The sequence below is a fragment of the Coptis chinensis genome, chromosome 2 (genome assembly GCF_015680905.1).
Source record: "Coptis chinensis isolate HL-2020 chromosome 2, ASM1568090v1, whole genome shotgun sequence".
NCBI classification, from domain to species: domain Eukaryota; kingdom Viridiplantae; phylum Streptophyta; class Magnoliopsida; order Ranunculales; family Ranunculaceae; genus Coptis; species Coptis chinensis.
Genome location: NC_141457.1, coordinates 112,071,075 through 112,132,749, shown reverse-complemented (window position 1 = coordinate 112,132,749; position 61,675 = coordinate 112,071,075). Strand labels below are relative to the sequence as shown.

General features: G+C 35.8%; 6 protein-coding genes across 20 annotated transcripts; 3 read left to right on the top strand and 3 right to left on the bottom strand.

Annotated features, from left to right (window-relative positions):
* The first annotated feature begins 4,118 nt into the window (after positions 1–4,118).
* Positions 4,119–6,188, top strand: LOC147520725 (uncharacterized). Its single transcript, XM_086592230.1, has 2 exons — positions 4,119–5,331; positions 5,876–6,188. The coding sequence occupies exons 1-2, from the start codon at positions 4,690–4,692 to the stop codon at positions 5,957–5,959; spliced, it is 726 nt and encodes a 241-aa protein (XP_086448356.1). The 5' UTR covers positions 4,119–4,689; the 3' UTR covers positions 5,960–6,188.
* A 1,399-nt stretch (positions 6,189–7,587) lies between these two features.
* On the top strand, positions 7,588–9,171 carry LOC147520724 (uncharacterized). The gene is made up of 2 exons (XM_086594979.1): positions 7,588–8,165; positions 8,269–9,171. The coding sequence occupies exons 1-2, from the start codon at positions 7,880–7,882 to the stop codon at positions 8,538–8,540; spliced, it is 558 nt and encodes a 185-aa protein (XP_086451105.1). The 5' UTR covers positions 7,588–7,879; the 3' UTR covers positions 8,541–9,171.
* Positions 9,172–9,773: 602 nt separating this feature from the next.
* Positions 9,774–20,446, bottom strand: LOC147520723 (putative mitochondrial import inner membrane translocase subunit TIM21). Of its 14 annotated transcripts, none has more exons than XR_015212791.1 (11): positions 20,317–20,442; positions 19,786–19,919; positions 19,270–19,436; positions 18,313–18,372; positions 18,194–18,212; positions 16,972–17,141; positions 16,439–16,620; positions 16,282–16,330; positions 15,507–15,626; positions 15,185–15,414; positions 9,774–10,220 (listed from the first exon to the last, which is right to left on the bottom strand). XR_015212791.1 is itself a non-coding variant. In XM_086592229.1 (11 exons), the coding sequence occupies exons 3-11, from the start codon at positions 19,353–19,355 to the stop codon at positions 15,247–15,249; spliced, it is 873 nt and encodes a 290-aa protein (XP_086448355.1). In that variant the 5' UTR covers positions 19,356–19,436; positions 19,786–19,919; positions 20,317–20,398; the 3' UTR covers positions 14,919–15,246. The 14 variants fall into 14 exon arrangements, 7 of the variants coding, with proteins under 7 accessions (XP_086448355.1, XP_086448354.1, XP_086448351.1 ...); XR_015212793.1 differs by having other exon boundaries at positions 9,774–10,185; XR_015212794.1 differs by lacking the exon at positions 9,774–10,220 and adding an exon at positions 14,510–14,729.
* A 2,236-nt stretch (positions 20,447–22,682) lies between these two features.
* On the top strand, positions 22,683–59,554 carry LOC147520720 (F-box protein At3g07870-like). 2 transcript variants are annotated; one of them, XM_086592222.1, is made up of 2 exons: positions 22,683–23,016; positions 58,171–59,554. In XM_086592222.1, exon 2 carries the CDS (start codon positions 58,198–58,200, stop codon positions 59,380–59,382), a length of 1,185 nt encoding a protein of 394 aa, XP_086448348.1. In that variant the 5' UTR covers positions 22,683–23,016; positions 58,171–58,197; the 3' UTR covers positions 59,383–59,554. The 2 variants fall into 2 exon arrangements, with proteins under 2 accessions (XP_086448348.1, XP_086448346.1); XM_086592220.1 differs by lacking the exon at positions 22,683–23,016 and adding an exon at positions 56,182–56,409.
* On the bottom strand, positions 48,228–48,830 carry LOC147520722 (uncharacterized). The gene is made up of 2 exons (XM_086594324.1): positions 48,416–48,830; positions 48,228–48,355 (listed from the first exon to the last, which is right to left on the bottom strand). Exons 1-2 carry the CDS (start codon positions 48,828–48,830, stop codon positions 48,228–48,230), a joined length of 543 nt encoding a protein of 180 aa, XP_086450450.1.
* Positions 50,441–51,553, bottom strand: LOC147520721 (uncharacterized). The gene has a single exon (XM_086594323.1). The coding sequence runs from the start codon at positions 51,551–51,553 to the stop codon at positions 50,441–50,443; it is 1,113 nt and encodes a 370-aa protein (XP_086450449.1).
* Positions 59,555–61,675: the final 2,121 nt, after the last annotated feature.

The window sequence follows — 61,675 nt, the reverse complement described above, 5'->3', positions numbered from 1 at the left end:
GATATACACGCATGCAATGCATATATATCATACATGCATAGTGGTGTTCGCATGTTTGTTTTACACATGCATACTAGTGTGTTCATGTGTGGTAGTAGTGTTTACATGTGTGTTATGTACATGTATACATTATACACATGTATATAATGATGTTTGCGTGTGTGTTATCTGGCATAATAATAGTGTGTGCATGTTGATATATCACATATATAGACGCGTGCATATCACACATGCATAGTGATGTTTGTATGTTTATTGGACACATACATCCCGGTGTGTGCATGTGTGGTAGTAGCATTTGCATGTGTTGTTGCACAAATGTATAATGGTGTGTGCATGTGTGGTATACACATACATAGTAGTGTTTACATATGTGTTATGCACATGTATAATGATGTTTGCATGTGTGTTAAAATTGTGTGTGTGTATGTTGGTATACACATGCAGTGTATATTATATATACATAGTAGTGGTTACATGTATATTATAGAAGGTCATAATTGGTATTAATAAAAAAATAATTTGCTGGCGTCAACTTTCGAAAATAGTCTTACAGCAAAATTATTAACGATAGATGCTTATGTCAGTCTATTTTTGTCCTAAAACCGTAATTATTGGTCAATTTATGCATTTGGTTCTAAATCTATGATTTCACAAACACATAGACTTATTTTTGAACAATCCACCTATGTACATGGTAATGTGGTATTCATTTAGGAATGCTCTTAGACTTTTCGTTAAAAAAATATTAGTCGTGTTTTGTTGTTATATATATATATATATGCCCGATCTTAGAAATACATACTTATTTTAAAGTTAAATTAAGTACGTAAGTAAAACATCACTTAGAAAATGAATTAAACTCTAATGTTTTGTGGGTATTAACTACATACCATAAAGATCATCTCCACAAAATTTGAACTCATTTGGAAACTTCTAACCTAACTAAAAATTGTTGTCATATTTAAAAATAAATTTAACGGTCCATAAAATAGTATTTTTGTAATCATCTTTTGTCTAAATTAGATATTTCCAAATGAGTCGAAATTTTGTAAAGACGATGCTGATAATGAGTAGATGATATCCACAAAAAATTAGATTTGAATTAATTTTCTAGGTGAGATTTTACTTACGTCATATAAAATAAATATGGATATATATTTATATTTTTGTACCGTGTCAATTGTTTATAGATGCCTGAATTCATAGGAGAAGTTTGCAACTCATCATATCTTACTATTATATGATGAGTTGCAACTTCTATATCGTATCGCAATAAACAAAATTGATAACGATCAAAATATAAACACATATAATTGCTTGTTATTTACAATCTTAAGTAGGGGTGTTCATGGGTCGGTTCTTATCGGTTTCGGTTACGGGTCTATTTTTAGCGGTTCCTATCGGGGTTCGGTTCTTTTTAGCGGGTTTTTCTTATATTTTGAAAACCCGGACCCATACCCATTAATTAAGTCGGTTCCGATTCCGGTTTCGATTCTTTATCGGGTTATGCATTTTTATTGTCAAAATTATTATTTTTAGTTATATAACCGATATAAAAGTTGGTTTACTCTAACACTTGTCATCGATATTTTTGGCCTCTCATAAAAAGTAATGGTCCTAAATTCAATAATAATATTTGAAAGTTATCTAAAAATTTTAAATACATTATCATACATTATATGTATGTGTATATTTTAAATCGAACATATGTATATTATACTATACGTAATGCGTCATATATAGAATAAATACCACATGTACCACAATTGTTAGTTAGCATTGCACGTATTCGTTATCTAATATATATACATGTAATATATCAAGCACGTACACGTTCATGTATTAGTTAATATAGACAGTGCATAAGTTAATTCATAGTATCGACTATCACGTATGAGGCGTGAACACGTAAATATTATTATTAATATTTATAATACACATATTTAATGTAATATTATAAAAGATGCATTTAATAACACACATTCACTATTATGCTAAATGTTATATATATTTAGTATAATTTTACACCTAACAAATATAGACTATATATAATAATAATGTTTGGGTTTGTTTTTATTTAGTGTAATATAATACTAAATTCTATATATCAAAATCAAACTAATCGGTTCCGGTTTCGGTTTGAGTACCTATCGGTTTTTTACTATTCGGTTCTAACGGGTTCGGTTTTTTATCAGGTCGGTTCTTGAAGACCCACTTTAAATGGGTATAATATTTTAGGACCTAGACCCACTATAAATGGTTCCGGTTTCGGTTCGGGTTCGGGTAATTGGGTACCCATGCACACCCCTAATCTTAAGTCATTTTTTGAACCGGTATAAAGAGCGTTATTTTATTTTTATTTATTATTATTTTTTCGATAATAACCCCGCTCATATTCAAAGTTTGCTAAAGGTGTTATAGAGTCATAGACCCAAACAGGAGGAGGTCGAATGCCTACATATTTTTGGGCCCATTTACATAACTCATGGCTTTACCATTGTCCTTTCTCTTAATCCAGCGAAACAGTAAGTTAGAGTCCAAAACAACATTATTAAAAGAAGCAGCATTTCTGATGATTGACTCCTGAAATTGCAATCCCGCTCCAGCTCATTTACTTCTAACAGTTCTAAGTATCTCCATAAGGTAACTTGTTATCTCCCCATACTTCGTTTATGTGTCAATGTAATCGGCCAACTGGCCAAGGCACTAACGATAAAAATCACAAGATTACCTCATAATTGACAATTCATTAGATTTCAAAACTTCGCTTAAAAGGGCCGTTAAATTGTTCACATGTAAGATGGGCTTTTCAGGGCCTACCACACTGATGGAGCCCACAACTTTTTAAAGACAAAATTAAGCCGCATAAGATATGTTGTTCTGGACCGGATGTCCATAGCCATCTGCCTCTTTCCAAAATGAGCTGTATTAAGGCTCTGAGTAGTTCCTTGTCTCTGATCCATTAATTGGTGAAAGAATAAAATAAGTATTCGATCAGCAGCTGATATCGGTTTGTGTGGCTCAAAACATCGAATCATTAGAAAAAACAAGCCAACGGGCAGATTGTTAAAACATAACTTCACAAAACCATGTGGAAATGTGACCGTTAAACGAACTACTCCACCTACCAGTATATGACCCAATATTCCTCGCTAACCAATGACCCAGAACAGACCCATCACCTTCCAATATACGCATTGCAGAAAATGTTAATATCTATATTCTATACTACTAGTAACTAGATTATCGAAAAAAAAAAATACTACTAGTAAGTAGTAACTAATACCTGTTTGGATAATGCCACATTTAACATGCAATTTGGTGGAGTAAACGTTTCATATTGCAAGTCTACTATACAATTAAAACAAAATAATTCACTGTTACAAGTAAGTGTACGTGCAAGCTTTGTATTTGGCTGAAAAAGAAATCTGTGTATTCGGCGTATACTCATGTAATTAAACCAAGGCCCAAAATATCGATATCGATGAATATATCGGTGTACTCAAAAACCGATATATATTGGATATATCGGATATTTCGGATATATACATTTTTTTGATAACCAGTCCAAACTATTTAAAATATCGGAAATATCAGAAATATAATATCAAAAATATCGGATATATATATCGAAAATATCGGATTTATATTTTAAAATGGTAAAAAAGTCAACCGATATATATCGATTATATCGGAAATATCGATTATATCGGCGATATAAAGTTTCATATCGGAAATTCCGATATATATCGGAAAAAAAGAGTTTTATATTCGGTGGATATATGTCGGAAATATCGATGTCGGTGTACCAAAATACTGATATATATCGGCGATATATCGGATATATCGGCGATATTTTGGTCCATGAATTAAACAAGAACATGTTTTCAGTGCGCGAGATGTATGGTGTGCAGATAATGTGGGTCTTTAGATCAGTACTTTTACTATGCAATACACACGTACTCTTTGGTATGAGTGGCCCAGATTTGATAGCATACCATACGACCTGCACACCATAGATTTAGCCATTAAACAATATAGTTAAAAAATTCAGCGTAATGTAAAAAAATTTGGCTAATTTAACAGCAAAATCGTTTCTCACAAAATTAGCCTCCCTAAAAATTACGACATAGTTCATGAGTAAAGAAAAAACATGAAAAAGACTTTTTTACAAGGCACGTATCTCACAGGGACCATGTAGCCACATGGCCCATATGTCGGTGCCTGCTTAAACCCTAACTTAAAACTGTTAGCCAAATAATACCCAAATTACTACAATTTTTCTTACGTGGACAATCCTCATTAGTGCATTAGGATTAACAAAAAAATTACATCCAGAAAAAATGATCATACAGTTCATACTGGCTAAAATAACATCTGGCGTCGGACTGTACAGTGGCCCATACCCATGGTCCAACCGATTGCTGACAGACTGTTGTGAGTCGCCACATAGCTCATACTGTTTTGGTTGTTAGTGAGGGTGGGGTCCCAACCGAACCACCGTCTCTAAAAGCCCATTTCATTTTAGAAAGAGAAACTAACAAAAAAAAAAGAGACTTCATCAAACTCCTCTATTTAACCTCTTCTTCCCATTTCTCTATTCTTCACTCACCACTTCTACTTGTGCGCATTTTAAGGTGAGTGTGCGCACGATAAGACTAAAGCATCAAAAAACCAAATTTTAGTATGGATCGAAGTATGATATGTGGACTTCTCTTCATCTGCATTACCATAGCTAGTGTCGGTGGTCAATCTCCAGCAGCATCACCAACAGCAACACCAACAACACCAACAGCAACAACACCTACCGCGTCGCCACCTGTTGCTACAGCAACCCCACCAACGAAACCTACAACTCCAGCTCCAGTTTCAACACCCACAGCATCACCACCAGTAGCTGTCTCAACTCCACCACCAGTAGCAGTCTCAACTCCACCACAAGTAGCAGTAGCACCAACTACCCCACCCCCAGTTTCAACTCCACCACCTGTTGCAAGACCACCACCAGCACCAGTTCCAGTTTCTTCACCACCCCCAGCACCAGTTCCAGTTTCTTCACCACCCCCGGCACCAGTTCCAGTTTCTTCTCCCCCACCAGCAGTGGTACCAGTCTCATCTCCCCCACCAGCAGCGGTACCAGTTTCTTCACCACCAGTTGCTGCTGATGTTCCTGCTCCAGCTCCAAGCAAGAAGAAGACCAAGACCAAGAAGAAAGGTGGGGCTCCTGCTCCATCACCCGCTACTGCTAGTCCTCCTGCTCCTGGAGCAGGAGCTCCTGGTCCTTCTGGAGATAGTCTATCTCCTAGTCCTACAACCGCTGCTGATCAGGTATTCCCAGATCTAACATTTTTCCCTACTCATTTACATTGGATCTACGCATATAAACACCAGATCTGAAGAAATATGACTTTTTTTTCATGCATTAATGTTTCGTTCACTTGCCTAAGTGTATATTATTACGCACATTATAGACTAGATTAAGATGAAAATGTCTACCTGTGTTTACGATTTACGACACAATGCATTTTTTCCGGGCACAATGTCGTAACATTGAAAGATTTTAGATCTGGTAAATTTAGATGTAACGTAGCAATGTAGCATAGACATCAATTGGTCGGAAAACCTGAAATTTTTATGTGCATTTCACGCATATATCATCACATTATAAAAGTGGAAAGTATTAGTAATGGTTTGAAATTTCAAAATTTCGGTAGAACAGTACAACATTAGATAAGGCTCGTGCATCTATGTTCCCCCACCACACACACTATCCGCTGACATTGTTGGTTTGGTTTCCATGAATTTATTTAGTATTGTCATTAGTGATAAATATAAAATATGAATGCTCACGTGTATTTATTGGTTGTGGCAGAGTGGAGTGGAGAAGCTATGGAGCATGAAGAAGATGATTGGAAGCATTGTGGTTGGATGGTCACTCTTGAGCTTGCTTATCTAAGAATTCAGACAGCACCATTATTTCTATTGATCTCTTTCTGTTTACTCTTCATTTTGTTTAATTAAATTCACTTTGTTATAGAGACTGTTTTGTTTGTTTAATTTTTACTTGGCTGTCTTAGCCCTCACTAGTCTACTTGATGTATGGAGTATCTACGTTCTACCACACATTCACTTTGGATTCTTTGGTCATTGAGATTTGTACTTAACTGCATTTTCTTCTTTGGAAATTTGGACCCTTCTATTTTATAACTTTTACCAAACCTTTATTTTTAGAAGAAATTCCCTAATATAATATTGACTTCAAACATGTAGTTGTGCAATCATCAACACATTTCTTTGTTTTTATTAGGCGACAAACTGTGTTAGATCTTAATGGTCACATTAAATACTAAATGTGATGGTACAATGTCAGATAAGGACTCTGTAACTGGGCGGGCAGTGGGGATTGGGCAAGACTTTGAACGGTCGGTAGGTGTTTTCTTTTCAGGTCTTCTGAGATTTGATTCTAATGTGTAGGCTCTAGTGCATAGTATTATTGCTTGCCAGTTGTATTATTGTTTGGTTCTCTCTTTACAACTAAGAGAGCCCCACATTGCTTTCCCTTTACCCCATCCAGTAATCATCTATAGTAGTTGTGTGTGTTTAAATGGAAATAAATCATGGAACATAATTGGAATACGGTTTTGCGTTTAGTTCTATATGGTTCCACTCGGAGGACATGTGTTTTGGATTTTCGGTTATGTATATTTGATGTCTAGGATCTATGGAATCTAGTGGATGCCAGTTTTGGGTTTAGTTTTCAATGGTCACGTATCCAATAATGCACCTAATGTTTGTATGATATATGCCAAAACTGAAGTGATGGCAAAATATCTAACTTGATCAAATATGCTGTGTGTTTTTTTAAAGTAGCACTTTCTCCACTCTTCTCAAATATACCAATTCGGTAACAATAGTTGACATCCCCAGTGACAGAGATGCGTGCTGGAATCAACTAACTCATAGTGTCATGTAAGCAGCGCAACTGCGCAAGTGAAGTAGCGTGTCATCAAATTTTTCTAAAACTAGGTGCCACATCATTGTGTTGGTACTTATACCACCTAAGGTATATTTAGTGCCGCTAGTCATTCAATACAAGATTTAATTTTGAAGTACTAAAGCAATAGAAGGCACAAATTCTGCTGTCTGTCCATCTCTTTAATTATAGAAGTTGTTACATAAGTCCTCAAATTTAGACAAGTTTATCACACCAGCCAAATTTAAACTCTGTCCATCTCTTAAATTATAGAAGTTGTTACGTAAGTCTTCAAATTTAGACAAGTTTATCACACCAGCCAAATTTATAATTCATACCGGACAATCCCATTTGTAAACATTTTTTTGTGGTTGCAGTCAGTGTTTAGAAAACCGAACCAGAATGGTGGTTGAACCGGGGTCCAATCGAAACCGGTAGATTTTTAGTTCGGGTCAATTAAAATTTAAGTTTTTCGTTTGACTCTCAGTCTAAACTTAAACCGTGGTTGAACTGGAAAACCAGTTCATCTATAAACCGGATCACCCTTATTATAATTTTTTGGGTTTATTAGTGAAAACCCCCCATTTTATGACATGCTTTTGTGTTTACCCCCCAAATTTTGAATCATCACAAAAGTCCCCCCACTCCGTCCTGGCCCCGTTCAGAAATCATCCATATTTGCTCTATTGGCTAAAATGCCCTTGGGGGTAAACACAAATGTATGTCACCAAATGATCATATCCCAAATGAAATTTCAAAATCTTTTAACATCAAAATTCCGATAATTGAGTCGACTCATCATCTTCTCCAATTAACTCTGATTCTGCTCTAAAACACAAAAAAGTAAGCCCTTGCCAAATAAAAAATGAACAAGGTGCCCCTGGTTTGGTTTTTTTTGAAGATATGGTGAGGAGTTCGCCTTTGGAAAATGAAGTCGACACATATTCTCCAAATGGAAATTCTGAGAGGAGCAATGATGATTCAGCTGAGCAAGATTTCGCCAATTCAATGATGACACTGCTGCTTCCACAAGCACTTCCTCTACTCAAGAAGACATCTGGTAGAAAAAGAAAAAAGGTCCGCACTTCTGAAAGTTCATTCAGTAATGGAGACGTTCGTTTGAATTTGGCGACAACAAAGTCTTCTGAAGAAAGCCACGGAATGCACACTTACAACAAGTTATCCTCAGGTACATATATGCAGTTTCTTCTGCTCTTGAATTCTATTCTATTGTTCGATTTCAATTTGAGGAATTGATTATATCTTTTGTCTTATGTTACAAAATTATACAGGAGAACCTAAAACTGGCACTTGTGCTGAGGGATCTCTTAAGGACAGGGAGGGACAGCCACGTTGTTTAAGTACAGCTCCGTGTTTTGAAAGTGAAAACTTGGAGAATATTAAGTCTGTTGTCCCAGACAGTTTGGAAGATACTAGTTATCAAACACCATCTGGTTCCGATTACAACCTGAAGAAGGATACCATTCTCAGATCTAAGTGGAGTACATGGTCAAATGTAAGTGGAGTACATGGTCAAATGAGTTCAAACTGTTTAAGGAATTGATCATGGTAGTTATTTTGGTTTGGTTAGTGTTGGGTTTGACTTTGAACAAGACTATGTGCTCTATATGACTCATTTTGATTGTTTGTGAAGATGAAGAAGAGAAGGAGAGGAGTGGAGGAGTTTGAAGAGGACCTTTTACTTTGCTGACAAGTGTGGGAACAAAACCCCTAAACAGTTAGACTAGGTACAATTAAGCTTATCCAGCCACCTCGATCTCTCACCTCTTGCTTAGGATGTCCATGATCAGTAGCAAGAACTACTTGTAGTCAACAATTCAACAATTTTTCTTATCTCTGTCCTATTCTACTATACTTTCACCATTCCAATCATTTTAATTGAGTACTTTTTTGATGACCTACGCTTTGGAATCACTATTGGAAAACTGAGTGATTGTGCTGGTGCTGCTGGTTTTTGGGTTTTAATTGGAGAAGATGATGAGTCGACTCAATTATCGGAATTTTGATGTTAAAAGATTTTGAAATTTCATTTGGGATATGATCATTTGGTGACATACATTTGTGTTTACCCCCAAGGGCATTTTAGCCAATAGAGCAAATATGGATGATTTCTGAACGGGGCCAGGACGGAGTGGGGGGACTTTTGTGATGATTCAAAATTTGGGGGGTAAACACAAAAGCATGTCATAAAATGGGGGGTTTTCACTAATAAACCCTAATTTTTTCACCCTTATTACATTTTTTTTTTTTTTTTTTGAAAAATTGATACTGTGGGGAGTTGAACCTAGCACCTAAAAAAAATAGTCCAAACTCGAAACCAATATGCTTCTATGCGTTTTTTGTATAAAAAAATTCATTTTAATATATAATACCAATTAATATTGAATTAAAATATATATTTATTCATTTTATTATTGTAATTATTAAAATTTCTGCTAAATAAACATCAATTGATCCGACCGAGTCGAATAATGGTTGAACCATTTTATCAAAAAATCAATTCAATCACCGGTTCGGTTTTCAAAACATTGGTTGCAGCCTTGCAGGTGCTATACTTCATTTAGATGCCCATATAGCACTCTCATTTTCACGGGCTAGTGCTGTTGTCCCGTAGCTTTCACTTGATTGTTTATGTACTAGAAAGTTAATTAGCAATGCACGTAGCAATATAGAAATGCCAGCAAAAGGAGCAAGAATAAGGAGAAATATCAAAAAGTGATTTATTTATTTTTTATTTATTTTTTATTTTTTATTTTTTTTTTCCACTACAACGCACACACATATATATTATAGAATTAAAGGGATACACTGAAAGTTTGTACAATATTTTGGTAGAGTACTCATGTCAGACGAGCTATAAGCCCATTTAACTAGATCATGAGCCCCACCATTAAAACATCTTTTAACCATCTAAAATATGAAAAATTAAATTTACTAGCAATACTGATAATTACTTTAGTAATGCTTTGTAAAGACCAAACAGTACTAGACTCCTGGGAACTCAAACTATTGATGACATTGATGTTGTCACCTTCAAAAAGAAAATTTTCTCCTCCTAAGTGTTTTGCCAATTGCACTGCTATCTCGGCTATAAAAAAATTCACTCTCCTCCACTGACCTTGATGTGAATCTCCTCACTGCAGTAGCAATTAAAACTCCTTCATTCCAAGTCATAGTAGCAGCGACTCCTGATAGAGATCTCTTATTAAAAGCACCATCAAACCTAAAATTTACAGAATCAGGCATGTGAAAGAGGTTGATTGTGGATATATTACTCGTATTACTTGTTGATGTAGAAGCATGTGTGCTTTGGTTAGTGTTTACATTCCTAATTGTAGTAGGGTTTAGATTCTTCCTGTCAAAAGCTTTGAGTCTTCTCATTGAATCATTATAGTTGTTAGTATAGATCCCCTATCAACTGCTCTTTTGTCAAACTCTTCCAGATTCCTATTATCCCATATAGTTTGCATTAGGGTGCATGCATACACACCCAAGTTTGCTATGTTAGGGACCTTGCTTTCACACCATTCTATAATCTCATCCATCCATATTCTAATGGACTATCATTTATTAACCTTTGTTCTTAAACCAAGAGGTGAAGCAAACCACAAAGCTTTTGCCCAATCACATTCAAAATAGATGTGTTCCACAATTTATTTATTCCTGAAGCAAAAACCACACATGGTATCATTGTTCTTTATCCTTTTATGTATCGTTTATCCAGTTGGCAGTATGTCCATATATAATTTCCACATGAACATTTGTTCTCTAGCTGCCACCTTAGCTATCCAAATTCTTCTGATAGTTTTTGTTTGAAAAGTAGAGTCACAGTCCTCCTAATCCTTCGCTTTAAGCATATGAAAAGCTGATTTGACCGAGAATTTTCCTTTAGTATCAGGCCACCAGGTTAACTCATCCTCCCCTCCATCCTGTGGTCTGATGTGTATTCTTTTGATAAGCACTGCTATTATAGGATCAAAAACTTCAATAATAAGCTGATCATTCCATGTTGATCCTTCCTAATTCATGAGATTTTTCACTTTCCAATATTTCTGGATCCCCATTGGTGGGTGCAAATCCTTTATCAGTATAGGATGATCATGGAACATAAGTCAAAGATTATTGAAAACAGAAGTATGAGCACTATCCCCAATGGCCCAGATAGACCATTTATGCACAAGATCAAAACTTTTATTAACCCCTATTCAGAAGTAAGAGGCATTAGATGGCAATTTTTGTTCTGTCCCTATACCCTTTTTTTCCATAAGCAGTATGAAAAGTTTTAAACCATATGAAATTATTATCTTTTAAAGCTCTCCAGCTCTGTTTGGCCAGCAGAGCTTTGTTCATATCAGAAAATTTCCTAAATCCTAGTCCTCCAAGGGACTTAGGCTTGTAGAGTTTAGCCCACTTAATAGTATGAATACTCTTGGATTCATCATGTCTATGTCACCAGAACTTTCTACACACTTTATCTATATTTTCACATACAGATAAAGGGAGGGAATATGATGTCATGGCATAAAGGGTTAGCTACAGCTTGAATCAAAACTGTTCTTCCAGCTTGAGATAACAGCCTGGCTCTCCAATTTTTTATTTTATTATGTACAATATCCACCAAGTAATCAAAATCAACCTTCTTATTGTCAATGAAAATAGGAACTCCTAGGTACTTATCTTTATTTGAAAATTATCTTATATTCCAGTATTTTCTCAAAAGTTCCCTATGTTTAACATGTACATTTCTACTAAAATAGATACTAGATTTATCAAAATTGATTTTTTGGTCATAGGCCAAACAGTAACTATGCAGAATATCTTTAAGAACGCCTGCTTCACTTAAAGACTGAAATGCAACCTTTAGCATTACTTAAAAAAAATTGGAAAACCTTTGGCACGTAGAAGAATTATAAGTGTTGAATTTTCTAGTATAACCAAGGAATTAAATTTTGTTTTCGGTCATAGACCCAATGACCACATAAAACAAAAATATATAAATTTTAGCGAAAAGTAAAAAGAAAAATTGCGAATACATTAGCAAAAATTAGAAATATGGTAGCAACTATACTTTTAAATTTAAATGTTCATATACCAAAAATGACCAAAATAAACAACTCTCTATTTCAAAATTAATAATCCTCTCAAATAGACATATATATCTCACTAATTAAATGTCTCCCATCTCACTAATCAAAATGGTGAGAGAAGAAAAAGCTTATCTAGGTGAAATTAGATGAGTCTCTTAAATCTTTGGATGACTCAATTAAATATTTGAAAAAAAATTAGATCATTAATGATTAGTAATTTAGTAAATAAAAATACAAAATAGACAAAATTAGCCTATATTTTAAATATTTATTGTATTTGGTACAATTTCAAAAAATTTGTGAAAAACTGCAAGTGAACAAAATGGACGACAATCGATAAAGTATCAAAATTTTTGTGAAAAGTGACATCATTACTTCGAAAACTTGCAAATAGAAAGTGTAGGGTTCCAAATGTTTCTATACCCAATTACCCACCGAAAATGAAAATTTTCGCAAATTTTTTGGAAATTTTGTTCCTTGGGTATATAACTTGTATATAAACTTCGAAAGATAGATTCGAGTAAGGTGTCTTGAAAGAACGAGGACGTAACTCTCTCCGATTTTCAAACAGCCCAAAGTTACTCTCAAAGGCAAACGAGAGATATTTGAAATAGCATATTTCACAAAATTCTGATTTCACACTCATCTACCGCGCAAGACAGAGACAAGATGCCAACACACTGAGATGGTTTAATAGAAGGGTTAGTTAGTGTTACCCTTCTACTAGATGAGTCAATTAGGATTCTCTCCTCCCCCACTAGATGGGCAATTAGAGTTTTCCTCAAAATACACACACAAAAAAGTCTTTTTTCAAGTGGATAGAAAATCGCTCATCTAGTCTAGTAGGGTAATACTAGTTAACCCTTAATTGAAAGAGCAGTTGTCTAAATATGAAATAAATGCGCCTAAAATCAGAAGTGCGCCGAAAATCTTGACATGAAGGTCTATTGCCCCACTTGGCCTCGTTAATAGATCGAACTTGCTGTCACAATAGTGACAATTAGTGTGCAGACCTCCGCATAATTATCTAGGTCGCAGATCATCCTCTAGAAATGATGTCTTAATCAAAAAAACAAAGAGAATTGCTAACGTTTCGGGAAGGACCATTCTTCGTGACAAACTAAATTGACCATGTACCTATTATTTGTCTTTCTTATCATGCCAAAATTACCTATGTAAAATTAGTTTTTTCTCAAAAAAAAAACAGTTCCCTTCTCTTTCCTCAAGAACCAAATCACCTTTTTTTCAACCCATTTTCCTAAATTTGAAAATAACAACCTCTCAACACATGTTTTCAAATAAATTATGGTATCATTTAGATTGGAGTAGTGTTACACGGACCTATTTTTTAGACCTACTATTGCAACTTACTATTTGGATAACGTTGGTTTGCATTGCAATACACACAAACACGTATCTCTATGTAAATCAATAATTAGGACTTTTGACACATCAATTGGTTCAAATAGTAGGTCAAATAAGTGGGTCAGTGTAACATTACTGTTTAGATTGGCTTCTTACATTAGACAACTCCCAACAACTCAATTCAATGAATAATTGCTATTACAAGAAATTAGTCCCAAATAGGTATGATTCTTCATACCCCAAATAGGTATGGACAATGAGTGCTCATATAAACAGTGATTGTTCATACTCATGTTAAAATATGAACAATGACCCCAAATTGTTCATACCCTAAATAGGTATGATTGAGATATGCCCCCCCCCCCTAAAAAAAAAATAGATATGAACAATTACTGTTCGTATCATACTAACAATGATTGTTCATATTTCTTACTGCTCACACATTATGTTGAGATATAAATAGTGATTGTTCATATCCTAAATAGGTGACTATTCATACTCAGCAAGTCGTTTCGGTTGGGTTGGACCGTTTATTATTTCACGCCAGGGGCATACTTGACTTTCATCTATTCGAACCGTTTTTCGCTTTAAAAATATATTTGACATTTCATTTACCCCGCAGTCCTGGTGAGTGATTAAAAAAAAAATAGTTATGAGAATTATTTTTTCCCCGATTGTCCCTAGAGAGTCACTCCTCTGTTGGTATTAACCTATAATTTGAATTGATGACTTTCTCTAATCAATTTTGGTTTTCTTACACTTTGAACGTCCAACATGAAAATTTCTAAACTTTAGATCTTTTGAGTTTGGCATTAGATTTTTATTCCCCAAATTGTTCAATTCTCGATTTTGATTTTGATTTATTTATTCATGCGGGTAAAAAGAACAGGACGCTAACAATTCTTCAAAAAAATAAAAACAAGTTAATTGCCATCAATACGCAGGAAGTTGGTGAGACTACAGGAATAGAAAATTATTATGCAAAGTTGGCCAAAAGAAGCACTGAACATAGGGACATATTGGCACATGGTGTTGGCTGAAATTGAATATGAACTTGGTCGACCGTAATGATTTAGGTTCCTTTTATTTCTTTTTTGATAAATAGCCAAACTAATACATCGGCTGTATTATTGTATTGTTGCCCAGTGGAATCGCTGTGAAAGATTCATACCCAGGTCACCACCAGGTGCTCATCGACTCCCCGTGAGCTGCTTAATCGATGAAGGTATTCACTGGAGAGAAAATTAATCTCTTGTAAGTTGATATTCTCCCGCTCTTGTCTCCACCCAAACAAAGGGAAGTTAGCCAAACGCCCATATACCCCAGATTGATGGTTTCAGAAATTTCAAAGACATAATTTGATTAGTAATTTAGTGTTACCAGTCCATACAAAATAAAAGTAAGGGACCAGCCACTCCGACATTCAGTTTTTCTAATAATATGAATTCAAACCAAAGTAATATGAGAGATTAGATAAAAGGAAATTTTCATTTAACTTGTGTCCCGCCAACCAAATAAATTAGCGACTCAACCAGATAAACTAATGAGCCCAAATTTATCAATAACTCTATAGTCAAAACTGTATCACCCTCAAGAGTAATCTATCGAACTCGTACCAGATGAACTCAAATGCGCAATTGTCAAGACTCAGGATTTGGTTCAGTAAATACAGGGAACCCCTATGCATACACAGAAATGCCCACTACAACATAAACCAATAATGGAACAAACTTACCAGATCAGGAGATCACGTATAGCGGTTTCACACTTTCATCTGCTCATCGTTAGGTTCCCATCTCAACCACTCAAAGCTGGGACGTAAGATTCCAGCATCAGTTGTGCTGGAGAAGGCGATTTGATCTCCACAATCAAGTAAGTGAACTTCCACTGCTTGTCCGCCTTGTCCTTGAACATCTCTGTAAAAACCTTACCAGCTCCATGAGGTCCACGTATATAGAAATTAACCTGCATACACAAAATGAGTTGGTGAGCTATATTTAGGGAGATGAACCTTCAAAATCAAAGTTATAAGAAACTGTGTCTCGTAAGAGGTTTACCTCAACTCGCTCAACACCGTCTTCGTCAGTCCATTTCCTGTTCGGAATCCTTTGGCGAGCAGCTCGGTTTCTGCTTTCCTGACCATAGCCCGTAATAGGAGATCCAATTCTCGCTCGAACCTGATAAGAGATAAGAAAAGGAAATCATCATAAATAAAGAGCGAAACTTTTCCGTTACGGAAGGAGTTAGCGGCACGTATAAAACTGGTGACACAGAGCATTATAACGGATTATTTTGTGATTCAGCACATTACAACATTTATAACTCTTTTCCATTACGGGAGTTAGAGGTAAGTATAAAATTGGTGACACAGCATTATAACAGATTATTTAGTGATTTAGCACATTACAATATTTTATAATACATATCTAAACAAAAAGAGGACACTGGCGGTACTATTTTAGCACTTCATTATTATCCAGCTGAGCCTGAATTCGGGAAATGTTAAACAGAATAAAAGTTGAGCTTTGACTGCATGCAAATGTGGTAGAGTCTACACTACACCTTTACACCCTTTATGGCACGTTGAATTAAATCAAACTCAAGAAACCCATCGGAGAGATAAGAAATTTCACTCTGCCACAAGTACTCAGCAGATGAAAAATCAGTTCAAAGCACCATTGTGAGAAAACAAATAAAATTTAATGCGATAAAATAAGGCTGAAAAAAAAGTCAATCCCCCCACCCCCAACCGTTTAGAACTATCCATGTTAGGTTCAAGGAATTCTCACTATAAAGCAACTCCTACTATAAACGAAAGGCCTTTCAACCAACCTGACCGTCGTCTTGTACCCTTTCCAGAGCCTTCCCATAAACCTTGTACCTAAAAGGAGTGATGAGGTTGCAGTTAAATTTTAATCCATAATCAACTCCTTGACGCCCAAAATTTAGACAAAAGATATTTCAAGGGAAAGGAGTACAATACACTCACTCTTTCGGTTGGAAGATAAGCTCTTTAAAAACAGCATATGCTGCGACAGCAGCAACACCAAGCCCAGCAAGTATGATAAGACTGTACGAGGCTCCTTCTGTAAATGTCACTGGCTTCTCGGGAATATTGTCCGTCAGAGCATCAAAGGGATTATCAACTGTAGAGATGTCTTTTCTTTGCTTCTACAGGATAAACAAGAGAAGAAAATACGTTTATTAGTTCTAACTATGCAAACACCGTGTCAAATGGAACAGAAAAGAATAAAATACAATTTTCATAGAATCATCAGATCAGACTCGTTGCAATAGACTCGAGGAGGACAAAGATTAGAGAACCCAAGTCACATATTACAGAACTCAGAACTCAGATTATTACTTGTATCATTAGACAGTAATACTTTGCAAATATAATTACAAAAACAATGTATAACGAGAGGCAGCAGGCATTCTAGCTGAATGATTTAAACTGAGCAGTACAAGTACAACTGTGAACAAAAATCAGACACTATCCATGCGTTAAGTTGAGTTTCATACCTGTTGTTTGGTTCGCCTGGATGATTGGGAATCTGAACTGGATGCGAGAGATTTGGTGAGACAAGGATGTCTGGGGATGCCTCCATAACATTTATTTAATTGATTTGGAGTCAGCAAACTAAGTACACTCACCTTCATGTGCCTTCCTCTAACAACAATATGGGTTCCTGCTGAGCAATCACTATCAATATAGCTTACTTCTTCACCAAGTCCGTAAAATATTACGCAAAACTTAAAGACATAGTTTAATTATCGAGTCAAACTATATGAGGTCACAACTTCATATATATCTGCCAAGCAAGAGCAGCCTCCGCCAGCTCATACAACCAAGGATAAGATTATAGAGTGATGTGGAGAGAATTTCATGAAACTTTTATTCTTGAAATAAATTGGGTACTATTGTCTCAGGCCTTACGTTTGAAAACCAAGACCCGCAACTTCAGCAAAACAAATTGAAAAACTTATTGCGTCTATTGGACAAATCAAATTCAACATTCCAGACTCCTGTATGGAACTTCATGATTCTTTTTCTTTCGTGATTGCTTCTCATACAAGACTTACTACAATTATAGCATAGCAGTGGAGAAGTGAGCGTAGCAAGGTAGGAGATGAGAGGAGGAGGAAGATGAAGGAGGGAGATGAAGACAAGGGCAGAGAACAAAGAGAGTGAGAGGAGAAAGATGAAAAGAAAAACATAAGAAGAGAGAAACTATAAGGGACAGATAGAAACCTCCAAAAAAAGCCAACTCAAAAAAGTTCGCATACACTCACTTGATTAGGACTAGTACTAGTATAACTGCTAGCAGTGGGGAGTGAGCGGAGAGGGAAGGTAAGTTTGGGGCGAAGAAGAAGATAAGAGAGACTGAGGACAATCAGACAGAAACCAACGAAACAACATTTTGGCCACATACCCCTCCTCCCCCCCTCTGGCTTAGAACGTTCGCTCCGCTCACTTGATAACTGCTACCAGTGGGGAGTGAGTGGAGAGGGAAGGCGGAGAGTGAAGGAGGGAGAGGGAAGAAGAAGAGAAGAGAGATTGAGGGAAACCAACAAAACAACATTTTGGGCCACATAACCCACCCCACCCCCGTACAGAACGTCCGCTCCACTCACTTGATTACCTTTTTGCGTCAGTGGACTATTACCCTAATGGGTCTTCTTACTCAAAGTAGTTATATATTAAAGATAATATGGTAGTAAGGAAAGAAAGTAAGCAACTTACCATTGGCCTTTGGAATATCCTGCATAATAAACATGACTAAAAAGAATCAGTCTTTAAAGTGATTGAAACAGAGAAAACACGGCTACAACATCTCCTATAAAAAGTACTGGTTTCTTCACCTTTGTCATAAAATTGGCACCAACAGTAGCCTGGCTCACATGACTCGAATCCGTTACAACCTGCAATTGTATAAGCACAAAAAGACTTGAATTAGCATCAGAGGAATAAAGTACAATATGTTTAAGTATAAGAAAATATTGAATGAAGCATAAGAAGCAATTGACTACTGAGTCCTGAAGACCAAGTATTTGTGGATTTGTTACTCGTTACCACCCCTATGCCAAATCTGATAACTTTGGTTGGTTATATCCTAGCTCACCTTTGTTGTCACGGACAGTCCCCTAGGTAAGAGGGTTAAAGACATCTCAAAACACGCCGACGAAAAAGAGTGGTGGGTGTATACATGTAAGTCAAATATAATATTCAGGATTTATGTATAAAACTATAAATACACCAGTTCACGCTTTGGCACAACATTCCATGATAAGGTTTTAAATCAGTAATGTAGCTTCATTACTATTAGAGTCACGCCCATCATCTTCAGACTTCAGCATCCTTGCCTAAATCCAATATGAAAGGGACGACCACAAGAATTCTACTTTTCCGTTCTTTTGTATTATAATCTATCTTCCCTATTATATTAAACTTCTTGAGATCGTTTCTAATTACTCATTCCAGGCTAGTAATGGTCTCCCTCTTTGTCTCTTATCTCCTACACATACCAATTTCCCTATAGACGATTAGCAAGTTGGACGTGTCCAAAGTCCGTACCGTCTAAGTCTCTTTCTTATATTATTATTTTTTCAATAAAAGATGCCCATCCTAATATTTTCCTGACACTATCAGTAGCAACTCTGATAAAACCCTTCTTATGCTCAACAGAGAAGTATATGTACTCTGATAAAACCCTTCTTATCCTTAACTCCGACGATTGATATTGAACACAAAGACATAGAATGTTGCACAACGAGAGTGAACAATAAAGAGATTATATAACTTGAGTTTTAGTTGCATACCTGCCATTGGGTCTGTCTGGCTGATTGGGAACCTGAGCTGGACACAATGGATCTAGAGAAAAAAGGAAGCTTGGGTTGCATCCCATAGCATCTATTTGATTGATGCGGAATAAGCAACCCGACAGTAGTCTCTTTGAGGTGCCTTCCTCCTAACAAAATCTGGGTTCCTACAAAATGAATAGACATATAGAATACATTGCTACAGTCAAATAACACTACACTGGAGTTGAATATACAAAAGTTGAAGTAACAAGAGTAGAAGCAAAATCGCAACTACGTTAGACAATCAGAAAGTCTTCTGTAATACAATTTCCATCGAGACTTCAATGCTGCATGAATTTCGATAAAGTTATTTAACCTTTTATGAATGTAAATGATCCTTCCTTCGGTAGGGTATATCTAAACCCTAGCAAAAAACATTAACTATTATATATAAACTGTATACTACCATTATGTACAGACTAGTCCAATAAACTATAATCAATACGCTAATAATAATAAAGGGTGGAGACTTACGTTGCTGTTGTTGTTGAAGACGGGACATGGCTTGGCCAGTGTCACGAATCCATAGTCCCACTTTTCGATAACTTCTCATTTTCTTCTTCTTGTTGTATATTCGATAACTTGTTCACCAAAATAACAACCCTACTCTAAAGGAACAGCCAAAACACAACAATTATAAATTCACCTCTTGAGCATTTGAAGATATAATTGTTCAAAAACCCAACAAGCAAGCACCATATAGTCTAAAATAGTTGCTATTCAGAACTAAATGCCAGTTGGACAGTCACATATTATACCCCAAGCATCTTCATTTATCACTCTCTTCCTTTCCAACCTCATAGTTCTATTAAACAATGTGAAATCCATTTTGTTCTCACACTATCAAGATGTCCAACTTAATCTTCAATTTGGAGTCTCAAACATTTGTCAAAGAACTGTAATTTACCATTTCGAAGTGGGTTTAAGCCCATGTAAAAAAAAAAAACAATCTTTATTATGTTAGAATGAATATATATAAAAAAAAGAGGTCGAAGAAACCCTAACCTTGCTTATGCAGTGAACGCACCTCGAACAAGGAAGCAGAAGAGAGTGAAGAAGCTGTGAAAATGAGTATAGTGAGAAAAAGGACTCACTTTGTTGCTTTGGGCTTTTGTAGGGTTTTTTAAAATGGAAAAAGGCCCAAATACAATGGGCCTGACGATTAACTAAGCCCATAAAAGTCGGCCCTCATTTACTGATTTCAAAAGATGGAATTTGATACTGTGGAATGTGGATGAGAAGAAAATGAGAAGTTATCTTCAATTTCGATAACTTGTTTCGGCAAGAGGAGAGAGCCAGAGAGTGCGATGCAGGAGAGTGATTTTTTGCTCCAAGCGTTCGTTCCTCCAAGCGCTCCAAGGGAATTATCAGTCACACACGTTTTATTTTTTCTACAAAAAAAGGTAGTTACATTTCGCACAAAATTCTCAAAATTCCCGATTTTACTAGTTTGTCCCTCACAAGTCATAACTAATAATTAAAAAGGAAATAAAAAGGAAAAGAAAAGAAAACAAAAAATAATAATCAAAATATGAAAAACACGATGGATGCATTGAGAACAAGCTAACAAGAAGATGATATTATTATTATTAACACGTTTTTGCAAGAAGAAAATAAAAAAGAAATACACACATTTGTTGGTTTATTCCATTTTACATTTTTTTTTATTTCCTATTTTTATTTCTTTTATAAGGGATAAACTAATAAAATTAGAAATTTTGAGGATTTTGTGCATGTTGTAATTTCCTTTTTTTTATGGAAAAAATCTGGGAGTAAAAAATCACTCAATGAAGGACAAAGGGCTAACCTTTTTTCTGAATTGAGCCCATGAATCGGTACACAACTGAAGCTCGTCAATTTCACAGTTCACACTTTTATTAAAGCGTTAGGTGGGCTTCGGCTGTTGTACCCAAGTGGCTGGCCCACGAACAAAGCTTGAGAAATAGTGAAATACATAAAACAAATTGAAATTGAGCCCAAACATAGTTTAAAACTTTAAATTGCTCGGTCTGTTTATCGGTCCTCAACATTCAGGGGCATTAGGAGCCACCTAGGATTTACAACATTCTCTCTGTTGCTCCAAAAAAATAAACATTCTCTCGGTTGTTCTACATATTCAAAGAGTTGTCTCAAAATTTACACAATCTTCTAAAAGTAGTTTTACACATTCTAAAAGTAGTTTTTTTTTTTTTTTCCGTTAATATCTAAAAGTAGCTTCCACTCTATGCATACTTACTATATTTTTACCAACAGCATAACAGGACCGGCTCTGAGACTGTGAGGAGTCTAGCAGAGTGAAAGAGAATAATTTGGGTTTCGATAACCAACCCAAACCAAACCGATAAAAAATGGTTTGGGTTTTGATTACTTGGTTTATCTTCCACCGACTCGAAACTGAACTGAACCAATAAAATATTGGTTTGGTTTCGGATTTGTCCTCTACCGAACCGATATGAATCCGAACCGATAAGATATCATTTTAGTAATATTTATAATTAATTTTGTATATATTTATAAATTATATGGTTGAAATTAATTGATTTAATTTAAGATTTAATTTATTTTATAGCTTTCGGATCGAGTTCGGTTTGCAATATATCTTATCTGTTCGGTTCGGTTTTGGATTTCCAACTTTTTTTATCGGTTTGGGTTTGGATTTTTCAAAACCCGACCCAAACCGATCCATTGACAACCCTAGTCTTAAGGGTGTCGATGGGTACCAATTTAACCGGAACCGAAACCGTATAAAAAATCATGGTTCTGGTTCTTATTTTTAGGAACCGTTTAAAAATGAGTACTAAAAAAACTGGACCATACAGAACTGAAACCAAATGGTTTTTTAAACAAAAAAAACGGACCAAAACCGAAACCAAACATTATCGTACTTTTAACATAAAAAATATTAAAAAAAATAATATAAAAACTCAAAACGTTCATTTATATATTATTGTTTTCATAGTATTTAATGTTATAAACAATATAAAAGTATAGTTTACAATCTGAAATATATTATTTTATTTAACTTATTATTGAATGATATCATTACTTATAAAAAAGCGTCTTATTCGTGCGGTATTTTTATATTTTTAGTACGCTTTTTTTAATAAGACCAATAAAAAATGTATGTAAATAATGAATATTTTAAAAACCGAAATGAATAACCAAAATTGAAAATGCCAGTTAGGAACCGATGGTTATGGGTATGGTTCCATAATTTTAATAACCGTAAAGAACCAGAATCAAAACCGAAACTGTAAAAATTAAATGATTTTTGGTTCTTACAACACTAAAAACCGGACAAGAACCGGCCGTTGACACCCCTAGTCACAGAGTATTGTAGCTTGTTAGATGTCTCAAAGACTCAAACTTTCTTGTTTTTTTCGGTAAAGATAGTTACTCAAACTTTATTTTTGTTTCACCACTGCAAATCTTATAACCAATTTTAAACATTTACAATACCCGCTTCTCCTAGTATTATTTGTATTTACACAGGCTTTCTTCAAAATCACTGTTGCCAATAAATAAAATTTTATTGTTTCTTTTTTAACTTAATTTCTAATTTAAAATTTTCCTTCCGTGTACCGTGTACTTCTACAGTTGTACGTCTCTTATATTACATAGTCCCAACCTTATTACGCCGCCACGAGAAATTGGAGGAGGAGGGTCTTTCTTTTGGGTTTTAAGAAATCAAGAAGTAAAACGAAGGTACGTCTCCTGATCATCATGAATATTGTTACGAATTTGATAGATTATGGGCCTTTTGTTTTGTTTTTATGTACGACGATAAAATTTAGTTGGATATGTAAGTTGTTAGCAATAGGCAGACCAATAAGTGCATACCGTGTGATATTACCTAAAGTAATCCATCCTCACAGCACATTAGTCCTGCAGTTTTCAATTCGAAACGAGATAGACAGTAATATTGATTAGTAATCGTATCCCTCCCTCACTGTCCATGAGAAAATTAAGAGAACGATGATGACGAAACAGAAGAATCTAGAACATTCGACTCCAAGTGTTGGCACTTTTAGACCCATATGATGGTCAAATCCGCTTGACCACGATAACTTACCATGGGCTAACTAAAACAACTAGTATGACGCACGTGCATATGCACGTGTTTTTATGCCAAGCTAATTGTATAAGTCGGCAAATATTTTTAGAACAATTGTTAACCAACTAAGTACTAACGTATCTAAAATGGTATATATTGTATATCGTATCTATATCGTTGCTTTAAGCAAGGTATATATTCAATTTTACATTGTGCTGTCAGTAAAAGAGTTGGTGAAAAATGTAAAAGATATATAGAAGATAGTAGACAGTAAAAAACACATAAGAAAAGACTTAATATCATAGACATGTACAGAAGCAAAAGAGGATATAGTAGTTAGCAAAGAACATGTAAGAAAATACTGAATATCTTTTACATATTTGGTTTCAAAAGAACAAAAATTAGTCACTTAGTGCTAAGTGAAGTTGTTGTCTCTGTCTTTCAGTAAAGTTGTTCATCGAAGCATTCACTACAACGGATGTCATCACTGCCAAAATAAAAAGATATTTGTATGAATGCGTACATTAGAGATATGAAAATTTTATGGTAAGTATTTGAAATTGTAAGAATGTCGCACTTACATTTTTATCCAGAGTTGGTGCATTGCCACTTGTTGAGTCATTAATAATTGGAAGTAGCTTTGAAACGGCGAAGAAACTGTTTTTATGTTGCTTGTTGAAGTTGGTTATTTTTAGTTGGAATATAGCCTTATATCCCACCAAATCTTGGAACAGTTCTAGTAAAATGTCTACCATTTTCCTGAACATATTGAATGCACATAATTTAAATTGCTATTGCATGCATATATTGAATGTAAGAGTAGTTATAGTTATTTTTTCACCTATGATTCAATCTGAGCAAGTTCTTTTTTAGTTTTTTGCAGGAGTGTTGTTGCTTCAGGATCAAATGCTACAACTCTTGTTGTAGATGTTTCATCCTTTATCTCCATTCCCAATCGGTACCTGTGCAATATATAAGTTAATTATAGCATATAGATAGGGAAGATGTAAAACTTAAATCTTACTTTTGTTCTCGAGGCACAATGCCGCGGCGGCTAGCGATTTGTAACCGCTTAATTGGTGATATCAACTGTTTTTAGACAATGTTGGCATGCATTGTAAGACCATCCCTTGTCAAGAAGTACTTTGGAAATAGTCGCCTCACAGGTAAAATGCATTTGCTGTAAATAACATAGTTCGTTATATTGTATATATAGAATTGTTAAGAGATGAAAGTTATAGATGAACATATGTTGATTTATATACATGTGATGAAGCGTCGTTAACCAAGGCAATTATTTCTGACAATGTCTTTTTGTTCTGGAATGAAGAGAGTGTGGTGAATCTTGGCAGTGCTTGAGGAAGCCCTTGTAATGGAAGTTGACTTTGTGTTGGTACTGGACTGGAGAAAAAAAAAAAAAAAAACAAGTCATACAGCTGTTGAAAGGAAGTGTTCTCAATCAAATATATTAAAAATTTATGTTAAAATTCTCTTCAAATGCTCAATCGTGATTTCATACATAAAAATGCCAGAACGTACAGTCATGAAGAATGGGCAGAGAATATAAATGTTGGTGCTCTTTTTAGAGAAGATTTTACATGGCATGATTACCAATAAAATGTAATTAGTTGAAACTAAGTAATTGAAAGTACCTGTTCATGATATCCGCAACACGTGGAATTTCCAAATTTAGATAAAGTTTTGTTGCAGATGTAGATGACAAAACATATTCAAAGATATTCGGTCGTTATGTTAGGTTTTGGATAAGTTGAATGATTATAAATTATGATAGAATATGTGTTTGGTGTGAAGAAACATACCATTATGTTTGATGCTCGTAGAAGTTACGATCAAAACTGCTGTACTACAGTGATTCTTGATTGTTTCATCATCGAGTTGTTTCGCTGAGCCGCTTCACAATGTGATTTTCAAGACATATCCTCTACATGATGAAGCAATAAACAGGTAGCATGTGTGTAAAGAGGGAGAGTAAATAGAGAGAGACAATTTTGATATCGAAATTTTATGTAGAATAATATAAAGTAATTTTCCTTTTCAAAATGGATCCGGATGAAATTCAGTGCTCAATTTAATTTTCTCCCTCCTCAAATACATGAATTTTTTAAGTTTATATTAGTAGAAGTATGATAGTACATTCTGTTCCCTATTCTGACAGATTCTTGCTTACGTTCCTGCAGGTTTATGCAGTTCATTTCAAATGCTAAAAAAAGCTCCTTCGTGAGTACCCGAATTTGTTCAGCCACACCAAAGACATTTTCCAAGTCCCAGGCATGAGTGATACAGTTAACCTGCAACACATCAAGAAACACTACAATGGAAGTGACCCGTCCATCAATCCATTTGGAATCATCCCTCTTGGTCCTGAAATAGATTTTTCTACTCCCCACGACAGGCAGAGATTTAGTTCTTAAAATGAGTAATAAAAAATGATGCTGCTCAGTTTTTTCAAATCTCGCGTGTTGTTGTTTTGGTTCAAGTACAATACAGTTATACCCAAATTTCTTATGTTCAGTTTTCTGGAATAATCAGGTACTTAAATCTTCATATATCTTCTGTGACTTTCCATGTGTGATCAAGCTGATGTTATATCTAATGTAAATTATTTCACCTCGTACTTCCATAGTTCCCTACCTACTTTTAGAACATGTAACGTGAGAGACTCAATCAATGTGAGCTTGTTCCTTGCCAACTTCATGTCAGACTATAATTGTTGGAGTTATCCCTCACATGAGGAGAGAAAACCGAGCCGACAGAACGGGCAAATTGCATCGCACAAGTCGAAGGCCTGCCGCCGATAGAAGCGACTTCCTTCGAGCTCGATAACATAGAATTGACCAGCCAAAGTGGCCGCCCAAGGCCCAGCTTCGAGTCCAGGCACCAAATTCCAGAGGAGCGCCCAAGGCCAGTCTATTTTCGTGGGCTTGCTACAAGATCCGCGAATTTGGTTTTGGAGATAAAACCAAAATCAAGGTTTTGGAAAACCTAAGCTAACAGAACCAAACAAGTCGGGAAGGATTGGAATCCGGACTAAAACAAAGAGATAACCTTTACGAGAGATACTGACCCGTAAAAGAGATAAGAGTGATCTAGTAAGGTGAGAGATCGTAAAGGAGAGATTGTAATCTTCCTTCCCATTTTATTAAGAACCGGCTCTTGTGGAAGTAGGCATCATTAAGTAAACCACGGTAAATCTTTGTGTTGTGGTTTTGTTGTTTAACCGCTTTACATTATTATTTGTTGTTGATAGTTGTTTAGCGAGTTGGGCATGTTAGTATAGGTTGTAGTTGATATTTAGATTTTGTCCGGAGTTGAATTGTGTTCATACAAGTTATCCGTGGTAGTGGGGAACCGATTGGTATTGGTGTAATCCCCAACAAGTGGTATCGAGCCTTGGTTAGAATAGCCTAGGGTGTTATCCCAATCTTTGTCGGGCGGTGTTTGACGAAATTCCCGAGAGAAGATTTGAGGTTAAATAACTTGTAGAGATGGACCATTCCGTGAACACTTTCGTATGATGAGTCCGAATAGGAAGAACTACACCATCCGGAAAGCCAAGATGGAAGACTTGCTATCTTTACAAAGGACTTGGCACTTCCATTGAGAATGAGGGAGTAAAACCGTAAAAGGCGATGAAATTTGAATGGAAAAAGCTTGACGAAAAAAGCTATTGGGTACATTCGACAATGGATAGGCGGCGATGTCTTTCACCATGTGGCCCAAGAGACTACGACCTTCGATCATGGAAGAAACTTCGAAGACCTTTTATGAGAGGAAGTCGGGTGGAAACAAAGTGCTAGTCGTTAAGAAGTTTGCGGAACCACGAAGTACCAAGAAGGTTCTTCAATGTCCGAGCATCTTAATGAAGTCTGAGAATATCATCAATCAGATGCATTTGATGAAGATCAATTTGGGAGGCGAAGTTGAGGCTTTGTTTCTATTAGGCTCTCTACCCGAAAGTTGGGAGACATTAGCGGTTTCTACATGGAAGAGCAGCCAAGGATGGAATTGTTACCATGGAGATGGCTACCACGTCTTTGTTGAATGAGGAGACTAGAAGGAGTGCAAGAAGCGACTCTTCTAACTTCGGAGGTCCTTTTCCGCGCGAAACGGGGAGAGGTCGAAGCGAAAAACCATCTCGTTCTAGAGGTGATGACCAGTAAATCTAGGGGTGAAGCTAGAACTCCTGGCCGGAGGCAATGTTACTATTGTGCCACCAAAGGCCACTTCGGATATGAGTCGCGAGAACGAAGAGGGATGAGAAGAATAACCGTGTACATGAAGACATGGTGCGGAGGAACGGAAACACAGGCGAGATACTACCGCGCACTAGTCGATGACCTAGTGGGAATTGTGTCGGTGTGGTGTGTCTTTGTCTTAGTACCTCATGTCGGGATCTGAGTGGGTGATAGATCTGAGGAGCATCCTATCCGTCACACCGCCGCGGGGATTCTTCACTACCTACAGTTGTGGTGAATATGGTGAAGTGAGGATGGAGTAACGATGGCGTCTCAAGATTATAGGCATTGGAGATGTTCATGTAGAAACCAATGTCGGCTACACCTTGACACTCGAGGATGTAAGACATGTCCCCGACATACGGTTAAGCTTTAATTTTTGAAATTAGATGATGATGGCTTTGTAAACTTCGTTTGGTAACGGGGTATGGAAACCGGCGAGAGGTTCCATTGTAGCGGCCGGAGGAAAGAAAACTTGCTCTCTTTACAAAACCACGGGCTAGTTTGTGTAAAAGCGAATCTAACGCGCGAAGAAGAAGAGCTTCATCCGAACGTGGCACAAGAGAGGCGTGTCACATAGGGCATAAAAGGGATGGAAGTTCTTGCTAAGCAAAGGCCATGCCGGACATTAAAGGTACACATTTAAATACATGTACTCATTGTTTGGTAGGAAAGCAACACGGGTGTCTTTCCAAAGATTCCGTCTCTCCACGAAAGGACAACGTCCTTGAACTAGTGCACCTGGACTTATGTGGTCCTATGAGAGTGAAGTCCCACCGGGGGCTTCGTACTTCTTGACATTCATTGATGATCGTCAAGAAAGATATGGGTCTATAGTCACGAAGACCAAGGATGAAGTACTTGGCGTGTTTGAGAAATTCCACGGCATGGTGGAAAGAGGCCGGGAAGTTGTTGAAGTGTATTATTTCGGATAATGGGGGTGAGTACATTGGGCCATTTGAAGAGTATTGCGAGTCATGGGATTAGTCATGAGCGGACCGTTCCCAAGACACCGCAAATGAATGGAATAGCGGAGAGAATGAACCGTACCATTGTAGAGAGGATAAGATGCATGCTATCTCACTCTAAGCTACCTAGAAACTCTTTGGGTAGAAGCAATCGCGTCTGGCCGTGCATGTGATCAACTGTCACCGAAGAAAGCCTCCGAATAGTGATTATCCGGAGAGTATGGTCGGCCGAGAGATGTTGATTATGGATACTTGAGGGTATTTGGGTGCGGGGCATTTGTGCATATTCGAAGGATGAGAGATCCAAGCTTGATGACAAAGCCAAGCGATGCATTTTTCTCGGTTATGGAGATGAAAAGTTTGGTTACAAACTCTATGATCCGATTAACAAGAAGGTAATCCGAAGTCGAGATGTTGTGTTCTTAGAAGACCAAACCATAGCAGACTTTGAGGAGGGTGAAGCTGAGGCTTTCACCAATGATCTTGTTGATTGAGAACCGAAGTTCCTACCGTGGAACGTCGCGTAAGCATTGAGAATCACGAGAACCATGAGTTTGAAGCTCATGATGAGAATCCTATTGCTTTCGTGATGGGATAGAACCTATTGGTATAGAAGATGCATGAGATGCATGAACCAACACCGAGAAGCAAGCGTGTATCCTCCCCGGCACCACCCGGGGGCAAGGAGGTCCGACAGGCAGGAGAGACTAGCTTCAACCGGTATCCACCACATAATGCGTGCGTGCTACTATCGGATGGTGGAGAACCTATGTACTATCAAGAGGCACTTGAAGGTGCAGACAAAGAAAAGTGGTTGAAGGCCATGCATGACGAGATGGATTCTTTGCATAAGAATCACACTTATGAAGTTAGTTGAGAAACCCACGAGGAGAAAAGTTCTCAAGAATAAGTGGATATACAAAGTCAAGCATGAGGAGAACAATCCTCACCCAAGGCACAAAGCTTCGCCTTGTTGTGAAGGGATTGGTCAAAGGAAAGGGATTGACTTTGATGAGATTTTCTCTCTGTAGTGAAGATGACTTCTATCCGGGTGGTATTGGGTATGGCCGCAAGTATGAACCTAGAGGTTGAGCGACTAGATGTTAAGACAAATTTTCTTCATGGAGACCTTGAAGAAGATGTCTACATGGACCCGGCCGAGGGGGTTTGAGGTCAAAGGCAAGGAGCACCTAGTATGCAAGTGATAAAGAGCTTGTATGGGTTGAAGCAAGCACCGAGACGATGGTACATAAAGTTTGATTCCTTTATGGTGAAGCAAGGATACAAGAAGTCCGCTTCCGATCATTGTCGCGTTTGTTCGATTTTCGGATGGAGATTTCATTGTCTATTTCTTTGTATGTGGATGATATGTTGATAGTTGGCCCAAACATCAACAAGATATCAAAGCTTGAAGAAAGACTTGAGTAAGTCCTTTGAGATGAAGGATTTGGGTCAAACAAAAAAGCGGATACTTGGGATCACGGATCACTCGTGATGAAAGAGTGGAAAGTTGTGGCTTTCTCGAAAAGCTACATTGAGAAGGTGTTGAAGAGATTCAACATGGATCAAAGCGAAGCCCGGTCGGTTGTCCGCTTGGGTGGCCGGTTCCGCATGACCAAAGAGATGTGTCCTAAGGGTGAGCATGGCGAGTCGGATGGAAAAGATTCCTTATGCATCCGCAGATGCGATGGCGGTTTGATGTATGCCATGGTGTGTACTAGACCGGATATTGCTTTTCGCCGTTGGGGTGGTAAGCGATTTACATCAAATCGGGTAAAGAACATTGGGAAGGTGTTAAGTGGATATTGAGATATCTCAAAGGCACTTCCAAATCATGTTTGTGCTTTGGTGGAAGTAAGCCCTTACTTGAAGGCTACACTGATGCAGACATGGCAGGTGATGTTGACTCGATGAAGTCCACCTCCGGTTATCTGGTTACTTTTGCAGGGGGAGCAGTTTCTTGGCAATCTAAGTTGCAAAAGTGTGTTGCCCTCTCCACTACAGAAGCCGAGTATATTGCAGCCACTGAGTGTTGCAAAGAGTTGCTATGGATGAAGAGGTTCTTCGACGAACTAGGGCTAAAGCAGAAACAGTTTGTAGTTCTATGTGACCGTCCAGGGGCCATCCAATTGAAGCAAGAATCCGAGTTTTCATTCTAGATCCAAGCACATACACGTCTGCGTTATCATTGGATTAGAGAAGTACTCGAAGACAAGCATTTGTGTATCGAGAAGATCCATACCGACAAGAACGGGTCGGATATGATGACCAAAGTCTTACCGAAAGGTAAGTTTGATGTTTGTTGTGCTATTGCCGGAATGGCAGCACACTCCTCCTGTTGATTTGGCAATTGCATGGAGGTAGCCCCTCATTGTTCGGGAGGGGGAGATTGTTGGAGTTATCCCTCACATGAGGAGAGAAACCGGAGCGACGGAACGAAGCAAATTTCGGCATCGCGACAAGTCGAGGCGCCCAGCCTCGATAAGCGCGACTTCAGCGCTTCGAGCTCGATAACATAGAGGCGACCAGCTCAAAGTGGCCCAGCGCCAGTGTCAGTTTCTTGGTAGCGACTCGCGCTCAGAGTGGCAGCGCCAGCGCTGCCAGTCTATTTTCGTGGGCTTGCTACAGTATCCGCGAATTTGGTTTTTGGAGATAAAACCAAAAATCAAGGTTTTGGAAAAACCTAAGCTAACAGAACCAAACAAGTCAGAAGGATTGGAATCCAGACTAAAACAAAAGAGAGATAACCTTTCTGAGAGATACAACCCCGTAAAAGAGATAAGAGTGATCTAGTAAGGTGAGAATCAGAAAGGAGAGATTGTAATCTTCCTTCCCATTTTATTAAGAACTGGCTCTTGTGGAAGTAGGCATCATTGGCCGAACCACGGTAAATCTTTGTGTTGTGGTTTGTTGTTTAACTGCTTTACATTATTATTTGTTGTTGATAGTTGTTTAGCGAGTTGGGCATGTTAGTATAGGTTGTAGTTGATATTTAGATTTTGTCCGGAGTTGAATTGTGTTCATACAAGTTATCTGTGTAGTGGGGGAACCGATTGGTATTGGTGTAATCCCCAACAATAATAAAAGGAGGCAATCCAAGGTGGGAATATATAGCTTGCACCTATATATAAATTTAACACAGGCGGGGCTGTCCTCAAACTACTTCACACAATTAGAAAATTGTACACAATCTAAATTGTCTTAATGTCTTATTTTATGAAAAAAATTTAAGAAGATTTAATAACAGTACGGTAAAACGGAGTATAGTGATTAATAGAAAAGTGAGCATACATAAATAAGTAATTCATCAGCAGAGTATTTCTAAAGTTTGTTTGGAATGAAATGTCTTACTGTTCATCTTGGATTTGTATATCCCTTATAACAGTCTGATGGCCATTCTTTTTTGTAACATTCTTTAGTTTGTTCCACACAATTATCCGTCCGACTACATCTGTAAATAAAAAGAACAACGTAAAACATTAGAATAACGTTGGAAATAATTATTAAAATATTATAGTATGTAGGTACACATACCTATAAGATGCTTGTCGTTAATCTTGGATGGTATTTGATCAAAATCGACAAATTGGAATGCATGCTCTGGGAAGTTCGTAGCGCTGATTTTGGTTGGTTTTATCATGGTGCTCCAATTGAAAGTGATAATATATTCTCCAGATGTTACTTTATATGCATTGTCGCTTTTCATCAGAGAAAATCTATAGATTTCGTAAATCTCTTTCTCAACTATGCGGTGTCTGAACTTATCCATGAACATTTTATATATTCTTGAATGTATCTGGTGTCCCTGGTAAAAATGCAAATGTTGTTATATATATTATGTTTGATAAAGAAAGTAAAACAAAAGATATATAGTTATACATACGTGTTCGTCAATGAGGAGCATGTCTAAACTTGTTACTTCATCCGTGCTGTAGTCAACGGCTTCCCATAATCTACTTACTCTAGCTAATATCTTCCAGTCTCTATCAGAGGAGTCAATGGCAGCTATGCAGTGATGTTGAAGAAGTGCCATTCGTAGAGGTATGTATACACAATGATACAATATCAGATCTAAGAGAAATAAATTTGGCTGAAAGTATTGTCAAATATCTTACTCAAAAGAAATAATATGTTGAAGAAGTTCTCGTTGCTCCTCGGACATCATCTCGCAGCGCTCTCTATACTGATTTTGTCGTTGTTCCAACTGATCATCATTATTAGAATTAGATAATCGATCGGCGCCCGAATTAGTAGCCAATATATATATATATATATTGAACAACCAGGTATAGCTTTCTTCAAGTAGCTTTCACTGAAAATGAAAGACGTATTAACAAATCTATCTAATTTAATAAGTAAGATAAGATAATTATCATAAGATGAAATCTAGCAACATCAAACACTTACCCACATGGACGGGGTGCATAGATGGGCGCAAATTTGAAATCTACAAATTTGAATTAAAGATTGAAATCAGAGATGCCAATGTAGTCAATGGCAGCAAGTTGAGATGAGAATGGGAGAAATGGTTTCAACTATTCGTTTGCAAGCATCTCTCTGGTGTAGAAGTTTGGGAATAGGTCTCTGAGGGGATGCAGAGTCTTTTGTCCACCATAAATTTCCCCAGATGCCACATAGAGATAAGAATCTTTTCTGAAACCAAACGCCCTTAATATCAAACCCACTTCTTCAGGAGTGAGTGGGCATTTTCCACGTTTTCTTTCCCCATCAGGACTCAAATCCTGTAAAATCAAAATAACATGAATCCAAGTAAATAAGTAAGTAAACAATAAATTCATCGTTGTAAGTTGCTATACTTGCTCCGTAGATACGTAGTATTACAGTCCATTTAAGTGCTTTTACACTGTTAAATAAAATCCAACAAAAATAATTACTAATCCACCAGAGATGAGATTAATTAATGAAGCTAAATGAGATTGGGGACAGAGAAGGAGAAGGAGAAGGAGAAACTAAAATCGGAGACGTGAGACAGAAAGATGTAAAAGAGACAAATAGGGTTAAATTAGGTAAATAACCAGAGCAAAAACAAAGTGACGAAGAGTTTTAGAGATACATAAATAAATACTAGCTTTCGAACCCGTCCTACGAACGGGTGCCGTTATATTAAATTATTGTAAAAAATATTAACAACTATGTATAGCTATGAGATATGAAAATTATATTAATCAGTCATTCAAATTTTTTGCACCACTCTCTATAAAAAGAAAGCACCAAACCTTGATAAAACTCATCGACTTCTTTTTGTTGTTAGGTTTAATAATAGAAGTTTGATTGAAGTTTTGTGAGAATACCCAATGTGACAAAGATAATATTGAAGCTACTTGAATAGCATGATATTCTTAATCATAATAAAAAAAATTATGATAAACACTACTTAAAATGCAAAACTATATTTGTCGAGACATTTATTCCCCCTACATATAATACAAACATGTTTTAGGATTATTAGTTCAATGCATTTGCATCAAGTTTCTGATTTTACATTAATTATTCTTTGAGGTTAGTTCAATGTAGTACGTTGCATTCAGTTTCCAATTTCTCATTAATTATTATTTGAGGTTAGTTCAATACAGTTGTATCAAGTTTCCGATTTCCTGTTAATTATTATTTGATGTTAGCTCAGTGCAATTGCATCCACTTTATAATTTTCCGTTAGTTATTCATTAAGGTTAATTCAATACAGTTGCATCCAATTTTTGATGTTTCGTTAAGTACTCTTTGTGATTTGTTCAATACATATGCATCCAGTTTCTGATTTCCCATTAATTGTTTTTCTAGGTTAGTTCGATAGTTTATAATTTATAGTTATTTATGCTTTGAGGTCAATGCGATACAGTTACATCCGGCTTCCGATTTCCAGTTCACTATTCTTTGAGGTTATTTCAATGCATTTGCATCAAATTTATGATTTCCCGTTAGTTAATCTCTAATTTTAGTTTAATGCAGTTGCATCCAGTTTATGATTTTCCGTTAATTATTATTTGAGGTTAGTTCAATACAGTTGTATCCAATTTTCGATTTTATGTTAATTGTTTTTTGAGGTTAATTCAATGCATTTGCATCAAGTTTCTGATTTCCTGTTAATTATTTTTTGAGGTTAGTTCAATGCATTTAGATCAAATTTATAATTTCCTGTTAATTATTCATTTAGGTTAGTTCAGTGTAGTTTCATCCCTTTTTCAATGTTTTGTTAATTACTCTTTGAGATTAGTTCATTGCAATTGCATCTAATTTCCAATTTTTCCATTAATAATTCTTTAAGGTTAGTTCAATACATCTGCATCTAGTTTCTGATTATTTATGCTTTGAGGTTAGTTCGATGCAATTACATCCTGTTTTCGATTTCCCGTTAACTATTCTTTGAGGTTATTTTAATGCATATTTGCATTTAGTTTCTGATTTCTCACCAATTATTCTATGAGGTTAGTTCAATGCAGTTGCATTCAATTTTTGATTTTCTGTTAATTATTTTTTGAGTTTAGTTCAATGTATTTGCATACAGTTTCTGGTTTCCAACTTATTATTATTTGAGGTTTGTTTGATGTATTTGCATACCGTTTACGATTTTCCGTTAAATATTTTTTAAGGATTTGCATCCAATTTATAATTTTCCGTTAGTTATTCTATGATGTTAGTTTAATGCAATTGCATCCAGTTTTCGATTTCTAGTTAATTACTTTTTGAGTTTAGTTTATTGTATTTATATAAAATTTTTGATTTCCCGTTAATTACTCTTTGAGTTCAGTTATGTATTTGAATCCAATTTTCGATTTCCTTTTAATTATCCAATGTGGTATGTAATACCAACTTCTACTGATCCATCTGTAGTGTCCTTGCAAACATGACATAAAAAATAAATTATGTTTGATTTACTATGTGGGATCATCAAAGATTATCCAGTTCCCGATTTCCCATTACTTATTTTTTAAATTATGCATGACTCACTACGTGGAATCTGCAAAGATTATCTACGAACGGGTGTTATTATATTAATTATTCTAAAAAATATTTGCAAATATACATAACTATTATATATTAATATTATATTGATCACTCATCCAAATTTCTTATAACGTGAAAACCTCACTCTCCATTGAAAAAAAAAAAACTCACCTTTGATAAAACCCTTCAACTTCATTTTGTTGTTTAATAATATAAATTTGATTGAAGTTTTGTGAGGTTGCCTAATAAGGCGAAGTTCATATATATTGAAGCTACTTGAATAGTAAGGAGTTACCAGTCATACGGAAAGAGATAAGATAAACACCATTTTAAATGCAAAACTATACTTATCAAGACATTCTCACAACATATAATCTAACTATGTCTTGAGGTTAGTTCAATGCATTTCCATCCAGTTCCTGATTTTCCGTTATTTATATTTTGAGGTTAGTTCAATGCAGTTGAATCCAATTTCTGATTCTCGTTAATTATTCTTTGCAGTTAGTTCAATACATTTGTATCCAATTTCCAATTCCCTATTAATTGTTCTTTGAGGTCAACTCAATGCATTTACATCCAGTTTCTGATTTTCCGTTAATTATTATGTGAGATTAGTTTAATGCATTTGTATACAGTTTTCGATTTCTCGTTTATTATTTGATAAGGTTGCATTTGCATCTAGTTTTCGATTTTCCGTTAATTATTGTTTGATGTTAGTTCAATGAATTTGCATCCAATTTCCAATTTCCCGTTAATTATTTCTTGAGGTTAGTTTAATGCATTTGCATCCAATTTATTTTTTAAGATTAGTTAAGTGCAGTTGCATCCGGTTTCCGATTTTCCGTTAATTATTCTTTAAGATTAGTTCCACGCATTTGCATCATGTTTCCAATTTATAATTAATTTTTCTTTGAGGTTAGTTCAATGCATTTGCATCCAGTTCCCGATTTCCCGACAATTATTTTGTTTATATTAGTTTGATGTATTTGCATCCAAATTTTGATTTCCCGTTAATTATTTTTTAAGGTTAGTTTAATGCAGTTGTATATATATTCCGATTTTCTATTAATTACTTTTAAAGATTAGTTTAATGCTTGCATTTGCATCCAGTTTCCGATTTCCCGTTAAATATTATTTGAGGTTAGTTCGATGTATTTGAATCTAGTTTTCGGTTCTCCATTAATTGTTCTTTGACGTTAGTTTCATTTAGTATTATATATGTTTTGAAATATTTGTCATTATTGCTTTGCCGTTATTTTTTTTCCATTTTCTATTATATATTTTGTGATGTTATTTTTTTTATAATTTAATTTTTCACATGTAATTTGTTTTGGTTTGGTATATAATTTGTTTAATCCCAACGTCCACTTTAACTTAAAATTATATATATATTGTGGTCAGAATTGTGATATATATATAGTGTTGAAAATTTATAAATTTATAAATTTAATTGGAATCTACCGTAATTATTGTGACCAGAATTGTGATTTTTGAAATCCTTAACTATAAATAAATGTTGAAATCCTATTGTGGATGACGCATCAAATCGAAAGGGTTTTAGAAAAATTGTTTTCGGTGGAAACTATTATTTTTTAGCAATTTAGTTTTTTTGTCTCATATTTTTTTTCGTAATTGGCTATATTTTTTGGGAAAAGTTAGAGACTCTATGAAACTCTAGATAGGATTGTTTTTGTGAAACTCTAGATGGAATTGTTTTTTCGTAATTAGTTATAGTGTTTAGAAAAAGTTAGAGACTCTATGAAACTTTATATGGGATTGTTTTCTTATTTATATCATACTTTTTTATAAGTAGTAATAGAGTTTAGAAAAAATTGGAGTCCCTGCGAGTGTTCCAAAAAAATAGATTGGTGAGGGTGTTCCAATTCTTTATATATATATATAAAGAATTGGAATATGTCATAATTATTGTGGTCGTAATTGTGATTTTTTGAATCCTTAACTATGAATAAATGTCTAAATCACACAGTGGATGGTGCATCAAATCGAAATGATTTTAGAAAAATTGTTTTCGGTGGAAATTATTGTTTTTAGCAATTTGGTTTTTTGTTTACTATTTTTTTTTTCGTAATTAGCTATATTGTTTAGAAAAAGTTGGAGATTTTGTGAAACTCTAGATGTAATTGTTTTTTCATAATTAGCTATAGTGTTTAGAAAAAGTTAGAGAGTATGTAAAACTCTAGATGGGATTTTTTATTTATTTATATCCTACTTTTTTATATTTAGTAATAGAGTTTAAAAAAAATTGGAGTCTTTGTGATGATATAGTTATAATATATATCTAAGGATAAAGATAAATATTTGTTTCCTATTTTATCTCCTATTTTTTCTTAATTAGCCTTGACACGTGAACACTCTATAAACGCTTCCTCAATTGAAGAGGGTAGAGCTATAATATATATATATATATAAATCGAAATGATTTTAGAAAAATCGTTTTCGGTGGAAATTATTGTTTTTAGCAATTTAGTTTTTTGTTTACTATTTTTTTTTTCGTAATTAGCTATATTGTTTAGAAAAAGTTTGAGATTTTGTGAAACTCTAGATGTAATTGTTTTTTCATAATTAGCTATAGTGTTTAGAAAAAGTTAGAGAGTATGTAAAACTCTAGATGGGATTGTTTATTTATTTATATCTTACTTTTTTATATTTAGTAATAGAGTTTAAAAAAAATTGGAGTCTTTGTGAAGATATAGTTATAATATATATCTAAAGATAAAGATAAATATTTGTTTCCTATTTTATCTCCTATTTTTTCTTAATTAGCCTTGACACGTGGACACTCTAGAAACGCTTCCTCAATTGAAGAGGGTAGAGCTATAATATATATATAAAGATTATTTCACTATTGCGGGACTGTAGATTATGGTCGCGATTTTTAAAATAGTTTAGATAGCTATATGCCTGTTTTAAAAGAAAATACCCTTAATTTGGAGTATATACATGAAATTGACGGTTGTCCATCTGTTGTGGTGCCAAACAGTGGTAGCAGCAAATTTGGTCAGTGGGATATCTGGGTTTTGAGAGACCTAGCCCGTGGAGAATGGGATAAGCGTTATTGTTTAAACCTCACTGAGTCGGGCAAGATATTTCCTGGAGAGTGGTCTAGTTCGTTTGATGTTGTGGCTTCTCTTGAAAATGGTAGGTTCTTGTTGTTCAAAATAGAAGCTGACGGAGGTAGTATTACATATATGATGTACAACTGCCGCGACTTAATTTTTTTGAGCTTGATCCGGATGCGCACTACATTTTGGTCATTTTTCGACCTCATGTTGAGAACCTCGTCCCTTGCATAACGCCATGAGTACTGTTTCAAGTTGCTGTTATATATTCTTATTTTATTTGTAGTATTTATTTTCTATTGGATTTGGAAGTAATCTCTATTGCTTTTAGCCTTATAATTAAGGCTAAATCTATGGTGCACGTGATGTATGGTGTGCCACCACATCTGGGCCACTCATACACAAGGGTGCGTGTGTATTGCAATGCAAAAGTACTGATCCAAAGGCCCACATAACCTGCGCACTATAATTAAGCTGCAGCTTTAAATTCATCGTTCTATTTAACTTTCCAGTTATGCCCTTAGGTCTTATACAAAAATTAAATTTACCAACCACTTTTGGTAAGGATGCTTTAGTAATTTTACTAATTCTCAAAATCTTTATGTTTCCATTGTAGCCTTAAGGGCATCTCCCATGGAGAGTGTAAAAGGGCATCTCCCATGGAGAGTGTAAAATTACATCTCCACGTAGGCTCTATATAGGTGTCATTAGGATTTTACAACTCTAATTGCATACTATTGTATAGTCTATAAATATTCACATTCTATATTCTCTAATAGAGAAGTGTAAAAAAAATTGGATTTTAAACTCGGACGTCACTTTAAATGACGTTTCAAATTAAAGAGAGACGTCACTTTAAGTGATTTCTGAGTTAAAAAATTATAAATTATGATTTTGGAACTAGAAAGAGATGTGACTTAAAGTGACGTCCGAAAAGTTTTTCGTTCGGACGTTAGTTAAAGTGTCGCCCGAGTTATTTTATCAACTAATAGTGAGATGGAGAATTCCCCACTTCCTCTATCAACTAATAGTCTATTATCTACGGTATACCACTCCTATTGGAAAGAGTTCTTTAACAAGTGGAGGGTAAACTTTACACTATATACGGTTTACATCCCCATTGGAGATGCCCTAAGTAAAAGTATTACTTATTACTATTGAAAGGGACAATTTGGAGATATCATGAATTCTAATAATAGGAAACCATTTCCCAGCATAACTTTAATTGTTAGCTAGCTTGGTTTTTCGAATAATGCTACACCGACCAGCTTATTTGACCTACTATTTGAACCTTACTGACGTGTCAAAGGATGTGGCAGCCCCACATCAGCCGCCCCAAACTGTTTAGTTTAGACTTTAGAAGACTATATAACTCCCATGAACATTTAAAATCTTCCCACGATTGTTTTCCTAAAAATACGGAAATGAAACAAAAATAAAAATAAAACCACTCTTTCTTCTTCGTCTCTTCTTCTACCAAAACAAATACAAAACCTTATTAAAAGAATTACATGTTAGAAATCTCGAACTGTCCGTCATCATTACAGTAAGGTAATAACCCCACGAAGTGCCAAGGTAGTAGAGGGAAGTGCCAAGGCAGCAGGAGGGAAATGTAATACACACTTTTTGTATAATATTGTTGACAAAAATAGCGGCTCGACTGATCTGCTCAAGACAATAGTCTCTTGTGTTATGATCCCAGACTTGATGATGTGGAAGCTCCAAACTTTCCAACTGATGACCAAATGCAGCAGTGATGAGCGCCATCATTGGCATTCCATAAGCCTCCACAAGATTGAGCATCTTCATCCTAAAAGGCCGCCCAATGATGACACTTCCCAGCCAATTTCTCACACGTTCAAGATGAGTATTATTACAATGAACAAACTTGAATTTATCCTTCATTTGCAAAAACCTTTGAAAAGCAAGAGGCACCTTGGTCGGATCAGCATTACGAAAGATTATAATTCTAGAACCATTGCAAAGAGCCAACACCTTCAAACTAACAGTTTATGCACATACCCAAATCCCCACAACATTTTTGGTTGCTTTCCCAGTTAGCTTTTTGGTTTGGTTAACCCATTCTTTGAGCGCTTTCCCTCTTTGAGTAAGAATGACTTTTAGATGTTTTCTTTGAAGTAGGCCTACATTATAAGTAGTAGAGTTTTTGTTGGTTTTTGACATCTTTATCCAGACTTCCGTCAAGATTTAACCGGATCTAATTTGGCCAGCAAGAACAGTGCGATATTCCTAAATACGTAATCAGTAAAACAAGAGAATCAGTTGATCATAAAGATAATTTCAACTTAATCTCATGAATAGCAAAGAAAGAAAAAAGTACAAGTGCTGGCCCTAAGGCAAAGCGACCCAAACAGTTGCTTTGGGCCACCAAACCAAAACAAAAAAAATAGATGTCACACTATTATCGGCACAAAACAATAAATTTTCCAATAAAGAGTTCAGTTAGTTGCCACTTATTTATGACCAAAAAATAAACCAATCATATTTAAAAAAATCTTATATTAAACTCTTATATTAAACTCTTCGACAATACTTACCCCACTCGTTACAAACAATTAAAAAAAACAAAAAATACTAAACCAACTCACGATTAAAAAAACCCAAACTTTTATCTATATTTAAAAAAACAAATAAAATTTGTTTGTCAAATAACAAAATCACTCATAATCCCCGAGAACCCAACTCTTTATTAAATTCTTTGACAATACTTATCTCACTCGTTACAAACAAAAAAAAAAAAACAAATAACACTAAACCAACTCACAATTAAAAAACCCAAACTGTTATCTATATCTAAAAAAACAAATAAAACTCATCTCCCAAATAACAAAATCACTCACAATCCCCGAGAACCCAACTTCTTATTAAATTATTTGGCAATACTTACCCCACTCGTTACAAACAATTAAAAAAAACAAAAAACACTAAACCAACTTACAATTAAAAAACCCAAACTTTTATCTATATCTAAAAAAATAAATAAAACTCTTCTGTCAAATAACAAAATCACTCATAATCTTCGAGAACCCAACTCCTTATTAAACTCTTTGACAATACTTCACTCGTTACAAACAAAAAACAAAAAACCAACTCACAATTAAAAAATCCAAATTGTATCTATATCTTAAAAAACAAATAAAACTCTTCTGTCAAATAACAAAATCACTTCACCCGCTCTTTTTTGGATTATATTAAATAACACAAGTTAAAAAAAAATGATAACATTAACGTATATAGGGCCACATTCTATGTCTTGCTTTAGGCCACCAAAATATCAGGACCACATTGAAAAAAAAACCCGACAAATCCACTACAATATAATAGATGATGTACGATTTATCAAGACTTCGAGATCCAAATAGCCAACACAAAACACGGAAAAAAAGAACCAAATAAAAAAACGAGGTACCAACTTAAAATTCACGAGTCTTATTACTTTTAGAGATAACATGCAAATAATTCTTATCATTTTTAAAGAGAGAGATAACCTGCTTCTTCTTCTCGTTCTTCTTATGCAGTGAACGCATAAGAGATAACATTGCTTATGCAGTGAGCGCACCTCGAACAAGGAAGCCAAAGAGAGTGAAGAAGCTGTGAAAATGAGTATAGTGAGAAAAAGGATTCACTTTGTTGCTTTGGGCTTTTGTAGGGTTTTTTAAAATGGAAAAAGGCCCATATACAATGGGCCTGACGATTGACTGAGCCCTTAAAAGTCGGCCCTTATTTACTGATTTCAAAAGATGGAATTTGATACTGTGGATGAGAAGAAAATGAGAAGCGAACTTCAATTTCGATAACTTGTTTCGGCAAGAGGAGAGAGCGAGAGAGTGCGACGCAGGACAAGGGCTAGCCTTTTTTCTGAAGTGAGCCCATAAATCGGTACAACTGAAGCTCGTCAATTTCACAGTTCACACTTTTCTTAAAGCATTGGGTGGGCTTCGGCTGTTGTACCCAAGTGGATGGGCGCACGAACAAAACTTGAGAAATACAGAAAACAAATTAAGCCCAAACATAGTTTAAATTGCTCGGTCTGTTTATCGGTCCTCAACATTCATGGGCATTAGGAGCCACCTAGGATTTACAACATTCTCTCTGTTGCTCCCAAAAAAAAAAAACATTCTCCCTGTTGCTCTACATATTTAAAGAGTTGTCTCAAAATTTACACAATCTTCTAAAACTAGCATTTTTTTTTGGGTTTTTTTGACTTAACCCCCCACGGATGTACTCCTTTTTGAGATAACCCCCCATTTTGAAAATCATTACTGATTGCCCCCCATTTCAGAGTTAATTTTTCATATTGACAATTTTGCCCTTATGTCAAATTTGTAAAACCCCCATTTTTTAACATCGTCTTTGAAAAATTCAAAAAATTCAAAAAAAAAAAAAAAAAAAAAAAAAAAACTCAAAAAATCGGGAAAATTGAAAAAAAAAAAAAAAAAAAACAAATTCAAAAAAAAAGAAAATTCAAAAAAAAATTCAAAATTTTCCAAAAATTGAAAAAACAAATCAGAAAAAAAAATATGACTGATGTAGCTTACTCTTCTAATGAGTCAAACAGGGTTGAGTAATAATGAAGTGCCTTAGTAAATCGGTCGAATTAAATCGGCCCATTATGATTTGCTTCTTCTTCCACAATCGTAACAATTTTAGGCTTCATCTCTTTAATTGTACCCAAAACGTTATCAATTGCATTGGGCTGGGCTAGTAACTGATGCAACTCAAACATCGAATTCACTACAACCGTCTCGCCCGGTCGAAGATCCAAAATGGATGCGTCAAGATCAGCTAATGAATTACAAACAAACTCTCTATACTCAAACTCAACATGTAAATTTTTAGCAAATTGAGCTAACTTCCAACCAACCCGTCGCAGAGCATCTATGTTATCGGGTGAGGTGGCCCGATACTGCTTAATCGAAAACTAAAGCGCCCATTCTGATGCATTGCAAGTGCTTGCATTAAAGCGCACCATTGAATACCTTGTTTCATCTTGAAATCGATAATATGAACCCGATTGGAATCGATGAACGAAGTCTAGAAATCGCTTGATTTGCGGTGAAATGAGCGAAATTTGAGGTGAGGGCAAGTTTCATAAAATGGATTTGAAGAATATCGAGAAAGAAGAATCAAGTGAAGGTTGAGGATATAAACCATAAATATGACGAGCAAGTGCTTCAAAGAAAGTAAGTAGCTACTTTCCTCATTGTGAAACTAGCGCGTAGTAGGCTTATCCGTTTAACGAAAGTGATTCATCTAGTTTGAGGTTATCTTGTTGAACCGCCCAAAGCCCGACCATTAAAGTGTGAACTAGACGAATACCATTTTCCCGCGAGTCAATTAGTACTCTTGGGCCGAAGTTGACTCGGTTTAGAGTAACAATCCCATTGTTGTTATTTGAAGAGGCGTAGAGATTGATGGGATTTCTTGTTTGATTCTTTTTCCCCTTTCACCAAGTATTGCACTCAAATCGTAATTTGAAGAAACGGGTTAGCCATAGATCCGTGCTTTTTGATAGTTGAAGATTCAAAGCAGGGGAATATGTGATTGTTTGATGATTGTTGTTGTTGGGGAAGAGATAGTTCACTTTCACAAATCATGGATTCGAAAGCAAAGTAGAAAGATCGGAAGGATTATAATGAACTCAGATCGTAATCCACCAAGATGAGAAAGTAAAACATCTTCTTGAGCTGCTGATGAAGAACCCATCGTCATTTCAAGCTGTTCTATCTTAAAAGCTACATCACCATATTTTTTTTAATTTGTTTTCAAGTTGTTATTTTTTTCATTTTTTTTTCAATTTTTCTGATTTTTTGAGTTTTCAGATTTTTATTTTTATTTTTTTTTTGAATTTTCAAAATTTTCAAAGATGTATGTTAAAAATGGGGGGTTTTTACAAATTTGACATAAGGGCAAAATTGTCAATATGAAAAATTAACTCTGAAATGGGGGGCAATCAGTAATGATTTTCAAAATGGGGGGTTATCTCAAAAGGGGGTACATCCGTGGGGGGTAAGTAAAAAAAACCCTTTTTTTTCGATAATATCTAAAAATAGCTTCCACTCTATGCATACTTACTATATTTTTACCATTGTAGACAGTATAACAGGACCAGCTCTGAGACTGTGAGGAGTCTAGCCGGGTGAAAGAGAATAATTTGCAAGAAGTCAAAAACTATTTTGCAGATTTTAAATGCTCCTTGTATGTGATAAAGCTTAGTGCTGGCCTGGTACCTGGATCGGGGACTGGCTGCTGCTTAGTTGAACACTTGAATAGCTGCATCATCTGGTGCTATTGCTAGTTGTTGCAAAGTTTAAAATAAAATTACTATTAGCTTAATTATATCACCATGACAAGATCTTGGTCTGTCGTTGTCTCGTTGATATCAGACTTTTGTTCTTCCGTGAATACATAATCTCAAACATTAGGTATCGTCCACATTTACCGATAAAATCAGGTAGGTGCGTATAGCCATACGTAAATCTATCACGGCCCAGTAATCTTGTTATGCAATTGCGAATTTGCGATGCTAGTCTACTCTACAGCTGGGCAGTTTAAGCGCCTATTAATCACTGCTTAATCGGCACATAAGCGCTATGCGCCCCTCGACCGGTCCAATCAAGAAAAAATTTAGAGGTCTGAGCGGGTGTCATAAAACGGGCGATTTTTTTCTCTTAATCGGTATAAAAAAAGCACCGATTAAATTTAACATAAATTCGGTTTTCTTAAGCGCCGCCTAAGATCGAGTTTATAGGTTTTTTTTTAAAAAATAAAAAATAAAAATTTAAGTCCACAAAAAAGCCCAAAAAAAAAACTCACGAATCTATATATTGAAAACGTTTCGCTTCACCGAAAAAAAATAATCAAAACCGTAAAAAGTGAAAAACCACCAAAGAAAACTCTTAGGCCAGCTAGCACTCCACCACTCAGGCTAGTAGTTTTTTTACTTTATTTTGTTTTAAGTTGTTATATCACTTATATGTGACATATATATTATAGGTTAACTAAGGCGATTAATTCCGATTAATTGCTATAAGCTCTTGGAGCGACTTGCTCCCGATTAGCGCTTAAACTGCACAACTCTACAGTTGTAAGTCTGTAACTAGATCAACTGGCAGTTTGGGACCAACAAAAAGTCATAACTTTTCGATAATAACATAAACTCGGTTTTATACACGAAAAAGGTGTCACGACTCACAATGTCCTCATGACTGACTGACGCTAATTGTTGAGCAGAGTAACAAGTATCAGAGACCATAGTATAAAATATCAGAATATGGGTATTTATTGATACTCAATTTATTGATATGTATCGTGGATATATCCCCATCTTTAGGGATATTTTACATTGTTTCATATACAAATATCATTGATATATCTAAAATATCGACAACTATCATAGATTTTGTGAATATTTTTTGATATATATTATTTATATTTGTTTAAAATATAATAGTAAATATTAAATAAAATTGTTATCTATAAAAAAAATATCGCCTTATATCTCTAAATATCGTCACAATATCGTCGATATTTACAGTCTTATGTATCTATAAACATGTCGCGATATATATTTTTTTTGTTGAAATCTCGATATGTATCGTGCTATTCTGTAATATATCGTGATATTTTGTACTGTGTCATAGTCTTAAGGAGGGTTGTCAATGGGTTTCGATAACCCGATAACTGATTTGAACCAAACCGATAAAAAAACGGTTTGAGTTTTGATCATTTGGTTTATCTTCCACTGATTCGAAACCGAACCGAACCGATAAGATATTGGTTTGGTTTCGGATTTGCCCTCCACCGAACCGATAAGATGATATTTTAGTAATATTTATGATTAATTTTGTATATGTTTATCAATTGTATGGTTGAAATTAATTGATTTAATTTAAGATTTAATTGATTTTATAGCTTTCGGTTCGGGTTCAGTTTGCAATATATCTTATTGGTTCGGTTTTGGGTTCCTAACTTTATTATCGGTTCGGGTTCGGATTTTCCAGAACCCAACCTAAACCGATCCATTGACAGCCCCAGTCTTAAGGGTGTCGATGGTACCCATTTAACCGGAACCGTAGAAAAAAGCATGGTTTTGGTTCCTATTTTTAGAAACCGTTTAAAAATAGGTACTAAAAAACCCGGACCATATAGAACCGAAACTGAATGGTTTTTTAAACAAAAAAACCGGATCAGAATAGGAATCAAATGTTATTGTACTTTTAACATAAAAAATATTGAAATAAATAATATAAAAACTCAAAACGTTCATTTATATATTACTAAATTTTATTTATTGGTATAATATGTAGTTTTCATAGTATTTAATGTTATAAATAATATAAAAATATAGTTTATAATCTGAAATATATGGTTTTATTTAACTTATTATTGAATGACATCATTACTTATATCTTAAAAAGTGACTCGTTCGTTCCTGCGGTATTTTTATATTTTTTATACACTTTTTTTTTTAATAAAATCAACAAAAAATATGTGTAAATAATGAATATTTTAAGAACCGAAATGAAAAACTGGAACTGGAAATACCCGTTAGGAACCGATGGTTATGGGTATGGTTCTACAATTTTAATAACCGTGAAGAACCGAAATCGTAAAATTAAATGGTTTTTGGTTCTTACAACACTAAAAACCGGACCGTTGACACCCCTAGTCATAGACTATTTTTTTTTTCAAATAATAAGCTAGGGTTAGGCAGACCCCCACCTGCATTAATCTCAAAGACACTCGTACAATGTTCCTATTGCATCATCCTCTACTAGTCTATATAGTTCTCGACTTAGCGGGGGACCTTGAAAAGTACAACTATTACAATTAGAGATGGTTAACCCAGCAAGCCAATCCGCTAGTTTGTTACACTCTCTATAAACATGAGCAAAAGAACAAAATGCAAAAGAATTAGCTAATTCTTTGATATACAAGACTATGTCCAAACAGTACCAAGGGCTATCCACCACGTTCGTAATTATCTGTGTTGCCCATAGTGAGTCTGATTCCACTTCAATATCTTGTATACTTAGCTCCTGACATCTGATCAGTCCTATCTCAATGGCCTTGAGTTCTTGAAATATTACCGATTTCATCCCCCCAGAACCTGAGTAAGCTTCGATCACTGTTCCCTGTCCATCGCGCATCACTCTTCCATGTCCTGTGCCTAGATCGTTTAACGCCCCATCGGCATTCAATTTATACCTTTGTTCAGTCGGGGGGTTCCACTGGTTCCATTTACTTACTTTTGTTTTGAACTGTACCTGAATACCGATCGACTGACACAAACTTCTATTCTCCGGTGTTTCTCGAAGTTCACTGATCTGAGTTTGTAGATACACTCTCATTTCTCTGAGTAATCTACACAACACCATTGCCGCAGGCTTTGCATTATTCTTGAACCTTCTTGCGTTTCTCTCCTTCCATATTGCATCCACTGAAGCACATATGAGTGCTGAGTAGATATCGCCTGTCTTATCCCCCCTTTTACATACTCTCAGCAAGGATGACCACTCCCTATTGGATGACCTTGTATCAGACTCAATGCCCAAGATAGATTTGATACCTCTCATAATTTCCTTGGAATAGCTGCATTCAAAGAATAAGTGGTTTGAATATTCTCGACTTTGGTTGCACAAGCAGCAAGACGAGTGGCTGATGATCTTCTTTTGCACAAGCCTATCCTGAGTCGGTAGGCTATTAGAAAACAAATTTACCAAAGATGTGAACGAAAGTGCCTTGGCATTACTAACTTACCCCATACCATTCTCTGCCATCTTACTCGAGGACGCACTGGAGACAGAACTTTATATGCACTGCTGGCCGAGAACTTCCCATTAGGATTTGGCTTCCATATAACTCTATCCACCATCAGATGAGAGTTAATGGGAGTATTCAAGATGTCTTCTCTGAGTGAAGTGTTGTTCAAGTCCTCTACTGTGTTGCTCCATTTTCTCTCCCTGATCAACTGGCTGACCTTTGCATCCAGCGGCAATTGAATCTCAGCAACTGCGTGCGGGTTGTGAATGAGAGGACTCGACTGGCACCAAATATCGTGCCATAGCAAAATAGAATCACCAGTTGCGATGCTGTATATGACAAACTTCTTTACCTCATCCCTGCTCTTCAAGATACTCCTCCATGACCAAGCACAGTCATTTGGGACTTCCATAGTCCAGAAAAATTTATTATGCAACAAATTATTCCAGACCCATTCAACCCAAACACTTTCTTCCTTAGCTGCTATTCTATACACAAGACCACAGTATGCCCCTCTATTCCAAAGTGACATATTCATAATACCCAAACCCCCTTCCTCTTTTGTTTTGCAAATGGTAGATATGCTGGCCTGATGATGACATTTCTTAAGTTCTACACCACTCCATAAGAAACGTGCACAAACCTTCTCTATCCGTTCTATCACAGTTTTGGTATTATAAATGTTCTATACCAAGAATAGGCATTGCGGTGAGAACAGATAAGATAAGTGAAGTCTACCTGCATGTGACAACATTCTAGCTTTCCAAATCCTTAAGCTTAGTGTGGCTCATCCACCAATGGTTGGCACTCTTTAATCCCAAGTCTGTAAGCAAAGAGAGGTAAGCCCAAATACTTTATTGGAGGTCTAACCAACTCTACTCCCAAAATCGGCCTTGATTCTCGAGCCTCATAACCACTAATGGATCCCCGTCATGAGAGTAGTTTTATGATTGTTGATATGTAGCCCAGTTGCTTGACCAAAAAGATGTAAACAATCCTTAAGTCCTCGATAGACTCCTCCCCCCTACAAAAGAACAAAGACATCATCTGCAAGGCGAAGGTGGTGTGACAGTTGGTTTTCTTACACTTGGAATGAAATTTGATCTGTTTTGCATCAAACTTCTCCTTTACTATGCTTTCCAACACCTCCATGACCAGTACAAACAAATATGGAGAAATAGGGTCACCCTATCTCAATCCTCGTTTACCTTGAAAAAAACCTTCTGGAGCACCATTCACAAGAACTGAGTAGGTGGGAGAACATATACATAATTTGATCCACTTCCTTAGCTTCACAGGGAACTGAAATCTCCTCATCATAAACTCTATCGTATCCCAACTGATCATGTCATACGCCTTTCGGATATCAATCTTCACTGAGCACCTTGGAGTTCCATGTTTTCTTTCATACCCCCTCAAAAGCTCATGTGATAGGAGAATATTGTCTTGAATGTATCTATCAGGGATGAATGCCGATTGGTTCAAATGCACTAAATCATTAATGCATATCTTGAGTCTGTTGGTGATGATCTTAGTGACGCATTTATATATGGTGTTGCACAGAGCTATCGGTCTGAAATCCTCTACCTTAGTAGGAGTAGTTGCTTTAGGTATAAGGCAGAGAAAGGTAGCATTTACTGGTCTTGGTAGATGATAGCTGCTGAAAACATTCTTTACTACACTTGTGAAATCCTTACCCACAGTCTCCCAACAAGCCTTGAAGAAGAATGGATTAAAGCCATCAGGTCCTGGCACTTTATTATCCTCCATTTCAAACATTACACTTTTGACTTCTTCATCTGTGATTTCATCTTCTAGTTGCCTAGCCAAAGGTTCAGGAATGATATTTCTTACCTTCAAACTCATAAAAAAAGATTCCTCTTTCACTGGCAGCGCACTTGTACCCAGTAGTTGGGTATAGTACTCAACTATTGTCTTTGCAACTTCATTCTGACCTTTGACTGTGACTCCTTGGTCATTTGATAATGCCCATATTCCTTTTCTTGCTGTTTTCTCCTTTATTCAGCTGAAGAAATACGTTGTACACTTGTCCCCATCTTTCATCCACATTCCTTCACTTTTCTGCTGCATATCCACTGCCTCTGCTCTAGCCAGAGTGTTATATCTACTTAAGCAAACCCTTTCCCTTTCACCCAAAAAAATATTTCCGGAGTCCCTCTGTAGTAATATCTGCACATCTTGTAGCTCCTGCTTAGCTGTTTCTACCCTTTCATGAAGATGAGAGAAATTTGCTCTGGCCCATGGTTTAAGCTTCTGTTTTAGCAGTTTCAGTTTATGGATCAGCACATACATTGGATTATTATATATAGCCATAGTCCACACTTCCGCCAGTATGTCTTTGAATTCTAGTTGATACACCCAGAAGTTACAGAACCGAAAGGGAGGAGCTTTTCTTGTATAATCACTCCAACTCAAGAGCATTGGTGAGTGATCAGAAACCCCATAAGGTAGGTACTCAGCAAATGTGTAGGGAAATGAAGTAATCCATTCTTTATTCACCAAACATCTGTCAATCCTAGACATAATCCTTCCTATACCAACTGATTTATTCCACCATGTAAAGAAAAATCCAATGGAATTTAAATCTGTCAGTCCTGCATTTTGAAGGCATAGGATGAAGTCCTGAGCTTCTCTCGGGTGCATGGAATCTCCTCCTATTCTCTCATTAGCACATAAAATATTGTTGAAGTCTCCTGCCACACACCATGGTCCCTGCACTGAAGCACTTACATTCATAATATCTTTCCACATACCCAATCTCTCGCTGAATCTATTACTTGCATACACCACTGTGAGAAAATACTCTTCGTTGCAAGGCTTGAATCTGACCTTGCAATGAATGTATTGAGCTGACTCAGATAACTTCTGGACATACACTAAGAATGGATCCCAACATACCCATATTCTACCAGCATCACTAGAGGAATAATTACTGACACTACTCCATTGAGGGCAACATATGTTTCTAATAGCATCAAACTTCTGTTCCTTGACCTTTGTTTCCAACAAACCAAAAATACAAATCTTCTTTTCTATTCTAACCTTGTTTATCTCCTTTGCTTTATGTACATCATTTGTTCCTCGAACATTCCACACACTTATTGGGGCTATCATTTAGTGTTTTTTGTTTTTGGAACCCTTGGGCCTACCCCTACTCCGCTTGCCATGACCATTCTTTTTGCTACTAGGATTCTGCTGTTCTTTCAGCTTACTGCTATCTATTCCTTCCTTCTCTGTCATATGTCCAGACTCAACTCGGTTCACATCATTCTTATGTTGTATAGGTGTATCCATAATGGCCAGCGGCTCAGTGACTTTATCACTGAAGTACGGGGTCTCCTCCACTGACAAAACATCCTCTGACATTTCACCATCCCCAATTCCTTCTGTTCTTCTTATAAAATCCACCAGTTCTTCCTCAAACTCCTCCATAGCAACAGAATCTTCTGGATTGACAAAGTGCTCTAACCTGTCTACATAAGGCACCACGGATAGGTTCTGCAGAATTCTGACATCATTGTCTGCAGCAGGCTCCATATCTGGTTGAGCTTGATTTTGGCTCTGTATCATTATCTCATTACATACATCTCCGTCAAAAGGACCATTTTTCTCTATACCATTGCTCTCCTCTACCCCATCCACCACTGTAGTAATCTGGTTTACCTCTAGAGTTGCAGTGTTAACCACTCCTTCATTTGTGCTGTTACCAGAATTTTCTGATATGGATTCTGGTTCTTGCTCACCAGCCTCTTCCTGTTGTCGTTGCACCCATACCCTTCTTGGAGCCCTGGCATTTTGTGTTGCAGGCTCTGTAGTACTTGGAACTCTGAAACACTTGTCTGTGAGATGGCCAAAAGCCTTACAAATATCACACTTCTTGGGAACCCAAGAATACTCCACCCGTACTGTTCTATTATCCCCTTTTTCCATCTCAATCTCAAAGGACAATGGCAACTCTGAGGATATTTCAACTTCAATACAGACTCTTGCAAAACTAATTCTCTTTTTTGATGCAGTAGCCTCATCCATTAGTAATGGTCTACCCAATCGACTGGCCACAACACCTAGACCCTCTTCTGACCATAGTTCTTTGGGTACATCATAAAGATTAACCCATATTGGTATGCCTTTGATTGTTTTCTCCTCTTCTCAACATCCCGTGACCATGGTGTGACTATAAAATGGGTTTCCTGCCATGTAAATGGGACCTAATTCCATCACATGAAGTTTATCCTCCTCATTTGTGAACTTGAAGTAGAATAATTAAGAAATCAGGCTATCATATCAAATTCCCCTTTGTTTTCCATTTCTTAGCTAATGCTTGTTTCACAAACGGGGAAAGACATTCGATTTTCTAAAAAGAAACCCACTAAATAATCCCGCCACATACTAATGCCTCTGGAAATGTTATCTTTTGGAATAATTGTAACTCCATTAATAACCTCGGTTATTGTAATCTTTGCGCAGGGGGGTAAAGGCGGTTGCTTTTACCTTTGTTGAACAGTGAACTCCATGAATTTCTTTGGTTTGGTTCAACTTCACCGCTTCTTTTCGATTCTCGGTGGAATTTCAGATGAGCTTGGAACACTCTGCAATCTCACTCGAAATCGGTAGGGGGGAAACTCTTGATCGTTTACTAGAGAACTATTCATATTTACTTCCACTGATGAACTTACACTGTTGTCAATGAAGGATTTTACCAAAAGTGGAAATGAACATGATAAGAAAACGGATAGGAAAACTCTACCTAATAAAGTTTGCTATTCTAGGCAAGAATTGGAGCACTAGATCATCTCGTTGCAATATAAGCAATTTCACTACAAGTCGCCCCTAAAAAGGTCCCCATTTTCGAACAACACTAAGCAATAGTTACTTAGTCATAGACTATTGTAGCTTGTTAGATGTCTTAAACTTTCTTGTTTTTTTTTGGTAAAGATAGTTACTCAAACTTTCTTTTTGCTTCACCATCTTATAACCAATTTTAAACATTTACAATACCTGCTTCTCCTAGTATTATTTTTAGGGTTAAGTAGTATTACCCCCACTAGATGAGCCAATTAGGATTCCCCTCCTGCTAGATGGGAAATTAGGGTCTCCCCAAACACCACGGTTAACTTGGTTTGATTTGACCGTAACTTTTTAAGTCAAATGGTTGAAAATGACACAATTGCCCCCACCTAATTAAAATTGAACATTTGTTTTTTGAAAATAATGAGGGCATTTGTGTAATTTTTAGTTGCTTGACTTGAAATTTAACGGTCAATTCAAATTTAATGTACAATAGTAAATAAGTCTTCTATTTATGTGGTTCTCCTTTTCATCCTGTTCACACTCACTACCTGTGGTGGGAAATCAGTTTAAGGTTTCTACCATCCAGCAACATAATATTACACAATGGTAATGGTTTTTAAATACGCACCAGAGACCATCCATCAGCATAATATTACACAGTGGTAATGGTTTTTAAATACGCACCAGAGACGATATCAGTAAAATATATAGGAAAAAGGTATCCTAAGACCTAAATTTCAATAAAAGGGAGATTAGATTTACTCCATACGGTTAAAAATTGTGGCTCCGAATAAGTTGGTCATGTAGTTCATAGTTTCTGAATATTTTTTAAAAAAAATATACAGTTTGAAGACTTTGCCAACCACAATGCATTTCCACTGCTTGCAAGATACCGCTCAACACATCTTGTATTTAACGATGATATACAGGTAAAATGCTGAGTTAACGTTGTTTGGAAGTCTGGAAGCCACAGCTAATCCATGTGTACCAATTTTCTTTTCCTCAGGGTACATCATCTGTGGTCCTTGCAGGGCGATTGTTGCAATACTGCAAGAATTGCTCTGATTCAGCTTGGAGTATGTGTTCTTTTCATTGGTTGCAGGCTGGTATCGGTATAGCTGAACTCATTGCTGGTGCAATGAATTTGACTACAGTACCCAATACAAAATATCCCTCTAAACCATGTCACACGTAGTTCTTCCATACAGTTTACTCCACTAACTCTCATTCTTCATTCATGCCTACTAAATGCTTCCACCAAACTCCATAAATTATGCTCCACCAATTGTATCCTGCGTACCAAGAATATAAATCCAATTCATTGAAACAACTTCAAAAAAAAAAAAAAACAGCAATAAACTATGATTATGATATACCATATACACCACCTATGGACTATGGTGTGCATTCGAAAACACAATTTCTATAACATTTTGCATGGCTTTGTCCTGGTCTGTAATTATTGCATTAGGAGCACGACCACCCATACAACCAAGCCAAGTTTGAAAAACCCAAAAAAAGTCTTGGTGTCTTCACGCGATATTAAAGCACAACCCAACAAGATTGACTGACCATGATGATTCACACCCACAAAAATAGCAAATGGCATGTCATACTTATTAGTTAAGTAAGTTGTGTCGAAAGTGATCACATCACCGAACTCCTCATATGCTACTCTGCTCCTTGCGTCTACCCAAAATAAATTCCTTATTCTACCATTGTCATCTAAATCCATGAGGAAGTAGAAGTTAGAATTATCTGATTGCATTTTTGTGAAGTAGTCCTGAACAGCTGCAGCATCCCCATTGCCAAGCCTTAACCGTTTGGATTTCTTAATATAATTACGACAATCTTTACCTAAATATGGAAGTTTATCAAGTCCACCCGCTTCCACCGCCAAAGAAGAATTGCTTTTGTTTGGCCGAATACACGCTTGATCATTTATCTCAAATTTCCTTTTGACACGTCTGTTCAATTTACGATTTCTTATGAAATATCGTGACTTTCCTTAACTCAAACCATGATTATGATCAAGTACTACGGATGTCACCCACCACTTTCCATCATAATCTAAAGCAGCTCTAAGCTTCACATTACATTGAGTTTTGGTAACTGGATGCAATTTGAAAGCACTTCTTGAAGTGCTCTCTGTCTTGCCTGATCGAGAACATGTAAAAAGCACCCATCGAACCACCCCATCATCTCCCTTCGACGAATATCTTTTTTTTTATTGGAAACCCATTCTTAGTACCGTATTTAGTGTAATATTCAAACAATCCTTCGGCAGTATCAAACACCATTCCTATTTCTAGATCTCCCACTTTTTCTTCTTGAACAAATTCATTCTCTATACCCACATCAACACCAATTGTATCTTCCAATTCTTTATCATTGATGCCCTCATTCTCATGCATTTCTATATTGTCAAATTTAGAAATTTTTGGCTCCATTCATGAAAAAAAGAAGTAAACAATTACAAATAATTAAATCGTGGGTATATTACAATCAATAATAACTTAGGTGTTATTTGGTGCGTTTTTTTTTAGTTTGGAAAAGAAGGAATGGGAGACAGAGAGAGTGCGCGAGAAGATAAGGGTTTTTTTATCACAGAAACGAAAAGAAAATTGGTCTCTTGACTTTTGCTTACGTGGATATGACACATCACCAGCCACCTCTGTGTTGGTTGACTGTGTCGATATCCTGTGTCAGTGTAGTATTACTCAGGTGTAATACTAGTTAGGCGTGGGCTACCCCGTGGATATCCTCATAGGGATGAGGGTCCGCAGACCGTTGGATGTGTGATCTAATGGTCTGAAAATCAAAAGCAAAAAGTATGAGAGAGAAAATGAGATGATTTTATATTTCTAGACCGTTGGATCACACATCCAACGGTCGCGGACCTCGTCCCTATGAGGATATCCTCATGGTACACGAACTCTACTAGTTAACCCTTATTTTTATTCACACGGGGTTTCTTCAAAATCACTGTTGGCAATAAATAAAATTTTATTGTTTCTTTTTTAACTTAATTTCTAATTTAAAATTTTCCTTCCGTGTACTTCTACACAGTTGTACGTCTCTTATATTACATAGTCCCAACCTTATTACGCCGCCACCAGAGAAATTGGAGGAGGAGGGTCTTTCTTTTGGGTTATAAGAAATCAAGAAGTAAAACGAAGGTACGTCTCCTGATCATCATGAATATTGTTACGAATTTGATAGATTATGGCCTTTCTTGTTTTGTTTTTATGTACGACGATAAAATTTAGTTGGATATGTAAGTTGTTAGCAATAGGCAGACCAATAAGTGCATACCGTGTGATATTACCTAAAGTAATCCATCCTCACAGCACATTAGTCCTGCAGTTTTCAATTCGAAACGAGATAGACAGTAATATTGATTAGTAATCGTATCCCTCACTGTCCATGAGAAAATTAAGAGAACGATGATGACGAAACAGAAGAATCTAGAGCATTCGACTCCAAGTGTTGGCACTTTTAGACCCATATGATGGTCAAATCCGCTTGACCACGATAACTTACCATGGGCTAACTAAAACAATAGCTATATGCCTGTTTTAAAAGAAAATACCCTTAATTTGTGTCCTCCTAGTTCTAAATTCTGCGTGTACATTGTATCCCTGTCCCTGCGTCGTCATCTGTTTCTGTATCCGGGCATCATAGGACATTGGGAAAGTGTAGATACAGGGCAGAATTAACTTGGGACTGGCCTGTCCGTGACTCCTAGAATGATAGTGAGTGTGGTCTGGTATTCAGGTGTTAGGGTCAGATTACTCATGCACACCACCATCCCCTGCCCAAGGACCTCAAACTAATGTGAGTATTTGAGAGTAAAGATACTAGTTTATTTTCATGCAATATCTCAACATTCTTTCTCCCCTTAGTGGACATTGTGCTTTATTCACTATTTCATCAACGGAAGTGTTTTTACTAGCTCACATAAACATTATGCGCTCTAATTTAAGTTTTCTGACCCTAAATTTACACTTGCAAATTCAAATACAAAATTTACACTACATATGACTTTGTTAAGGAAGTGAGAAAGGGGATTTGTAGACTCCATATTGATGATAGTTTCTAAGGACCCAAAAAATGACACCCTCAAAGGGAGGAGAATTTAAAAATGCTCCAGACATAAAATATTTGAGAAAGTAAGGGCCCAGTTTTATCTTATGGTCGGCATGCTGATCTTCACTTCTACGACCGGGCCGATCTTGGTTTTAAATTGTCGGTGTGGCGATAATACGACTAGCTTCAAAATTATAATTTAGTTTTTCAGCTTGAAAGCGTCTCTGCAAATGGGGGGCATGGGAATGGCGTCGCATTGCGAATGAGCAGCCGTATAGTAATGGTCTGTTGAACTTTGACAGCCTCTACCAACTAAAGCCCTGCTCGAGTAATGCATACAGCAGGACAACAGTGTGCTTAATTGTATTTGTCTTAAAATTGGTTTTCTGTTTAAAGATTTTCTCAAATTAGGTGAAAAGTAACAGTCAACTTTTATGAAATTTACTTAAGTGAGACACCCGTAATTAACCTTCTTCTTTAAAACAATTTCTTATTTTCATAAGACGATTGATATCTAGGTTTTGCTCCTTAATAAATCAATATTAGAGTTTGGCCCTCCTCTAGTTCTTTGTTTTCAGGATCTGAAACGGTGAATATTTTCATTATGACCAAAATACAGTTGCGTCATCTCACATGAGGGGCCAAATTTTAAAATGCTGAAGTACTGGAAGGATTAAAGAATAAGTTTTTAGGGAAAAAATGGTTCAAACTCTGAAATCAAATTAGAGAAGGCCCAAACTCTAATGTTATTTACGAAGTGCAAGACCTAGAAATATTTCAGTTTGTACCAGCTCATGTTTCTCTTGGATGCATTTTCATTTAACCAATATCTGTCATTATGATTTATGCAGCAAAATTTGTAATTGAAGAAAAAGTTTATGATAATGGAAAATCATGAAAATAAGACCATCTGCGATGAGAAGGAAGACAACTGGGTTGTGCCTTATTTTGTGGAGGATACGATATACTTAGACATTTTAAAGAGGCTTCCTGTACGCAAAGTTCACAAATTGAGGTACGCTTGCAAACAATGGTTTATATTAATCAGCAGTTCACATTTCATCAACTCTCACCTTCGGCAATCAAATCTTTGTTTGATTGCTTGTCGAGGATGTACTATCGTACCTTCCGAAGGAACTACCTTGTCGAGGAAACAAATGGGAAGTCGTTATGTGCATCCTGATATTGTCAAAATCAATAATGGAAAGGTAAATGTCCGTGACTTCAGAATAAAATGGAGACTTTTTGTGGAAAATACTTGCAACGGGTTAGTATTACTGGAGGACACAGTAGGAAATGTGAGCGTCTCTAATCCTGCTCTCGGTCAGCTGCTCAAACTGCCTCCTTGCAGTCGAAGGAGTAAATTTGTGAGTGTTATTCGTGGAATAACTTATCTCGACTCCTCTGGGGAGTATAGAGTGGTGTCGGTTGTCTTCAACAAAGAAACTGGATCATTAGGATGTGAGATGCTTGTTTGTGGTTCTAGTACTTGGAAATGGGTTAGGTCTCATTTTGGGCGCCTACTAACTTTTCGTACTTGGAGTAGTCGTCCTTCCATTTCCATTAAAGGAGTGTTTTATTTTATGTTTGATGGGAAATTTGAAGGTGGTGATTTCTCTTCATACATAGGTTCCTTTGACATCGTCCACGAGAAATTTTGTAAATCAGACATGGGGCACATACAGTCTACATTGGAGTATATACATGAAATTGACGGTTGTCCATCTGTTGTGGTGCCAAACAGTTGGAGGAGCAAATTTGGTCAGTGGGATATCTGGGTTTTGAGAGACCTAGCCCGTGGAGAATGGGATAAGCATTATTGTTTAAACCTCACTGAGTTGGGCAAGATATTTCCTGGAGAGTGGTCTAGTTCGTTTGATGTTGTGGCTTCTTTTGAAAATGGTAGGTTCTTGTTGTTCAAAATAGAAGCTGACGGAGGTAAACTCAGGTACTACATATATGATGTACAACTGCCGCGACTTAATTATTTTGAGCTTGATCCGGATGGGGACTACATTTTTCGACCTCACGTTGAGAGCCTCGTCCCTTGCATAACGCCATGAGTACTGTTTCAAGTTGCTGTTATTTATTCTTTTTTAATTTGTTGTATTTATTTTCTATTGGATTTGGAAGTAATCTCTATTGTTTGAGCATTGTTTGGGTTATTTCTTGGATTATTTGATATTGAATATTTAGATCATGTTTATATCGTAATTTTCCAAGGTTTATGTGTGATAGATAACGCATCTTTATTGTCAAAGATGTATGCTACTTCTCATAATGGGGTTCAAGTCTGAGCTGCATTATCTTCATCTTATATAATGATCTAAACTCTGATATTATTATCAAAAAAGTGATAAATGTATTATAATATCTTGATGATTAAAATAAAATCCTAATAAAAGAAAAATAATTATTCAACTACTGAGAACTATTTATTCCTCTCCAAAAGATTCTTCAATTGCTTGATACTCTGCTGTCCTCATCACTTTTACTCTTCATTTTTTTTAGCTTTCTTTGATGGTCGAATTTCTTCAGTAATTTCTTTGGAAATTTGGTGCTGCATTTTAACATAACAATATATTGGTTATGTATTTTCTCAAAAATAGTAAATTAAATATTCGGAAGAGGAATTGTAATAAAATTTGAATATACCTTAGCATTTTCTGTCATTGATTCAGCATCTTTATTATCTTCAGATACCATATTTGTTATGGTAAATGATGGAAACTTTTCATGCATACTATATTTATTGAGTTTGACTTGAAATATCCAATCACTACCAGTATTTTTTTCAAGTTCTTTTTGAATGTCATCGAAATCTTGACCCTGCAAATTTTATAATAAACAGTTAATAATAATTTAATATTGAAATAAAGTTAAACGTGTTTATGCTTTACTTGCCTTTTTCTCTAAATCAAGAACTTTTGCAATTGGTATTTTCACAATATCTTCTGCTTTGTTACTAAAAGCTACGAAAGCTGTCATTTCAGTTTCATCCTCAACCCGTAGTTTTAAAAGGTATATGTAAATTAAAACATTTAGAATATTTGTACTCAATATCCTTTTTATTATACATTTGTTAGAAGACTTACCTCTTTTTTGGTTTTAAATATTTGGCTCTACAATCTGTGCATGTATGTTCTGAACCACTATCAACGTGTTTTACAGACATTTAACGCAAGTTTGGTAGTACCAGTTGGTCCCTAACAACTTAACAAATTTTCCTCTGCATGTGAAAACCTTTTCCTGTAAAAGGTCATAGATTACAAAACTAACTATATAAATCATATGATATTGAAAATATATGAAAGATAATGTAATACTAAATGGCTAACCTGATTGGTTGGTTCCATCCCATATCTTATGAGTTCTTCTATTGTTATCCTGTCCTTGCTTATTTTTTCCTCTAATGAAATTGGTTATTCATTGTCTGTTTCTTCTATTCCAATTTTTTTTATCGGGGTTTTCAAATCTTCACAATTGAAAAAGAGAATCATTATAGAAAATATGAATAATTGAAAATTTTGTAAATAAAACTGATCATAAATTACCTTTTTCTTATTTCATGATCATATTTTAAATCCAAATTTATGTAAAATTTTGTTGCTGATGAGACACACACTTGGAATTGCACTATTAAATAGGAAACAGTTTAGCATGATAGCAATTATTTTGGAAACTAATACAAAGATGATGTTAAAGCTTAAATTTATTTCCAATCTTTTTCAGAAATAGAGATGTCAGAATGACAATAACATTTTCTTCCTTATTGGTTATATTAGCAATTGTATCAGACATTTGTCCCCATAAAGCCACGCTCTTCTCATAATCCCTGTAGATTATCCCAAATTGTCAAATACAATTTAATAATAGAAGAAAAAATTGCGTACTTTTGAATTAATGTTTACCTTTTGTCTACCAAAGTAATTTCTCTATAACCTTGTGGTTTTTTTTGACCATTTTTTTTCAAAATTGTTATTATATCTGTATTACAAATATTGTTAGATCATTCGAATATGCATTATTAAAATATACAAAAAATAATAAGTTTATAAAATACCTTTCAAGTCACATGCTGAGAGATCTTCTGTTGCAAGGAATTTTTCGAATCCAACAAAAGTGAACTTGTAATTTTCAATACTCTTGTCATCTTCGATGGTAGGAGTTACTACATATAGTTGCTTTTGTAAACAAAATTTTGCAGTTAAATCATACAGGACGGTAACTCTTGTCTTCTTTGTCCACTTCAAATTTCTCAAAAGTATAAATTTTTCCCTCTTCTAGTTTTTCTCTAAATTTGTCTTTTAGGCTGTCCTGTACCTTGGCATGAATTTGATCTCCCTATGATTTCAA

Coding starts and splice junctions, on each gene's coding strand:
- LOC147520722 (XM_086594324.1), bottom strand. CDS start 48,830: ATGGAAGTCCCAAATGACTGTGCTTGGTCATGGAGGAGTATCTTGAAG. Junction 48,356..48,415: donor ATGGCAGAGAATGGTATGGG/GTAAGTTAGTAA, acceptor GTTTTCTAATAG/CCTACCGACTCAGGATAGGC.
- LOC147520725 (XM_086592230.1), top strand. CDS start 4,690: ATGGATCGAAGTATGATATGTGGACTTCTCTTCATCTGCATTACCATA. Junction 5,332..5,875: donor CTACAACCGCTGCTGATCAG/GTATTCCCAGAT, acceptor TGGTTGTGGCAG/AGTGGAGTGGAGAAGCTATG.
- LOC147520720 (XM_086592222.1), top strand. CDS start 58,198: ATGATAATGGAAAATCATGAAAATAAGACCATCTGCGATGAGAAGGAA.
- LOC147520721 (XM_086594323.1), bottom strand. CDS start 51,553: ATGATAGCCCCAATAAGTGTGTGGAATGTTCGAGGAACAAATGATGTA.
- LOC147520723 (XM_086592225.1), bottom strand. CDS start 19,864: ATGAGAAGTTATCGAAAAGTGGGACTATGGATTCGTGACACTGGCCAA. Junction 18,373..19,269: donor CCAGACAGACCCAATGGCAG/GTATGCAACTAA, acceptor ATACAATTGCAG/GTTGTAACGGATTCGAGTCA. Junction 15,415..15,506: donor ACGGTGTTGAGCGAGTTGAG/GTAAACCTCTTA, acceptor TTGTGTATGCAG/GTTAATTTCTATATACGTGG.
- LOC147520724 (XM_086594979.1), top strand. CDS start 7,880: ATGGTGAGGAGTTCGCCTTTGGAAAATGAAGTCGACACATATTCTCCA. Junction 8,166..8,268: donor TTACAACAAGTTATCCTCAG/GTACATATATGC, acceptor AAAATTATACAG/GAGAACCTAAAACTGGCACT.